The 72089-nt window shown below is 36.4% G+C and overlaps 3 protein-coding genes, 1 non-coding gene and 1 pseudogene across 10 annotated transcripts; 3 read left to right on the plus strand and 2 right to left on the minus strand.

Annotated features, from left to right (window-relative positions):
* Nucleotides 1-9183: 9183 nt before the first annotated feature.
* On the plus strand, nt 9184-12803 carry LOC145144017 (uncharacterized). Of its 6 annotated transcripts, none has more exons than XM_079074839.1 (14): nt 9184-9296; nt 9379-9442; nt 9710-9851; nt 9971-10107; nt 10219-10256; nt 10343-10422; nt 10542-10609; nt 10699-11011; nt 11094-11206; nt 11288-11353; nt 11955-12045; nt 12150-12217; nt 12368-12405; nt 12510-12803. In XM_079074839.1, exons 1-14 carry the CDS (start codon nt 9280-9282, stop codon nt 12694-12696), a joined length of 1422 nt encoding a protein of 473 aa, XP_078930965.1. In that variant the 5' UTR covers nt 9184-9279; the 3' UTR covers nt 12697-12803. The 6 variants fall into 6 exon arrangements, with proteins under 6 accessions (XP_078930965.1, XP_078930970.1, XP_078930969.1 ...); XM_079074840.1 differs by having other exon boundaries at nt 9212-9296; nt 9384-9442; XM_079074841.1 differs by having other exon boundaries at nt 9216-9296; nt 9384-9478.
* A 1719-nt stretch (nt 12804-14522) lies between these two features.
* LOC145144083 (uncharacterized) lies at nt 14523-17604 on the plus strand. Its single transcript, XM_079074845.1, has 9 exons — nt 14523-14648; nt 14877-15021; nt 15129-15338; nt 15414-15526; nt 15613-15678; nt 16812-16902; nt 17009-17076; nt 17175-17212; nt 17299-17604. Exons 2-9 carry the CDS (start codon nt 14898-14900, stop codon nt 17501-17503), a joined length of 915 nt encoding a protein of 304 aa, XP_078930971.1. The 5' UTR covers nt 14523-14648; nt 14877-14897; the 3' UTR covers nt 17504-17604.
* A 231-nt stretch (nt 17605-17835) lies between these two features.
* Nucleotides 17836-17909, minus strand: TRNAN-GUU (transfer RNA asparagine (anticodon GUU)). Its single transcript has one exon. It is a non-coding gene; the product is annotated as a tRNA-Asn (tRNA).
* A 969-nt stretch (nt 17910-18878) lies between these two features.
* LOC145144100 (uncharacterized) lies at nt 18879-20527 on the minus strand. Of its 2 annotated transcripts, none has more exons than XM_079074846.1 (5): nt 20337-20527; nt 20176-20272; nt 19613-19701; nt 19390-19487; nt 18879-19250 (listed from the first exon to the last, which is right to left on the minus strand). In XM_079074846.1, exons 2-5 carry the CDS (start codon nt 20183-20185, stop codon nt 19148-19150), a joined length of 300 nt encoding a protein of 99 aa, XP_078930972.1. In that variant the 5' UTR covers nt 20186-20272; nt 20337-20527; the 3' UTR covers nt 18879-19147. The 2 variants fall into 2 exon arrangements, with proteins under 2 accessions (XP_078930972.1, XP_078930973.1); XM_079074847.1 differs by having other exon boundaries at nt 20333-20527.
* Nucleotides 20528-50848: 30321 nt separating this feature from the next.
* Nucleotides 50849-51740, plus strand: LOC145144126 (dehydration-responsive element-binding protein 3 pseudogene; annotated as a pseudogene).
* Nucleotides 51741-72089: the final 20349 nt, after the last annotated feature.

Consider the following 72089-nt stretch of genomic DNA (forward strand, 5'->3'; position numbering starts at 1 on the left):
ACTCCTTCTCTTGAAGAAACCCTAGGCCGATTTTTGCATACCCTAACCTTTCTCCTCACAAGTTTCCTTCTTGCTAGCTCTTGGGTGTGATTCCATTAGAGGCATTACAATTATGGTGATAGGCTTCCAAGAAGATCAAGATCAAAGTGTTGGATTAGTGTCTAAGCCCGTAACTATATTTGGTAAGTACTTGACCCGGTTGTGCATGGTCCTTTTGGGTTGCCTTCACCATAACAACTTGACAGGGTGATTTATGAAGAGAGAGAAGATATTATGATTTATTAATATATTATGAGAATAATATATTAATGGAATAATCATATTATTTAATTAATATTAGTCATAGATTAATTAAGAATTAATTTGGTGACTAAAATAGATTAATTGAATAAAGGGGCTTAAACTGTCAAATGTGTGATAGTTGTATTTTGGGCTAGGAAACCCTCATGGATAAGGGGTGGACGAAATTATGGGAAGGATCCCATCAAGATTTCGTCCAAGGCTTTACTCCAGAAGGTTCCATGGGTTGCTTGGTGATTAAGTTGTCCATTAGGGTTTTGGCTGAAACCCTAGAAGCTCATAGTATAAATAGATCCCTTGGGTTGTAGAAATCGGCTACACTTGCTTCCTTGGAAACCTAGGGCCGATTTCTATACCTATCTCCTCTCTCCAAATCATCCTCTTCCTAGTTGGTGTTTGTAAGCCATTAGAGGAGTGACAATTGTGACTCTAAGCTCGAAGAAAAGAAGAATCAAGCAAGCTACAAGAGGTAATCATCTAGATCTGAGTTTCTTATGTCAAATTCGAATTGTATACACTAGATCTAGGGTTTGCAAGACTTGGATAAATTGCATGTTCAATTAGAGAAACCTAGATCCAAGCATTAGGTTTTGCATGTGCACATAGGAAAGTTCTTATGGCTCAAACCCATCACAAAGGATTACCAATTGTTTGCTATAACAATTGAAAAGTATGTAACTCTAAAACCCTAGTTGGTTAATTTCGAAAATAGTCTCTCTCCTTAGGGTTCTTGTTTTGCAATTCAAAGTTATATGTTCAATAGTTAAAACATAGATCCAAAGTAGGTTGCATGTGAACTTAGGAATTGTTTTCTAGTTTATTTGTTTTACCCAAAACCCATTAGTGGTATCAGAGCCATTGGTTTTGTTTTAAATTAAATAGCTATAATAGTTGAATTGCAAATTAGGGTTTATAGCTATTAAACCCTAAAAGGCCATGGTTTCGTTTTTAGGGTTTTTGGTTCAAAGGGTTTTTTTCGAAAAACCCTAGCCTCCATGAACCCTAATCGAAATTAGGGTTAGGGTTTTGGAAAACCCTAGCCTCCTCCCTTGAATTTCGAAATTTGCTTCATATTTTAGGGTTTTATCTTATTTTGGATAATTATTGCCTAATTGGATAATTGAGAAAAATAAGGAAATTATCCTTTACCCTAATTTTCGAAATCTAGAGGGATAAGGATTATGATTAAATTAATTGTTTAATTTGATTAGATAATCCTTACAAGATTTAATAAATTAATTAAAAGTTAATTAATAGATAATTATTAAATCTAGTTATTTGGTTTATTTTAAATTTAAATTAATAGTTTAATTTTTCGAAATTTATATAAACCTTAAATTTTTAAAAAGTTTAAAACACACCTTATATATGTATTATAATTAAAAGTTAAATATTATATATGTATAAGAATATGGTCAGTCGAATCGCTAGTATGCCTCATTCACGAAGCTAGTCTATAAGGGGGGTATAAGGAAACTGCCTATAAAATGGTAGTTGAATGGGTGTCCACTCTCACCCATCGATTCCTTGATTAGTGGAGGGTCGTTACCAGAACGGGTTTGATAGGACAACTACATCTCATTAAAAGTATAATGTTATTAAAGAAAGTACTAGAACATTATTTTACAAAAATCCCAACTCTAGTTACTTTAGGAAAAATGTGAAAAGTATGCTAATCCATGAAATTGCACATTATGCTTTATTGGTCGTTAGTGGAGCGTGTGTGGATTACCAGCACACTAATAGGCACTAATAAAGAGTAGTAATGGGTATCTCATAATTATCATTTTGGTGGAGCGTGTGTGGTTTGCCGGCACATCAATAGTTAATGATAAAGACAATGAGGTTACCAAGCACATTTGCATGGTTATTCACATCTTGTTTGTGATCCTCGGTATCCCAATCACAAATAGAAGAGTATAATCCGAGATTAAAACATACCATTGAATAGTTTCAATGTATGTCAAAAGGAATTAGGAATTTCACTTTGTTTATTTCGTCTAATGGTGGAATTAGTGAATCGTCATTCACCTACCTTTATGAAATTTACACTTGGATCTCGGCATCCCATTTCTAAGTTGTGAATCTTCATAGTTGGATCCTAACCTTGATATTATATCTTTGGGTTTTTATATTGAGGTATCGTGAAATCTAACTAAAACTATCTTTCTTTTCAGATGTCTACTCCTGGAAACAATTCTGCTTCATCATCCTCCAACCACAACTTATCTTTGCTCAACATTTGCTCCAAAGTCGTTATGGATGGCTCTAACTATAATGACCGGATGCGTAACATCAAGATGGCGCTTCGTTTTGAGGACAAATAATATGTCCTTCAAAAGGAGCTTAAAGAAATTGATGAATCTAAAGCTACTCCTGAAGAATATGCCGCCTACAAGAAGCACTATGACGATGCCACCAAAGTGGCATGCATCATGGTCGCAACCATGTCCCCAGAACTGCAGAGGTACTATGAGGACTACTGGCCCTTTGAGATGAACAAGGACCTTATGGAGAAATACCATAAGCGAGCTCGTCAAGAAAAGTTTGAGGTAGTCAAGTCACTCATGGCTTGCAAGATGAAGGAAGGGGAGTCGGTTGTTAGTCATGTGCAAAGAATGCAACGCTACATAGAGCGTTTGGTTAAGCTCAACATTCAATTTGATGAGGAATTGGCCATTGACATGGTTTTGAACTCATTACCCGATTGTTATGGTATGTTTATCCTAAATTACCATTTGAACACCATTGAGCAGACACTGGCCCAATTACACAACTTGTTGCAGACAGCTGAAGCATGGATGAAGGGTAAAAGTATAGCCTCCACTCCTGCAAGTGCCCCTGTCTTGGCTATTGGACAGGGAAAGGGGAAAAGAGGAAAGGTCCTCCTAAGCAAAATTGGAAGGGCAAGGCCCAAGCTGGGTAATCTAGTAATGGCCCAAAGGCTAAGCCCAATGCTACCATTCCCTATGTTTCTAATCCAAAGGATGCTGATTGCTTTTATTGCAATGACAAAGGGCACTGGAAGAGAAGCTGCCCAAAATATCTGCAAGATATCATAGATGGTAAAGTGAAGCCATCTTCAGCAGGTATTTACACTATTTCTTCTAATAACTCATTATCTTCTCGTTCATGGGTCCTTGATACAGGATGTGGTTTTCACATCTGTTCTGATTTGCAAGGGCTAAAAGAAAGTGAGGAGGTAGAGCTAGGGAGGATAAACTTGATCATGGGGAACAGAAAGTCTTCACCAGTAACCAAGATCGGAGTTTATCAACTTTTGCTTAATAATGATGTTAGATTAGATTTATTGAATTGTTGCTATTCGTCTGAGATGACGAGAAACATTATTTCATTTCATGCATTGTTCATACAAGGTTTTAAGTATTATTTTAATGATTTGAATGGTTCAATTTCTGTTTATAAGAATGGTGTATTTGTGTTTGAAGCTTTACCTTGTGATGATGTATATGAAACAGTGACTTGTGTTGATAGCTTAGGTAATAGTGTGTTTAATATTGACTTGTCTAATAGTGTAGACAAGGCATGCTTGTGGCATTGTCGTCTTGGACACATTAACAAGAAACGCATAGTCCAACTCCAAAAGGATGGAGTGTTGGAATCATTTGACCTAAAATCAGATGATATGTGTGAATCTTGTCTTTTGGGAAAGATGACGAAATCACCATTCACAGGGTCTTGTGAAAGAGGTGAAGGTCTGTTGGACCTCATACATACAGATGTATGTGGGCCCTTCAGATCAACTACAAGGGATGCTAATCGATTCTATGTAACTTTCACTGATGATTATAGCAGATATGGCTATATCTACTTAATCAAACATAAGTCAGAAACCTTTGAAAAGTTCAAATAGTTTAAGCATGAGGTCGAAAATCAATTGGGCAGGAAGATAAAAGTACTTAGATCCGATAGAGGCGGAGAGTATCTTAGTATCGAGTTCAACGACTATCTAAAAGAATGTGGGATAGTCTCACAATTAACTCCTCCTAGGACACCACAGTTAAATGGTGTAAGTGAGAGGCGTAATCGAACCTTTTTAGACATGGTTCGTTCTATGATGAGTCGTGCTTCGCTTCCTATTCACTTCTGGGGGTATGCCTTAGAGACATCTGCCCACATCCTCAATCTTGTCCTTACAAAGAAGGTTGCCAAAACACCTCACCAAATGTGGACGGGAAAAGTTCCCTCGTTAGCACATATTAAAGTCTAGGGTTGTGTAGCTTTCGTAAGACGAGAGACTCACGACAAGCTAGCAGCTAGAAGTGAGAAATGTGTTTTCATTGGTTACCCAAAACAGTCTTTTGGATATTTGTTCTACAGACCTAGTGAAAACGTAGTCTTTGTAGCACGAAGAGGAGTCTTTCTAGAAAGAGAGCTCATATTCAAAGAGGACAGTGGGAGCACCATTGACCTTGAAGAAATTCAAGAGTTAGCCAATGAAGGAACCTTAGATGACACTAGCACTCAACCAGAGGAAACAGTTCCTGTTGAACCAGTTTATAACTCATTACCTCTTCGAAGATCCACTAGGGTGAGTGTGCCACCTGAGTTGTATGGTTTTCATATTACTTCAAATGGTGACACATTCATCAGTGATAGGACACTGGTAAATTTAGATGAACCAGTTACTTATAAGGAAGCAATGGCAGGCCTAGAGGCTTCCAAGTGGAAAGAGGCAATGGACAGCGAGATTAAGTCCATGTATGACAACCAAGTTTGGAATTTGGTTGATAGTGCACAAGGTCGTAAGACAGTTGGGTGCAAATGGATCTTCAATAAGAAGACAGACATGGATGGAAATGTGCACACATTCAAGGCTCGACTGGTTGCAAAAGGTTTCACTCAAACCCCAGGGGTTGACTATGATGAGACCTTCTCGCCAGTAGCTAAGATTAAATCTATTAGGATATTGCTCGCCATAGCTGCCTTTCATGACTATGAAATCTGGCAGATGGATGTCAAGACTGCCTTCCTTAACGGGACGTTGGCTGAGGATGTTTACATGAATCAGCCAGAGGGTTTTGTTGATGCAAAGTTTCACAATAGAGTGTGCAAGCTTGAGAAATCCATTTATGGATTGAAACAAGCATCTCGCAGCTGGAATCTTTGCTTCCATGAGAAAGTCAAAGAGTTTGGTTTCTCTAGAAGTGAAGATGAGTTTTGTGTGTATATCAAGGCTAGTGGGAGTATAGTAACTTTTCTGGTATTATATGTCGATGACATATTACTCATTGGTAACGATGTTCCAACCTTGAAAGATGTTAAGTCTTGGCTTGGAAAGTGTTTTGCCATGAAAGACCTTGGAGAAACTGCCTATATTCTTGGGATTAGAATATTGAGAGATAGAAAGAAGAGACTAATTGGACTTAGTCAGAGCACATACTTGGATAAGGTACTAAAGAGGTTTAGTATGGAAAATTCCAAGAAGGGAGAGCTACCTATCCAGAGCAATACCAAATTGAGTAAGACTCAATGCCCGAGTACAGATGAGGAAATAGCTGACATGAGTCGTGTACCTTATGCTTCCGTTGTCGGATCGATCATGTACGCTATGACATGTACTCGCCCTGATGTGGCATTTGCTTTGAGTATGGTCAGTCGCTATCAGGGAAACCCGGGTAGAGCTCATTGGATAACGGTTAAGAATATACTCAAGTATTTGCGAAGGACAAAGGACGGGGTCCTTGTACTTGGTGGCAAAGATACTTTGAGAATAGATGGTTACAGTGATGCCAACTTTCAAACGAATAGAGATAACTTCCGTTCTCAATCAGGTTGGGTATTTTTACTGAATGGAGGAGCAGTTACTTGGAAAAGTTCCAAGCAAGATACGGTGGCTGATTCTACTTGTGAATCAGAGTACATAGCAGCGAGTGAAGCGTCGAAAGAAGCAGCTTGGTTGAGGAACTTCATCGGAGATCTCGGAGTTGTTCCAACCATCCAGGAACCTATGGAACTGTTCTGCGATAATGAAGGAGCGGTTTCCTTAACAAAGGAACCCAAAGATCATGGTAAAACCAGACATATCGATAGAAAGTACCATTTCATAAGACATAGAGGAGAAGAAGTCCATCTTGTTGTAAAGAGGGTATCATCTGAAGACAACCCAACAGACCCCCTCACAAAGGGTCTGAGTAGGGTGAAGCATATTCAGCATGCTCGGAGCATTGGAATGAGAGATGATATTAGTTTTAGTAGTTAGATTAGTTTTGTTCTGAAACTTGTAACAAAGTAAATGTAATTGACTTTTGGTGATTAAATAATAAAGTATTATTTATGAGTTTGGTTACTGCCTTTTGTCAATTGTTTATTATTGTGTTTCATATTTTGCATGTATTCCTGAATAATATGATTATTCAAACTCCACAGTCGCTCGTACTTTTGGAAGTAAGTAGTGAGTTAAGACTGTCATGAATTAGATTGTAGATTGTCTAAGGATAGACATAGCAATATAATTGCTGCAATGATTCAGGAGTACTCAGAAATTGAGATTTGAGTATTGGATAAACCCTCGCTCAGAGTATTATTTCATGGAATTCATCATGAGTAATACTGAGACGATAATATCTTATAATCTTGAAACGAAGATATATGAGTTGTAATTTGCGAAGTGGGTTATACATTGGTGATACGAAAACGCATCAGTAACTTGGTGTTATAAAACATATTGTCATGTATAGTTTGATAAGTAAAAGATACAAGCATATGAGTCAACGTTTATTCGTTCCTTTTTCCCTAACCGGAAAAGCGATATTTGTGGGCCCCTCGATGATTTGGTGTTGACTTATGTCCTGGGCCCAGCCAGGACTAAATTGATGTGTTCAATTAGAAGTCCTATATCATCACAAATCAGAAATCGGGAAACATAGATTCTGGACAAAGAGATTGATTACATTCCATGTCTTATGTCTGGGGATATCTTGCAGAACGAAGGATTATATGATCACTTATCTTAGGACATGTAACTGACTGGGTCAGAGTTTAGCAGCGGCTTTTGGAAGCTACAATTTGCTGGTCAAATTTAGAAGTCATACTAGCAATTATAGTTATAGACTTATCCAAGTGGGAGACTGTTGGATTAGGTGTCTAAGCCCATAACTATAATTGGTATGTACTTGAATTGATAGCAGCACAGTCCTTTTGGGTTGCCCTCAAACCTAACAACTGGACAAGGAAATTATGAAAGGAGAGATATTGATTTATTATAAGATTAATAAATTAATATAAATGATTTATTAATATGTTAAAAGGTTAACATATTAATTAGAAATCATAATATTTAATTAATAGTTAGCCAGAAATTAATTAGAATTAATTTTAGGGTTAATTGTGTTAATTATAAAGTGCAGGGACTAGTTTGCAATTATCTAATAGTTGAGTGGAAGGTTCCAGAACCTCCTTGGAAGGGGGTGGACGAAATCTATAGGGGAAAACCTAATGATTTCGTCCAAGGGGCTTGGATAAGGCCTTTAGATAAGCTTAGGCCCCAAGCAAAGGAACATTAGGGTTTTCCCTAAACCCTAGATCCCTCAGTTATATAAGGAGCCTCCTAGCTCCCAAAATTGGCACTCCTTCTCTTGAAGAAACCCTAGGCCGATTTTTGCATACCCTAACCTTTCTCTTCACAAGTTTCCTTTTTGCTAGCTCTTGAGTGTGATTCCATTAGAGACATTACAATTGTGGTGCTAGGATTCCAAGAAGATCAAGATCAAAGGATTACCAACTGTTTGCTATAACAATTGAAAGGTATGTAACTCTAAAACCCTAGTTGGTTAATTTCGAAAATAGCCTCTCTCCTTAGGGTTCTTGTTTTGCAATTCAAAGTTATATAGCCTCTCTCCTTAGCCTCTCTCCTTAGGGTTCTCATTGTTGGTAGAGCGTAGACAGGATGACGCTCGGTGGCCGGTTATACCGACAACTTTCAACACTGATACATTTGACTGGAGTGACATGGCTGACGGATCCGTTTACCCAACTTGGGCAGACTGTGATATACTATAATTATGTTTCGATTACATTACCTAAATATGTACGTACTAAAATGTTATTTGATGTTTAATTATTTATAACCTTTTTTTGTAGATTTACATCCCAATCAATATACCAACAGCTCACTGGTTTTTGGGCGTTTTGAATTTGAAGACTTTCCAAATGATAACATACGATAGTCATTGGAAGAGCGACTATTTTTCAGAAACCCATGATTAGTTTATCAGTATGCGAGCCTGAATCCTTATGCTGCTAGTGGGTATAAAATACTGGGGTACCGAAGAAAGTGATTCAATCCCACTTGAGAGTTTCAACATTCTCACTTGAGAGTTTCAACATGACCCTCGAACAGACGCCACAAGTACCACAACATATTGATGGTAGATGGGGTTGTGAGGTGTTTTGTGTTGGTTCCTAAAATCGTTAATCACCGGGAAGTCGTATTCTATAGACGGTCCAAGCTACATGAGCTATGTCATATCGTAAACGACACAAAAATATTTTGGAGTATAAGGAATACGATGATTTGTACATTGTAATGTTACTTGAAACAAATCCCTTTAGTTTATAAATTTATTTGGTTTTTGTTGATTTTAAGATTATCAATTGTATTTTATTTAATATATAAACAAAACTTCTAAAAAAAACAAAACCTCTAAAAAAAACAAAATATATTTAATAAAGGTCTCGAATGAAATATACATTATATAAAGGGAAATTGAGTAATCTAACCTTAAAAAAAAACAAATTTTTTAGAATGAAATCATACTTCGGAACGTTCCGGAAAATATGATTAATTTAAAATAAAAAATAAATAAATAAATGATACACATTGTAAAGGGTTAGATTACTTAATTTCCCTCGTATTTTTATTATGTTTTGTATTTTTTAAAATAAAAATAAGTGAAAAGATATAAGCGAGTCGTTTCCCAACTCTAATAAGACGGTGGCGGCGGCGGGGAAACATCGATGTTAGCTCTATTCCGGTACAATTTCTTCTTTCATTGATCATATCATTACTTTATGCATATATCGACTCCACTGTTACAAGTTCAATTATTGTTTCAGAGTAGAACGTGCTCTGAATTTCACAATCCCATATCATATATCCAAGTCAGCTCCCTACTTTCAGGTTCAGCGGTCTTTCGAATTCTTTCCACAGGGATAGGTTAAACCGATAAATTATTGTTCTTAATTCACTCGTTAGCGAGTATCTTACGTTTAACTAGTTTATGAATACTGTTTTCGTTCTTGAAATCAGGTAGACTTTAGAACTAGCTGAATTTAATATCGAATTTGCTACGAAAAGGAACAGATTTCTGTTTGTAACGTGGAGTTTAAAAATTAAGAGCTTATTTGAAGTAGGGAATGCTAACGATTCTTTTTAATGGCATCACAGAAATGCTACTCGTGTGGTGGTATGAACAATAACTATAAAATGATTGGTGGAAGCAGTAATAAAACATCTGCAGAGAAGAAAAAACATAAATCGATTGCTTCTGTATGGAGACCCGTGTCTATGCAGTCTTGTTCAGCTGATGGTGAGTATTTATTCTTCTGTTTGGATGAGCTTTTTTCAAAGCGATTATTGTGATGTGAATAATCACAATCGTAATCAGTTTATTAACGTTAGATATATGAATTTTGCATCTATGTCAAGATCGCCATGGTGGAGCTGAAGTAGGTAGTAAACTGGCTGAACCACAAATTGGTCCTGCAATATTACCTGATAAAGAGGAAGACAATGCATTCAAAGGGTCAGTGTCTTCTACAGATAAACATTCAATCTCTTTAGAGGTAAAGCTTTAGTTGTCTTTTTTTTTTTTTTTTTTCTTTTGAATTGTGAACTTACACTTAGTTTTCCTTGTAATTCGTATACTTTCCTCATTTGGTTTCTTTATCATGTAGGTAGGGTCTTCCTTGTTTCGGTTCATCAAAGGAAAAGGGTACTTCTGGCATTTCCACTTATTATATTCTAGTCATTTACATATGTTTCCACTAAATATAATACTTTCTTCATAATCCTCCACAGGGGTTATGTGCAATCAAAAATTGAAGAAGAGATGGGGGTTAAAATAATATTTCCATCATCAAGAAAGGAAGAATCAATAAGTATGTTTCTTGAATCTGGCCATTTTTATATAAAACAGATTGTGTACACTTTGCACTCATTACATATATAGAAATTTATATTCCCATCTTATTTTGAAGAACTATTTACAAATTTTCAGTCATCGAAGGCACTTCTCCTGATAGTGTAACTAGAGCTTCAGAAAGAATACAACTCATAATTGACGAGGTCAGTTGCTTTTTATCTTGCTTAAGTGAAAATCTTTCTTAGCTTCCATTTTACATAAGATGCTGATGTGGCCATGTGGGAATTTACAGACTGTCAAAAGCTCAGCTCTTGACTACTCACACTTCATATCACTTCCACTGGCTATACATCCTCAATTGGTTGATAAGCTTGTCAACTTTCAAAATTCAATATTAGGGTTACATGATAATTCTTCCAATGAAGATACATCAGAAGAAGAAAACGGGGACAAAAAATTAGGTGAATCTACTCTCACACTTAAAGCTCAAGAAGACAGTGGAAATGTGAAAGTGGATGTTACTAAAATACCCCTTGTAAGTTATCCCCCAAAATCCTCTGCTACATCCACCTCAGGCTCAAAGCCAAAGACTTCCACATTATCCGGTATGTGAGCAGAATTATCCTTATAATGTAATTTTCCGTTTTGTTCATTTTATTAATTTCTTTTTTTTTTTGGTGTAAACAGAATTAGGAATAGATAAATCGATTTTTATCAAGCCAAAGACATTTCACTTAACTGTGCTCATGTTGAAGTTGTGGAACAAGGAGAGAGTTGATGCTGCTGTCAAGATATTTGAGGTCAAATTTAATTGCTAAACTTTGTTGACTGATTATATATTTGAGATGAATTAAATGTTTTATAATTTTTTTATGACACAGGGCATTGCAGGTGAAATAACGGATGCATTAGATGGCCGAGCTGTATCTATTAAACTTAATGGGCTAGTAAGAATCCTTTTTAAGTTGATATATTAGATTCATAGCCCAGTTTAATTTATTAATAATATAAATATATAATAATTTATCAAAATTTTGTAAAACAATTTATTTTACTTGAACATAAACCAGATCGTTGAGATACCTCAAAATAAGTACCAAAATTGAAAAAATAGCTAAACTCAGGGACCTACTTTCATATTGAGTTGGAGAAAAAAAAGAAAGCTGACAATTTTATGTCGATACCCTTACCATGTAAAATAGATTAGGGATAATTTCGTCAGTAAGTGCAAGAAATAGCAATGTACTCTTATATATTTGTTTATTATAGCATCCTACTTTCATTTCTTCCTATTTCAAGATTGTACTTTGAAAAATCTACCCAATCATAGCAATGTCATCCAAATACAAAGCAATATTCAGTATTCCCAAATTGTCCCACATTTAGGAGGATCTAAGATTACATAACTACTTCTGTAACTTTAAACAACTTATATTATCTAATCTAATTCAGATTCTTTAAGTCGCTATAGTTGATTGGAATTTATTTATTATTTCTTTTATAAAGAACATGGAGCCAATGTTCTTGATTTATACTTTCTTCTTTCAGGATTGCATGAGAGGATCTCTTGCTAAAGCTCGTGTTCTTTATGCTCCTGTTGAAGTAATTGGTGGTGAAGATAGGCTTTTGCGGGCTTGCAGTATCCACATTTTATGTGCATTTTTGTTTATTTTCTTTTTAATTGAAGTAAAAGAAAAAAAGCAACAATGAAAATTATTCGTGTTTTTTCCTGAGCTTTCTTAGAAGTCATCACTGAAGCTTTCACGGAAGGTGGCCTTGTTCTTGAAAAAGATGCCAAACAAACATTAAAGGTAGGTGAAGGTCATTTCTTTTTTTTTTTCGACTTAATCGGAACAGACTTAATCTGGTAAGCTATATATATATATATATATATATATATATATATATATATACACACACACACACACACTATATGAGTGTTTCTTTTTTACTCAACGCAGTTGCATGCAACGGTTATGAATGCGAGACACAGGAAAAGGTTCTTCTGTTTATTTATCTTTTTGGTTGTTGGATTATATAGTTTTTATTATGCTATTTCTTTATAAAAGTGAATAAAGGGAATTAATTATATTTATTGATTAGGACTAAGACGACAAAAAAGTATGATTCATTTGATGCTCGTGGTGTTATGGAGAAATATGGTTCAGAGGAATGGGGGGAGTATTTGATCCGTGAAGTTCATCTTTCACAAAGGTTTGTGTTTGATGAAGATGGCTACTACCATCGTTGTGCCTCTATTCTGCTCCCTCAGAATGTGCAAGTAGATTAGTTATTTGTTTTTGATTAATGATTTGAAGATCATGGTCATTTTGTTGAATATTTTGTATGAGTTGCTAATAGGTGAATAAATATGTATGAAAGGTTTTTGTTTTCAAACGTTATAGACCAAATCGATAGAAAATTAATTAATCAATATATTGTGGTTAAGGGAATAAATCCAAGTATGCTACAGTAAAACAAACATGACCCATGGTTACCAAAGCATTTACTTGTCCATTAAAGATCATGGTCATCTTAGTATGCTGTAGTAATACAAACAACTGATAAAAGTAGTTTAGGAGTAGGTTAGCTGGTAGATTTGCCGTTTCAAACAAATGATAAAAGTGGTCTGCAAAAATAGCAATTGAATAGCTTGTGAGAAAACACATTTATGGTATTTTCATAAATACCCATGTAACGTGTTTTTGCAAGATGGTTTGCAAAAATACATGTTTCCCATGTAAACATACCAAAATTATTTGCAAATTTATCTCATTTTTCAGGTCAATTTTGGTATTTTCGTGGATATAATGCTTGTAAAGTTGGCTAAAAAGCCCCTTTTTGAATCAAAATAATAAAGGTATAAATAATAAAAATAACCATAGAAACCCATAGAATGACATTGAAAAAATTGGGTAAACACTTATTTGTGCATGTCATTTTCGTACAAGGTCCATGAGAAAATGGTTGTTTTTAATAAACAGATAGATTTTTATTTGATACTTGCAAGTTGTAAATTGTGTGGAAAACAAAAGGAATAGCGACAATGGTGATTGTGAATAGGCGTGTTCGTTTTAATGGATTGGTTTGATCCGATCCAATCAAGTGAATCCAAATTGATTTCGGTTTTAAAACATGGATCCGAATAGTCTAAACCAAAATCAAATCCGATCCGATCCAATTACAATTCGGTTGGATCGGTTTTTATAATTCGGTTTTCAAAAACCGAAACATTTTAAAACGACATAGAATTATAATATTATTCAACTTTACACAAGAAGCGAAAACAAATTATTTAGTTGTGATTTGAAATTTAAACAACTAATAAAAAGATATATTATAGTTAAATATTTTACAGATAGAAAACTTTTGAGAGAAAATGCATATTAAATTTTTTTTTATCAGGTGAAACGTTTTGAACCTATTTGAAAAAATAAATTACAAAATTAATAAATAACTATAAATATATATTATAAATAAATAAATAATAAATGTTTATTCGGTTTTTTTGGATTATTCGGTTCTTATTTTATAAACCAAAATCAATCTAAAATCCAAAATAATAATTCGGTTTTGTTGAAAACCAATCCAAAGATCCGATTATCCAAACCAAATAGTCCAATTGGAGAATTCGGTTTTATCCAAATAGTGAACAGTCCTAATTGTGAAGGAGTAGCAATTAGAATTTATAACTTAATTATAATAATCTTTGTAGATTACTTGTATTTGGTATTTATAAGGAAGGATATAAAAATTTTAAAAAATTGCAAGCTAATGAATTATTTTTTTGAAATATGTAAAAATTACAAATAAAATGATTGATTGCTTTATTATATATGTGTAAAGTTTTTAATAAACAGATAGATTTTTATTTGATACTTGCAAGTTGTAAAAAAATTGATAAATTATTTTTTGAAATGTATAAAAATTAGTGAGACTATAATTATTCTTTAAAGTTTGCAAAATTGTAAAAAAAATCGATAAGATATTTTTTTGAAATATATAAAATAATTCAAAATTATATTTGGTGATTAGAAAAAATCTAAAAATATTATTGAAATTAAAAAATGTATAAAAGTAATTAAAATAGATAATGTGTATTCCAGTAGAATTTCTTCTTTCAGCAATCTTATCAAACGTTTATGCATATATCGACTTCACGGTTACAAGTTCAATTATTGTTTCAGAGCTCTGAATTTCACAATTCCGTATCACATATCCAAGTCAGTGCCCTACTTTCAGGTTCACCGGTCTTTCAATTCTTCCCACAGGGATATTAATTGACTCATTAGCAAGTATCTTACGTGTAACTAGTTTATGAATACTGCTTTCGTTCATCAAATCAGGTAGACTTCGACTTATTTTTTCTACATGACTACGAAAAAGAACAATTTTCTGTTTGCATCGTTGAGTTTAAAAGTCAAGAGCTTATTTGAAGTTGGGAATGTTAATGATTCTTTTTAATGGCAGAGATGCTACTCGTGTGGTGTTATGAACAATAACCATAAAATGGTTGGTGGAAGCAGCAATAAAACCTCTTCTGCAGAGAGGCAAAAACAGAAATCAATTGCTTCTGTACGGAAACCCGTGTCTATGCAGTCTAGTTTCGATGGTGGTAAGGATTTATGCCTCTGTTTGGATGAGATTTTTTCAAAGCGATTATTGTGATTTGAATAATCAGTTTCTTAAAGTTAGATATATGAATTTTACATCTCTGTCAAGATCGCCATGGTGGAGCTGAAGTAGGTAGCAAACAGGGTGTCAAAAGCTCAGCTCTTGACTACTCACACTTCATATCACTTCCACTGGCTATACATCCTCAATTGGTTGATAAGCTTGTCAACTTTCAAAATTCAATATTAGGGTTACATGATAATTCTTCCAATAAAGCTTCTACCTCCTCCTCAAAGCAAAAGACTTCCTCATTATCCGGTATGTGAGCAGAAATATTCTTATAATATAGTTTCCCGTTCATTCATTTTCTTAATTTCTTTTTTGTGTAAACAGAATTGGGAATAGATAAATCGATTTTTATTAAGCCAAAGACATTTCACTTAACTGTGCTCATGTTGAAGTTGTGGAACAAGGAGAGAGTTGATGCTGCTGTCAAGATATTTGAGGTCAAATTCAATTGCTAAACTTTGTTGACTGAGTGATTTATTTTTGATGAGTTAAATTAATGTTTTATAATTTTGTTATCACACAGGGCATTGCAGGTGAAATAATGGATGCATTAGATGGCCGATCTGTATCTATTAAACTTAAGGGGCTAGTAAGAATCCTTTTGTAGTTGAACTCAATTTAATTTCTTAAAAATATAAATATAAAATAAATAATCAAAATTTTGTAAAACAATTCATTTTATGCGGAACATTAACCAAATTCAAAATATGAACCAAAGCTGCAAAAAAAACTTTTAGGGGCCAAAATTGAAAAAACCCAGCTAAACTCAGGACCTACTTTCATGTGTTATTGAGTTGGAGAGAAAAAGAAAGAAAGCAGACAATTTTATGTCGATACACTTACCATGTAAAATAATAAATTGAAAGTAGACTGTTATATTGGTGGGCAGTAATTTCAAATTACAATGTCTTAATAAGAAAAAAATGAAAGTACAATGTTTTTTTTTTTTTTTTTTTTGAAAGAGATGAAAGTACAATCCTCTCTAATAAATGAAGGTTTTTTTTGCCACTTGTCACTCTTACATTAACTTGGACACATGTTATTTTTTGGTATTTTTGAATAAATGTTTTTCCATTTGTTTTTCCATTTGTCATTTTATCATTTTTTTATCTTTTCTTAATTAACAAATCAAATTTACACATCAATTAATAATTGCCTTAATTAATAATAGTTAATAAATTACAATATTAATACTTATATATTGTATTTAATATGTTTCCTTTTAAATTCAAATTTTAAATTTTAAATTTCAAATCTAAAATTTCAAATTTAAATAAATGTTTTTCTTAATCTGTGTGTTTTTTATCTGTGGACAATAATATTGGGACGGAGGGAGTATATTTTTTGTTTTACTAACCCCGTATAACATACGGGTCTCACAACTAGTGTTTGTAATATAAAGAAATGAAAGTAAGATACTATAAATAAAAGATGAAGGTATGTTGCTCTTTCTTGCATTTAGCCTTTAAAAAGTTATAAAGCCTTTCATTTCTCTTCAAATTGTCCCACATTTAGGAGGATCTTAGATTACCTAACTACCCTATAACTTTAAGCAACTTCTATTATCTAATCCAGTTCAGATTCTTCAAGTCACTATAATCATTTTAAGAAAAGCACATCCAAACACCCCTAGTCCCATATAGTTGATTGGAATTTTTGTATTTTTTATAAAGAACATGGAGCCAATGCTCTTAAATCTTAATTCATACTTTCTTCTTTCAGGATTGCATGAAAGGTTCTTTTGCTAAAGCTCGTGTTCTTTATGCTCCTGTTGAAGTAGTTGGTGGTGAAGATAGGCTTTTGCGGGCTTGCAGTATCCAGATTTTATTTACATTCTTATTTATTTTCTTTTTATTTGAAGTAAAAGAAAATAAAGCAACAATAAAAATTATTCGTGTTTTTTTCCTGAGCTTTCTTAGAAGTCATCACTGAAGCTTTCACGAAAGGTGGCCTTGTTCTTGAAAAAGATGTCAAACAAACATTAAAGGTAGGTGAAGGTCGTTCCTTTTTGACTTAATAAACTTAATGGGAACATGACTTAATCTGGTAAATTATATATGAATGTTTCTTTTTCACTCGATGCAGTTGCATGCGACAGTTATGAATGTGAGACACAGGAAAAGGTTCTTCCATTTATTTATCTTTTTGGTTGTTGGATTATATAGTTTTTAATGTTTTGTGAATAAAGGGAATTAACTATATTGACTAGGACTAAGATGACAAACCAGTATGATTCATTTGATGCTCGAGGAGTTATGGAGAAATATGGTTCAGAGGATTGGGGGAGGTATTTGATCCGTGAAGTTCATCTTTCTCAAAGGTTTGTGTTTGATGAAGATGGTTACTACCATTGTTGTGCGTCTATTCCGCTCCCTCATAATGTGCATAAATGTATGAAATGGTTTTGTATATGAATATTTTTTGAATAATGATTTGAAGATCATAGTCATATTTATGAATATTTTGTATCAAATGCTAATAGATGAGTGGATAAATGTATTGAATGGTTTTGTTATCTTCTTCCAAATGCAGGTATATATTTTATTTTACTTGCTTCTATCTTTTGAAAAAGGATTCATTCAAACATTTTATATATCGACCAAATGATAGAAAAGTAATTAACATATTGTCATTATGGGGATAATTCTATGTATATCGGCTATATAAAACCAATTTCTTACATTGTTCATGGTTTCTTACCAAAAAAACTTATGAAAGGCTATGTATAAAAAGAAAATAGGAAACGCGCTAGAAGGAGGGCTTGAACCTCCGACCTTGTGGTTAACAGCCACACGCTCTAACCAACTGAGCTATTCCAGCAACTTGTCTAAATGTTATGTTGCATAGTTTTTGACTTATTAATCAGAATCAGGTAAATTTTAATTTCAATTCTGATTTTCTTTATGTAAATAATTAATATATTAAACCATGGTTATACCATTATATTATTATAATGATAGTTTAGTTTTTAAATAAAGTAATTTAAGTTGCGTAATTATACATTTTGAGGTGACAGCCAAGCCGTTCAATCCATTTCCTCTTTTGTTTTCTTCGTATTTTATTTAGTTTAACTTGTTAGGTTTAAAACATAACTCTTATCAATCTATTTTTAAATAAATTAATCAAAAACCACACCTTTTATAAAAAAAAGTAAAAGATCACCACGGATGTTTGCTCACAATTTTGGTATTGCGACCTACTTTATGTAAATGTACAATTTCATTAATACCTTTATCTAGATCTATGACAAATACATCACCTAAAAACAAAATTAACCAATTTCGATTTGACATAAGATGATAATAATTCGTTAAATTGGAATGGGGTGTTGTACCTGTACATACTACGTAGTGGGTTTAGTATTACAGCTAACGCCCAAGAAAAAGTGACTGGTCAAACTTTATTTGGTCAGAAACATGAGTGAAGAGTCGATTCTATAAGAGAATTTTGATGTTATTCTAGATATTTATCCATTTTCTCATAATAGACTGAGTTTGATTGAAACTTCAGTCTATAATTCAATGCATCTAAATTCAAATCTTTATAAATATTTCAAACCCTTTACAAATTTGAAATTTAGTGGAAGATGATAATAAATAGTACATTCAGAAAGCATGAGATAAAGGACCGAACAAATCTTAGTGGAACCAATTATATTTATCTGGCATTACTTTGTACTTTTTTTTTTTAAATGGCGGGACAGTCTCCATTTAAAGTGTTAAAATCTCAAATGATCAACTTTGTATTTGAATGACATTGTTACAATCGGATAGATTTTTCAAAATACAATACTGTAATAGAAAAATATATTATAATAAACAAATCAATAAAAATACGTTGCTATCTCATACATTTAACCCTCATTGAAAAAAGCATACAAGTACATCGTGCAGAGAACTTGAGTGAAAACTCGAGCAAGGATATTCAAAATTTGATACTCATTGAAGCTTCCCACCATTATTACTAATCAAATTTGGTTAATATAGGATCGCTTATGAATCATAGACAAGATATTTGCGCTTTTGAGTCGACCTAATTTCTTTGTGGCATTTAGAAATTCAACTTTTTATCCTCCCATCTTCGTTTTTCTCTTTAGTCACTTCTGAGATGTCTTCCTTCCCAAAACCAAGTTCCGACATGTCTTGCCTTGCCATCAAATTCCTGAAAAGCCCTCCCACCACAACAATTAGAAAACTCATTTAGGTCCACACAAAAAGTTATGACATGACATGACATATGACAGAATATGACTTCTTCGTCTTTTGCAAATATAATTTCTTAAGGGAAGTAACAAACTAACTTTTCCATTCGGCATTCCAAGTATTTCTTTGAAAGGTGTCTACATATCTCGGATTTATGCCCTGATGTTTTGAGACAACTTATATATTCTTTCTTCTCCTGAATTTAGCAAATTAACACCAAACCAACAGTCAAAATCATAAGACTGCAATTCCAATTTTCTAAATTACACAAGAGAAAGAAACTAATTTTCACCAAAAAAAAAAAAAATCAGGGAGAGGTACCAGGTCACATAAGTGCATATGGTCCAATGGAAAAACTCCTTTCTCTGGTGGAACTGGTCGTGCTCCTCTGTTCCCTCCAAATGCTCCTCCTGAAAAGAAATGAATAATGTCTCATCTACATGATCTTAAGAGATACTAGAAGTAGTAAGAATAATCACTTTTAACTGCTCAAAATTTGCTACAAGAACATTAATTTCACGTTTGTAATTTGAAAATTAGTAGGTGCATATGCAAATTGCCAAAAGTGAAAAATGGACTTTGATTAATTGACCGATGGAGTTATTAGCGATAGCATTAAACCACATCCAACTTGATCCGAGTTAGGTCATAAGTGCAGCAGGGCAATGGCAACTGCTTCGCTAGAAGCAGTGATTCTGATTTCACTTATTGACAGAAAGAACAAGTATTATTGAGAAGATATCGGCAAAACCCTAAATCTTAGGGAGGTTTTATCACCGCCAACTCGTAAATTACTTGATGGAAAGCAGTTTGGCCAAAGGAAACCCTAGGAGGCTGTGTATGTGTGTAAATAGAATTATACATACAGAGAAAGAGGGGTGTACCAGTGCTCATTGGGGAAGATTGAAGGGTGAATTACAGAAGCTTCGTGTCGATCAAAATGGCGATTTTAAATCACTTAATCAGAAAGGTGTCTGTAGTCTGTACCAACCAGAAAGCGGGAATCAGTACCAGAGAAAAGGAGATGACAGGAGAGGAAACTAACCGTAGATGGCGGCGATGAAAAGGCTGCCCGATACGAGTGGTGCCGGTGGCGATGTTGCCCTTGTTCGATCGGGAGCGCCGGAGAAGGAGATGTGTGCGGGGATACGAGGGAGCGCTGGAGATCGTGACGTTATGATGCCCGGAGAATGGGGAAGTTTGGTGTGTGAAAGGTAAGGGCAAATATGCAAAGTTTGGGTGTGTGAACTCTACGACCGGGGATGAGCTTTAGTACCCGACCTGTTCGGAACCGGAACCGGTTTTTCCATATTAGAAGAATCGGGAATCGGATCGTCGGTTCCGGTCCCGGTTTTTCGGTTATTTTTATCTTCCAGAGTTTATAGTTGATTCAATATTTAACCAAATCATCATTTTTTACGTTCTAAATTGAAGTATAAACACTAAATTACATGCTAAAAAAGAATTAAGTAATTTCGACTTCATATGAGTGAGTTATACGCATTTTAAAAACGGGACATATTTCAAAAAAAAAAAAAATGTTGAAACAGTAAATACACAACATTGATATGTTGTCTTTCAGGGTCTATAGCTGATTCAATATCTAACCAAAATATGTGTACGGTCTAAAATGAAATACAAACACCAAATTACATGATGAAAAGAAATTTAAGTAATTTCGACTTCATATGAATAAGTTATGCATAATTAATAAAAGGGGACAAATTCAAAAAAAAATTATTGAAATAGAAAAAACGCAACATCAATATTTTTTTCTTTCGAGGCATGTATATGATTCAATATCTAACAAAAATATACGTTTGTACAGTCTAAAATGAATTACAAACACCGAATTACATGTTGAAAAAAAATCAAGTAATTCTGACTTCATATGAGTGAGTTATACGCATTTTAAATCAAGTAATTCTGTTTAGGTTTGATCTTGGCCCAACGATTCATATTGGGGTGGCATATGACTAGGTTTGACTATATGAATTATTAGTAGACCTGACAATCAGGTTGGGTTCGGGTTGACGGATCATGGGTTGGCAAGTCAGAAAATATAAACTCAACTCAACCCATATAATATATTGGTTGGCGGGTTGGCCGGTTGGAAACTTCAACTCAACCCAACCCATATAACTCATTTAAGTATATGGGTTTAAGGGTTCACAGGTTAGTGGGTCGAACCCAACCCGTATAACTCGTTTAATAAATAAACTACACATTTAAAAAAAAATATGGTTTTTTCAGCATAAAGTAATAAAGTGATTAAAGTCATTAACATCAAAAAAGAGGTTTTCAACATAAAGTCATAAAGTCATAAACATCTAAATAAAATTGAAAAATGAAAACATTCATACAAAGTGCAATTGTTCAAAAATATCCAAAAACCAATTCGATAATTCATCCATGCTAGAATTCTCATTTATTCCACCATCACCGACTTCTTTATGATGAGATTCAAATAGAAACAATGTGCAAAATTAAATATATGATCTTTTGAAAGCTACATGGTAGTCGATGCATTGTTACTTACCGGTGGACAGAGGTGGGTCGATTTAGGGTTGGAGCAGAGTACAGGAACGAGTGAGCGAGAGTGGTCAGTTTGTGTGTTTTCTGACTTTTCTCCCGTCAGTTGGTGGTGTGCGACAGTGCGAGTTGAGTAGCCGACGAGCCGATGACAGGTGGGCTAGTAGGCGATCGGAGGATCGATGATGAGCGGGTGACAGGGTGAGGGCATGAGGAACAACCATCGGCCAGTGGTGGTCTAGTGGATGCGTTCTTCGTTTTTGACTCGTGAATATGTTGTATGTGTGTTTTCTTTTTTGATTAGCGCACTGCAAAAAACTAGCCACACGATTATACGAATACGGAAGAAAATCAGATTTCATTAATAGTTAAATATATATATTTTTTTTATATATACGGGTTGGCGGGCACGAACCCAAACAGGTAACCCAACCCAACCCATGAAATAAACGGGTTGGCGGGTCAAAAATCTCAACCCAAACTCGTTTATTTTCGCGTTGAGTCAGTGTCAGGTTATAGGTTGGTACGAGAGTTGCCATCCCTAATTATTAGTGTTATATAAAATATACTAATATGAACAATTTGCACATAAATAAAGAGTTGGTAATCCTTGAAATAAAATTCTTATCCATGTATTTAATTATAACTTTCAAACAAACTTAATAATCTTTAGATCTTCATGGATTTATTGTATATAGACAAGTCTTGAAGTTAAGTTGACTAGAATTCAGGTAGCCTAATTGTCAAGTCATCCATGTTGCCTAGGTAAGCCTGATGGGTTTGATGGAAAAAACGCAACCACACCGGTAAATAACAATGCGACAATAAAATTCGTTTGACGAAACTTTCCCGACTTGAACGAACCTTGGAGGATGCAAATAAATAGGGTATTTTCACTTGCAACAAAACAACTCCAATACAAGTTATATGATCAATATAATCAACCAAAAACAATAAGTAATCAATCAAAATGAGACACCAAAATTTTAGAGTGGAAAACCCCTCAAAACGAGATTAAAAACCACAGGACTACTAGAGCCGTTTCAAATCCACTATCACAAATATTTGAGCAATACAAAGTCTTCTCTAGATGTCAGGTTACAGGTTGGGTCGAGAGTTGTCATCCCTAATTATTAGTGTTATATAAATGTAACATCCCGAGCTTTCAGGTATTTTTCAAATTCTTCCTTTGGTTTTTAAATATGTCATTTTGGGTCCTTGGAATATAAAGGAGTAGCCTAAAGGAGCCCTAGCGGCAAAATGTTAATTCTTTGGAAATTGAGTGGTACGCTAGGCGTACATGTGGGTACGTCAAGCGTACTAGGGCACGCCCTAGTACGCTGGGCGTACACATGTGTATGTTGGACGTATTAATGTCCAGGTGAAGCCCTAATTTTTAGGGTTTGAAGAGTATTTAAGCACATTTATGGATCATTTTGCTTCACTCTTTCAGCCTCCAAGTCCTTGGGCCGTTTTTATCAAACCCTAACCCCATAAGTGAGTGTTTTGATCATAAAGTGTGTTATTTGTGTGATTAAAGGAGAAGGAAGTGCACCAAGGAGTCACGTAAGGAAAGCAAGCTTGTAGATCTTGGATCATCATCTCATTTGGAAGCTCCAGAAGGTATAAAGTTGCTACCTTTGTGTTTTGTTTGCTTAGATATCATCATGGTAGCTTTATGATGTTCTTTAGTCCCTAAAAGTCCCATTTTTGTGCATGTTCGATTTGGACTGTTTGAGCTGTCCTTCTAGACCCTAGGAAGGGTCATTAGTCATAAAAATGAGATCCCAATGGCCAGAAGTGTTTCATGCATTTGGAAAAAGGGTCTTAATGGGTTAAGACCTTGTATTAAGAACTTATGGACGTGTAAAGTCATAAAGTTGGAGACTTTATGACTATAGGTTGCATTTGGACCATGGATCTCTAATATGGGCTTAAGTGCTTAAGTCATTAAGCACTTAATGGACTTTTGGATCTGCGAGAGTACACTCCGCGTACTCGGTCAACCACCCCGATGGTGGTTAATGTGAGGTTCGCGTACGCCCTGCGTACCTTCGGTGTACGCCCAACGTACGTCGTCTGTGGGCTTTTGAGTTTGGGCTTTGAGTTTTGGGCCACCTTTTGGGCTTGTATGGCTTGGGCCCTCATTGGACTTTCTGAGTATGAGTGTTTTGGGCCAGTTGGAGAGTTGGACCTTAGGATAAGACCCAATAAGGGATTGGGCCCAATTTGGAAAGTTGGGCCAATTATGGGCCTTGAAGTAAATTGGGCCTTTCAATCAAAATTGGACGTTGGGCATTGGCCCAGTTAGGGAAAGGGTAAAGTGGACCTTTACCCTAAGTATAAATCATTAGTCAAGAATGGTAATCCAATTGTTAATTGAATGTTTATTTTGTTGTGATAGTTCGGGATTCTTCGTGAGCCAGTAGTCGGAGGTTTTCAGTTTGGTTTGACATTGTGAGGTGAGTCTTCCTCACTGTACTTTAGGGTCGAAGGCACCAAGGCCGGCCCATTGGTTTGATAACCTGATATTGTTGATATGTTGAGTATGGAATAGATATGCATGCTAGTTTTGATATGCTAGTTTGGTAGATCGGTAGGACTACCTGTGATACTGTCTGTTTATCTGTATATGATATTATCTGTTGTGTGTCGACATATGGTGTGGGTTAGGTTGAGGTTGTATTGCTCCGTGTTGTAGCCAACAAACCCTGGAGCATACCAGATATGAGTTGAGGGTCGGGGAGGGCATGCCAGACTCATACTGAGGGCTCATGAGCATTCCAGATACGAGCTGAGGGTCGGGAAGGGCATGTCAAACTTGTACTGAGGGCTTAGTGGTATTTAGTCCGAGGACTGGTCAGGCCGGGGAGCAAGCCAGACATAAGCTGTAGGCCCATGGGGCAAGCCAGACTTGTGTTGTGGGCTCAGGGGTAATCCAGTTTGTTAGTTGTGGACCGATTGCATGTTGTTATTATATTTGTGCTATTTGTTATGTATCAGTATTTTGGGGGAACTCACTAAGCTTTGGGCTTACAGTTTTGGATTATGTTTCAGGTACTTTAGAGGATCGCGGGAAGGCGAAGGCGTGATCGTGCACCTCATCATGTTTTATTTCACGATTTTGGGATTTCTCTGATGTTGAACTTATTTTGAAAACAATTTGTAAACGATGATGGTTTTTGAGTATATTTTAAAAGTTTAAATTTTTTGAGAATTTTATGAATGTTACAATAAATATAATAATATGAACATGTGCATATAAATAAAGAGTATGGTAATCCTTGAAATAAAATTCTTATCCATATATTTAATTATAACTTTCAAACAAACTTAATAATCTTTACCATCTTTAGATTTTCAAGAATTTATTGTATATAGATAAGTCTTGAAGTTAAGTTGACTAGACTTCATGTATCCCAGTTGTCAAGTCATCCATGGTGTCTAGGTAAGCCTGATGGGTTTAATGGAAAAAACGCAGCCACAATGGTAAATAACAATGTGGAAATAAACTTCGTTTGACGAAACTTTCCTGACTTGAATGAACCTTTGAGGATGCAAACAAATACGGTATTTTCACTTGCAACAAAACAACTCCAATGCAAGTTATATGATCAATATAATCAACCCAAAACAATAAGCAATCAATCAGAATGAGACACCATAATTTTAGCATGGAAAACCCTTCAAAACGAGATTAAAAACCACATGACTACTAGAGCTGCTTCAAATCCACTATCACAAATATTTGAGCAATACAAAGTATTCTCTAGATGTACTAGAGGCATACAATAATCATCATACACTTGGAACAATATTACTTCAAGTGAATGGAATCAAATAAGCAAAAGAGAAAGGATAAATATCACCAAAGGGGCTGCTACTGTCCAGCAAACAGAATCGACGAATTCTGAGCCTCCAGAGCCGATCTCAATAATTTAGCAGTTGAATACGAAGGTCTTGATGTTTGGAAGTCGCTATCCAAAAATTAAAGAAAATGGACCGTTGGATCTCTGGGAAACGAAGGAACATTGCATCAGGGGTGTCAAGAAATCCGAAAAATAGAGTAGCACTCTTTTGCTCTCTTTTCTCTCTCTTTCTCTCTCTCTCTCTCTCTCTCTCTCTATATATATATATATATATATATATATATATATATATATATATATATATATATATATATATATATATATATATATATATAGGCTAACATGAGCTAAATAAAATTAGGCCTTCCTCATGGGATAACAAACCCAAGAGAAAGCCAACATGGGTTTCTAACAATCTATACACACTAGTTAGGCAGCGAAAACATCAAAATAACCCTATGTGTACTACACCCTAATAAATCTAAGTTTATTTTATTATAACAATCTATTTTGAAAAACAATAAATTTGCTAGCTTTTTTAGGATCTTGATCTTCTTGTTGATTCCTTGATTGAGATATTGTAACAACCACCTTTGCTTGGATGAGAGGACCCAAACTAGTAATCTCTCTTTTGCTTCACACTAAAGACTGTTGGATTAATGTCTAAGTCCATAACTATATTTGGTATGTACTTGACCCGACCCGGCATGGTCCATTTGGGTTGCACTTCACCGGCACAATTTATATGGATAGTCTTTTGAGAATAGTATATTTATGATTTATATTAATATATTATAAGTTCTAATATATTAATATGGAATCATATTATTTAATTAGTATTGATCAAGAATTAATTTAGAATTAATTAAGTGATCAAAAAGAACTAATTAAATATGGACTCTTATATATATGGAATGGGCCAAGTTCATTTAGGTTGGGCTAAGCTTTCATGGATGGTCCATGGAGCTTTTAAGCCATGGATCCTATGTAAATGAAATGTCATGGGTATTAGGGTTTACATGGATGTAACCCTAATCCTCCATAATATATAAAGGGGTCATTGGCTCACAAAATTGGCACAAGTGTGTGAAAATAAGAGTGGGCCGATTTTAGTGTGCATACATATTCTCTCAAGTTCTTCCAAGGTGTTTTGGTGATTTGTGATTCCATTTGAGGCTTCCACACTATTGGGGCTAAGCTCTTAAAGCTTGAAGACATCAAGCTACATCAAAAGGTATGTCATCTAACTAGAACTTTGTAGTATAGGTGCTTCATAATATGCTAGTTAGGATGAAACCTTGGAATAATTAATATTTGCATGTATAATAGAGAAAACATAGATCCAAGGTTTATAGGGTTGCATGTACACCATAGGAGTGTTAGAATGCGCAAAACCCAACAGTGGTATCAGAGCCATGGGTTGTTTTCTGTTATATTGATGCAAATGTTTTATTTTCAAGTTGGAAAAAAAAGGAAAAAAAAACATGACGTTTGTTAAATTTTAAGATAATTACTTGTTTTGTGAAAAACGAATTATTTGTAAAATTTGAATCATTTGTTATATGAGTTGAATTAGGTCAAATTTAGTAAAAGATAAAATGATATGATTATTTTATTAGTTTTAAAAGTTTGATCTAAATGTTTTAAGGAGTTACATAATTTGTCATAAAATTTTGGAGCTCAAAAGTTTTTTTTTTTAAAGTTGTGATCTTAAGGGTTTTTGAAACTTCCATAAGTTATGGATATGAAATTTTTTTTAAAAAAGAAAAAAATTGATTCAAAGTTTTTATGGAGTTACAAAATTTGGTGTTAATGTTTTAAAGAATTCCATAACTTGTTCTTAAGTTATGGAACATGGAAAGTTTCATCATAAAACACCATTAATTCCATAAGTTATGGAATCCAAAGGTTTTCAAGAATTACAAAACTTGCCCTCAAGTTTTGGAATTTGAGAAAAGTTTTTTATGAAAAAAAGAATTGAATTCTAAAACTCTTGGGTTCATAACTTAAACAATTAATTAAATGGTTTTAATTTTGAGTTTAATAATTGAATAGTTCAAATTAACTCTTATGGACTTTATTAATAGTTAATTAAAACGTTTAATTAAAAGAGTATTATTAATCCATAAATATATGGTTTGAGTTTAATTAAATTAAAAGTCTAGTTTAATTAATAGATTAAACCACCAAGTATTTTAAATGTCTAAAATACACCCTTATACTATTATAATATTAAAAGTTTAATATATTATATGTATAAGAGCAAGTCGTCTTACCATTAGTAGGCCTCATTCACGAAGCCGGTCTATAAGGGGGGTATAAGGTTACTGCCTATAAAATGGCAGTTTAATGGGTGTCCACTCTCACTCACTGCTTCCTTGACCGGTGGAGGGTCGTTAGCCGAACAGGTAGGACAAGGACTATAATTCTCCCTTCATTAAAAGTATTAATGATAAATACTATGTAACTAAACCTTTTATTAATTCCCAATCTTAGTTACTTAGGAAAATGTGAATAAGGTGCTAATCCATGAAATTACACTTTGCACTTTGTTTAAACCGTTAGTGGAGCGTGTGTGGTTAACCGGCACACTAACCTGGATTTAACAAAGTAGGCAAAGGGTAACTTAATATTTATCATAGTATCGGTGGAGCTCGTGTGGTTAACCGACACATCGATTGAGGGGTAAATATTAAGGGTACCAAGTATATTTGCATGGTTACTTCACACCTTGTTTTGTGATCCTCGGCATCCCAGTCACAAAACCTGAAGGGCACACTCGAGATTGAAACATGCCATTGAAAAGTTCAATGAATCTCAAAAGATCTAGGAGTTTCAAATCCAAGTAAAAAACCTAATTAAATTATTTCGTTTTTCATGGTGGAAATTGGTAAATCGTCATTTACCTACCTTCAACTATTTTATAACTCAGATTACGGCATCCCTCTTCCAGTTATAAATAGGTTGTTGGATCCTAGCCTTAATATTTCATATTGAGTGTTATATTAAGGACTTTAAATCAACTATCTTGAATATCTCCCAAAAGATGTCGAGTTCAGACATCTATGATCTTCCCAAATCTCTTGGAACTTTACTTCCTCCAACTCCTCCAATTATTCTCCCTAACTCACAAGTTCAAGGTCACTCAAGCCCTAATGGCAAGCAAGGTCTATGTGTGATCACATCTTAGAGATGAAGTCACATATTGACAAGCCGGGAGAGTTGGGTTTCAAAGTCTTGAGAAAGTTGGATGTTCAATCACTTTCTAAGTCACATAGTGAGTTCCTTTGGGACTACTATGATACAGACTATGACATGAACCTTAATGATCATATCTATTTGCTTGGTGTTGCTGAATCAACAATGATTTGGAACGATACTGAAGCAAATTTGATTAGAAGATCAACTTCCCAAAAACTTTATGGACAGTGACAATGGTGACACTGGAAATCCAGAAAAAACATTCTCTTCCCAATGGAAAGGGGTTGGCCATAGTCAACCCGGTTGACCAAATGGTAAAGAGAAAGGCTAAGTCTGAGATAGTCCCATTACCAAAGGGTCCATATGTTTATTTTGCCAAAGGAAGGGGCGTTGATTGCAAAGCTGCCAAATTTACTAAGGATGTTAAAGTCAATAAGTTTGACTCTACATCAGGTAGAGCCCATTATCTAACTCTGTTAAGTTCTATTCTGAGATCCTCATTACATGATGTGACTGGGTCACATGTTGATGTTTTAAGAATCAAAGAATAGAGAGAAATCTTAAAGGAAGTATATGCTGATTCTGATCGCGAAGGTGGATTTCGATCGCATCAGAATTTTGAGCAGTTGCTTAAGAAGTTATGATATATTGCTAAGGAATATATAACAACAATTTTCCATGTGGATTGTAAGGATAAGTTTTTCCGCAAAGTTTTAAAATAAAAGAGAATTGTTTAATTTTGTTTATTTGAAGTATCCTTACAATGGCATTTGTGGAAAATTGTTGCTTATATGATTCCACTGACAGCAATATTGGAAAATGGATTTGATTCTTTCATTTGTGGTAGTGTCTAAATTTACCAAATCAGGAAAGTTCCTCATCACCCAAGTTTCAATTGGACCGAAACTTGGAATCATGCAAGTTGAATAGTATGATGAATGAGAACTTTCAAGCATTGGAAAATCAAGACTAATTACTTGTTCACATGGATGTGTGAGTCAAGTGAAGGACTAAAGGGATCGAGTACACATTCTTGTGCACTGGTCATGTCCACCACAAAGCTCGTTAAGACTATTTGATTTACTAAAGTTTAGTAAATATGGTTATACTTACAAGTTTAAGTATAATTCTGAAACATTGGAAAAGTCTCAATGTATGGCAGAACGAATGGGAAGAATCAAATTAGGCAGAAAGATAAAAGTTTCTCAAATCTGAAAAGATGGGAGAGTACTTTAGTATCATGTTTGTTATCATCTTAATGATTTAGAAATCATATCACAATTAGTCCTCTAAAGGTCTTCTTAGTGCATTCTTATGACTAAGAAGAGGAGTCATGAATTGTTGAAATGGTTAGATCAGGAAGATGAGTCATACTTCGTTCCAAAACAATTCTTAGAGTCATACTCCAAGATTGTAACTTGAGTGACATATCTTAAAGAAAGGTTTAAAACACTTGTCAAATGTAAGAGTAAAAGTGTCCTACTCTTGTACATTTGAAATTGGTAAGTTGTGATGTTTTGGATAAAACAAAGACCAACTAAGGCCAATTGTGTGAAGTGTTTGTCTTGATAAAGAATCCGCACTATCTCTTGAATATTTGGCAAGATAGTATTATATGTCAAGAGGATAGTGGGAGTCTTAAAGATCCTAAAAAGAATTTCAAGAACTAATCAAGAATAAAACCTGAGGTTCTTCACTAGCACACGACTTGAGGTTTATAACCTATCGTGTTGACATATTCTGTGCCCATTCCAGTTAAAGTTGGCTTTGCATAGGAGTTCTGAAAGTTCTCAATTGGTTGCATAACAACTTGGAAGCAATGGCAGGCCCTGTACTGCCAGGTGGCAAGAAGTTAAGATTGCATAAGTTCAGTCCATATGAGTTTGGATTTGTCATTATCCTTGTCTTGTGACTATGGTTTTGACGATTCACATGGATAAGAACACATACACCATAAAATCTAAGGGTCATAAGGTTTCTCTCCGATTCATGAAAATGATGGTGAGGAAACACTTCCACCAAGTAGATTTGAAGCAGATGGCAAAAGGTCTAAACAATTGAGACTATGATTACGGCATCCCTTTTCATAGTTCTAAAATTGTTTAGACACACATGCATGCTATCTAAGGAAAGGTGTATGATTTTGATAAAGTTTTATCAAAGCATCTCGTATCAGAAATCTGAACTTTGGTAAGAAAGTCAATAAAGTATTGATTTCTAGAAGTCCAACTGATTTCTGAGTACATGTCAAAGCTAGTGGGAGCATAAGCGTTATGCTAATAATCATCATGTAAGTGGGAGCATGATAATTATTGTTAGTGTTGCAAGTTAGCAATGTTAATTATAGAAAACAAAAGTTTCAATTCGTGAGGCTGCAGGGATTGAAAAAGTTGTTTTGCTATAATTAAGGGAGAGGATATACTTCATTTCAGTTCTAAAGGCTTAGATTGAGACCTTAATCATCTTTAGTCAAGAATATGTATATGAATTTCATGTTGGATTGGTTCAACTTAAGGAAATTCTACATATTGCGTTCTCAAAATTCGATTATAATTACGGCATCCCTCTTCATAGTCAAATTTTGAAAACATGGCAAATAAAAATATTGTAGCAAAAGACTGGTCTAGAATCATGTCTTTATGTGAGACATCATGAATCGTGTACCATTTGCTTTGGGTACAGGATCGATTGCATGTGCTATAATATTTGTCATTTCTAAATTTTTCCAAATGCCCAGAGGCATTAAGAAGGGAAAAGGTCTAGAATTGGATATGACTAAAATGATTAAGCAATTGTCGAGGACAATCTGAGGTTTACCAAAGATTGGTTGCTCAGGGACAGTTGGAAGTATAGTGCTAATTTTGGAAGGACCATATTGACATATTCTGAAAAGAGGCATCTCTTATTCAGAAGTGATAGTCAAAATGAAAAAATGGAGTTGTCTCCATAGGTGGAAGTTATCTGTGTAAGATTAGAAAACTTAATGCAAGAAGCATGTCCAAAGCAATGTACTTTGAATATGAGACTTAGTTTCCATGGAGTTGATCTCCATTGGAATACCTTATAATGACTGTTGACAAGTCTTTGTGACTTTGTACATATTCATTACAGGAGGGTCAGTGCATATAAGTTTAAAATCTAAACAGATTTCGATAAATGATAGGAATTTGAAATTCTCACATTTTTCGATAAGGATTTGGGAGTGTGAAATTAGAATCATTGAAATTATGTTCAATTGGTTTATTTCACAAAGTAAGGATCATAGACAAACATAGAGTGCATACTTGGTGTATGGCAAAGCTATTGTTTAAGAAAAACATAGTGTACATGCTTGGAGCATGGGACAACTAGTGTTTTTAATTCAAGTATATAAAGTTGATAAAACCAAAACAATGAATAATGAGTAATCAGTATGGTGATAAATAAAAGTGTTTATTTATATTCATAGGGTTTGATACCATATTTGATTCATTTATTCTTGTGTTTCACTTTGCATGTTTTGACTTCCAGAATAACTAAGTCGCTCTTCCTGAATGATTAAGTTATTCAAACCATCCACAGTCGGTCATATGTTGGAAGTAGATATGAATCAAGACTGTCATGGGTTGGTTTGTAGAGGTCCAAGTTGGTGGACAAAGTGGTGCTACAACACTCATGAGTGCTCATAAGTTCTGAGTATTGGATTCAACCCACGCTCATTTGAATCACTTCATGGATTTTATCACGAGTGATCATGAGACGATAATATCTTATATTCTTAAAACCTAGAGATATGAGTTGTTACTATGAGTTGGTTATACATTGATTGCATGAAAACGCATTGGTAACTCGATGTTATAAAACGTGCCTTTGTGTATGATTCAACAAGTAGTAGAACAAGCCATATGAGTCGAAGTTTATCCATTCCATTTACCTTCGGGATAAAAGCGATATCTGTGGGCCCCTTGATGATTTAGCGATGACACATGTGAGTGCTTGGCCAAGCCAGGACTGATTTGATTTGTTCAATCAGTCAGTCATCATAAATCGAAAATCGGGAAACAACAAATGGACAAAGAGAATGATTATAATCCATGTCTCAGTCCATATGATATTTAGAATGGAGGAATATATGATCCCTTATCTAATGGACAAGTCATTGACAAGGTCAGAGTTCGACAACGACTTTAAGAGCTTACGATTGCCAGTTAGGTTTTGAAGTCATACTCAATAATAGTTTTAGACTTATCCAAGTGGGAGACTGTTGGATTAATGTCTAAGTCCATAACTATATTTGGTATGTACTTGACCCGACCCAGCATGGTCCATTTGGGTTGCACTTCACCGGCACAATTTATATGGATAGTTTTTTGAGAATAGTATATTTATGATTTATATTAATATATTATAAGTTCTAATATATTAATATGGAATCATATTATTTAATTAGTATTGATCAAGAATTAATTTAGAATTAATTAAGTGATCAAAAAGAACTAATTAAATATGGACTCTTATATATATGAAATGGGCCAAGTTCATTTAGGTTGGGCTAAGCTTTCATGGATGGTCCATGGAGCTTTTAACCCATGGATCCTATGTAAATGAAAGGTCATGGGTATTAGGGTTTACATGGATGTAACCCTAATCCTCCATAATATATAAAGGGGTCATTGGCTCACAAAATTGGAACAAGTGTGTGAAAATAAGAGTGGGCCGATTTTAGTGTGCATACATATTCTCTCAAGTTCTTCCAAGGTGTTTTGGTGATTTGTGATTCCATTTGAGGCTTCCACACTATTGGGGCTAAGCTCTTAAAGCTTGAAGACATCAAGCTACATCAAAAGGTATGTCATCTAACTAGAACTTTGTAGTATAGGTGCTTCATAATATGCTAGTTAGGATGAAACCTTGGAATAGTTAATATTTGCATGTATAATAGAGAAAACATAGATCCAAGGTTTATAGGGTTGCATGTACACCATAGGAGTGTTAGAATGCGCAAAACCCAACATTTACCCCTGGCCCAACAAGACTCACAACCAAGGCCCAAGTCCAAAACCAACAAGGCCCAAAACTATAAGAGCCATAAAAGCCCATTAATGGCCCAATTTTCCAAATTGTGCCCAACCCCATATGGGCCTTACCTAAAAGCCCAATAATTCCTGGTCCAATAATAATTATCTGATGGCCCAAAGGTCTAAGCCCATTGGGCCTACTAAAGTCCAAAACCATTGGGCCCACCAAGGCCCAATATAAAATCTTGGCCCAAGTAGACAAGCCCAATCAAGACTCCAAGTCTCTCACATTCCTCTGACCAGAAAGCCCAACACACAAAACCCAACTCAATACCAAAGCCCAAACACGAAACGAGCCCAAAAGCCCTCAGATCCACGAACGCGGGGCGTACGCTCAGCTTACGCTGGGTGTACTCGAGGAATCTGGATCACAACCAAAGAGGAGGTACGTTGGGCGTACCTCTAGTTACGCGGGGCGTAACCGCAGATCCTCCAAACTCAATTTATGACTTAACCAATTAAGCACTTTGCATCCAAACTTCAGGAAACCTCAAAATAAAGCTCTTAATGCATAAAGTCGGCACCTTTATGCATTTGCATGATTCAAAGGGACCCAATGACCATCTTAACCCAAAAATACCCATCTTAATCCATCTATAACATGCATGGACCACATCTAAGCATCAAGCTAGCATTTTTATAAACTTCTAACCTCAGATCTGCTAAGAGTGGCAACTCAAAGCTTCTGGAGTGGTGTCCAACCACTAGATCTTGCTCATGAGGTCAAAATGGAACCAAAACCCACATAATCTTAAATCTCAACTTCTAATGATCAAGCTAAGAACTTTTTACCTTCAATGAGCTGAAAATGTAGCAAAGAGTCCAGATCCACAAGCCTTTCCTTGAACCACCACCTTGCACCAAGCTACCACTTCTTGAAATACACTAAAATGCACTAAAAATGCACATATAAGGCTCACGACACTCTTGGATGAAGCTATCATTCGAAATTAGGGTTGAAGGAAATGGAGGATGAAAGGGATGCTCACACCCAGAAATTAATGTGCTTAAATAGTGAGCCAACCCTAAAAATTAGGGTTTTGGAGCTCAGCACACTACGCTGGGCGTACAACTCTAAGTCCCGTGTCCATCATTCACGCGTACGCTGGGCGCACCCCCAGTTTACGCTGGGCATACCCAGCCAGACACGCACATGCATCCCTTGCATGCATGGGACTGATTTTCCAAGTGTTTCCATTAGGGACCAAAACTACCAAAATCTTCAAAATACCATAACTCCCTCATTCTAGGTCCGTTTCCAACGAACCTTATATCCACGAAAAGGTGGCGAGAAGCCCTACGCTCCTATTAACACATCCAAGCCTTAAAACCTCCTGAATGAAACCCAAAATCCATAAAAGACCGAGATATAAAATTACGATTATACCCTTGGCTTTCGATGACACAATCGAATACTTATATCACTCAAACCATGACACCCACATCCGAAATGGGCCAAATAATTCCTTTCCCGAAGCCCTAAGCCTCATGACAACTGATGATTGGGCCGCAGCCCCAAGCAACGAAGCAAATCCGAAACCGAGTGTTACATCATCTCACCAATCTCATCATCAATCAAACCTGGCCTCTCCGGGTCGCCAGCTCCATATCCTAAACCCCTAGTGACTGCCATACTGAAAAACAAATCGGAATACATCAGAAAAGCTACAATTCTAACTATTACATCATTATAGGATCAATAGATCCTCGTGGTTCGTGACTTCCTTGATATACGTATGGGTCCTGTGTTTCCAATAGTACATGCCTATACTACCTTCCACACCTAACTGTTATTGCCTCAGAGGATCATCACAGACCTCTCGACAACAAGGCCCAATAACTAGGATACGCATACATCCTATACTCTCTCTCTCTCTCGAGAGTGGCTAATCATTCCTCAAGCTAGCTCAATATAACCATACTCACTCATGAAACTTCCACTAACTTTGTAGTCGATCGTGTATGCTAATCATACATAACACTGGGTTCAATAAACAGTCGAATACCTGATTCTACCCTAAGACCACAACTAGACAATGAATAAGAAATAAGGTTAAATCAAACATTCTTAGGCTATAAAATCTTAGTAATGTACAACTATGATACACACACTAAGCAACTACAATAATAATGTCGGTTCCACATAACATATCAATAAATTCTCCTAGGCTATCAGGCATCATACCTCAGGAAATTCTATCATGCAATTTCTGAAGATCCGTAGCCTACATAGTAGCATGTAATTCTATCATATCATTAATACACAGAACACATGTGGGTATCTTGGGGAAAACTTTCTTGGCTCCGGCTGATTGTACACATCACATCCTCTATGTTGCTCATTTTAGGGTTAATTTTGAAAAATATTTTACGGATCCTTAGTTTGAGTCTGGAATCACACAAGTGTTCATCCAATTCTCTCAAACCAATGCTCTGATAACAACTTGTAACGTCCCAAAAATCATGATAATAATTTTTGTTTTTCAAAAACTATTTTCATAAACCACAAGTTATATAAAAACATTGTTTCCAAACATAACCATAAAATCAGAGTATCCCATAACATCTATCAATCATAAATCCCAAGGATGTCGTGTATAATCAGGCCTTCGCCTTGACCCGATCATCTGATGTACCTAAAACCACGAAACCAACAATTGTAAGCCATAACTTAATGAGTTCCCCCAAAATACCCCACACAAATATATATATATATATATATATATATATATATATATATATATATATATATATATATATATATATATATATATAAGCAATGTATGCACAAAAGGCCTACAAAACAAGGTTGGACCGCCACCCAAGCCATCAACAATAAGTTGGACCGCTCCATTGGGCCTACAATATTAATTAGACCGCCAGGGTATCTTGTCCTTCAGCACAAAACAGGACTGCCTCAACCCAACCATACCATGTCGACATATACAACAATAATCAATAACCGACAAGTACAGGTAATCATACGAATCTACCAGTCAAATAGACCACTATAACATAACAACATTCTATATACCAGATACATAACTCAACATAGTGGGCCGACATTGGTGCCTTCAACCTACGAGTACAGTGAGGAAAAATCACCTCAAAGTCCAAAAGATAGTTGAACTGATCACTACTCCAAATACCGGCTCTACATGTTACCTATACAACAAATAAGGGTTATGTAACATCCCAAATTTCAAGACCAAAAATTTGTTATTAATTAAGTAATTTATAAAACAGTTTACTGAAAACATCATCAATATTATATCAAACCCATAAACCCATAAGTCAAATGTCATAAAACATGTCATGGAATAATAATGTCAGAGTACAATCCCAAGAACATCATTGTACGGAAAATACTGGTGTGATGTGCTGCTATCGAGCCGACTCCTTTCCCTTCGAAGAAGAAGGACCTAAAACAAAAACTATAAACCGTAAGCACAAAGCTTAGTGAGTTCCCCCATCATTAAGTTCTTAATACATAATGTTACACCACCAAACTATAACGCCCATGTTTCTAGGCTAGGCATTAATATTGACATAATGGTATAGGTTAACCTTTGTAACTCATTTAGAAGAAATGAAAAGGAATTATGTGAATATTATGTGAATTATGTGTTTTATGCTTAATTATTAGGGTTTAATTAATTAAGAATAAAAATGAGCGTCAAAAATTAAATTTTAGATAAAGCCGATATCTATTAAGAAACTTGTAGTGGGCGTGACAAGGATTATGAATATATAAAGAATGCTATGACCTGTCGAAGTTTCACGATAAACCGGCACGGTGCCGAATGTCGTAAAAAGTGAGTTTTTTATAAACTAATTTTTAGCCTTAGTGATCTAAACTAAACTCGTAGTGTTCGTTAAACCGAGAGTAGGTATAAAAAGAACACCCAAATCTGACTTCGTATGAGGAAGTTATGATTTTTCGAAGTTTCAGCTTAGCAGTAGACAACTAAAAACTCGAATTTTAGATCGAGTGATTTTTAGCCGACACAACCTAAACGAGAATCGAAGGTCTCGTCATTAGTAGCACAACGGTAAAAAGTCTGACGAAAACAGACGTCGGATGAAGAAGTTATGAATTTTTAACGGATTTCCTATCCCGGTCTGTTAAAAATAATAATATAAAAATTAAAATCAAAGTTAGCCGACGAAGTCTAAACAAAAGTTGTAGAGCGTAATTTTACCTACGCGTGCATATAAAGAACGTCAAAAACGGAGCTCGTATGCGAAAGTTATGGATTTTAGAAGTTTTGGCGTGAAAATCGAGAAAAATCCCCAAAACCGAGGATTTTCGCATGCGTGGACTTCGGCCACGTCACCTTCGTTTATAATGTGCCACGTGTCCAAAATTCTGCTGAGTCACCGAAGTCGTGGAAGCATCCGAGGAGTGATGCGTGTGCAGCCGAGAGTCCGACGCGTGCCAGGTGACTCCTCCATCCGAAGCCGCCTTACCTCGCACCGACGCGTGTCGCACCAGCTGTCCGAGCCTCGCAGGTGCCACGAACCCTCCCTACTTCGGACTAGACCGCGGTCCAATCAGGAGCTGCCAGCGAGGCCTCGCATGCGCAACCCACGTGAGCTACTCTTCGGATCTGCGACGCGTGGCTCCTTCTCAACCATCGGATCAGGAGGCTCGGCCCTATAAATAGGAGGGTGCGAGACCTCCCGGGTAACTTTGGGATTTTGCCCTTTTTAACCCCTAAACTCATATTTTTAGCATTTTGATTTCCCCCGAAGCCCCGAGATCATTTCCAATGCCCGGAACACGTCCCAGAGTGCCCGAGAAGCCCGGGAAAATTATTTTTTCGGTTTCGAAGCCCGACCCTCGCAGAGCCCGGTTTCTCAATAAAACTCCCGGTTTTATTAGAAACGATCGTTCTAGGCAACGAAGTGCTGCCCGGTTATTGTTAAATCAAGTGAGTGTATAGTCACTTTCACCTTACACATATATGTGAAGTATTTTCTGTAAAATACGTGCTATGTGTAATTATATTAATTGTTTAATTAAGGTGACTGTTGAATAAATGTTTTATACAAGTTTTAAACTGTGTATGTATTTTTATCTACAAATATGTTGGGTAAAACATGGGTAGATAAATTAGATGATGTGTGATGAAATAAAAGTGATGAGAGATATCGATGTTTAAGATGATCTAGTCATCTAAACAGAGTATAGACAACGGTCACAGACTATTTTAGATAGTTCAGTGGAACGTTAGCAAACTTGTAATCGATAGTTATGTTTGAACTATATGTTCATAAGGTGTTCTCGAACTATATGTTCATTAGGTGTTTTTTTGAACTATGTGTTCATCCGTTAGTTCTTCTTTTTGACACTATTACGTGTCGGGGTACGGGAGCGTACGGGAGTACTTTATTAGTATTTTCCCTATGCTTTTATTTTGAAGAGCTTTGGAGTCTTCGTTTCTTTTGTGAAGTGATCGGACGAGCTTCATGAGTCAGTGTTTCCATTCTCGATGCTGGATAGGGGTGAGTATGGGGGTTCAGACCACAGCCTAGGCATTAGTCAGTATTTTCATTTCCGATGCCGGATAGGGGTGAGTCTGGGGGTTCAGACCACAACCTAGGCATTAGTCAGTGTTTTCATTTCCGATGTCGGATAGGGTGAGTCTGGGGGTTCAGACCACAGCGTAGGCATTAGTCAGCGTTTCCATTGCCGGATAGGGTGCGTCTGGGGGTTATATACCTCACGATATTCAGACCACAGCCTAGGCATTAGTCAGCGTTTCCATTGCCGGATAGGGTGCGTCTGGGGGTTATATACCTTACGATATTCAGACCACAGCCTAGGCAAAGTTCGATGCTGGATAGGGTGCGTCTGGGGGTTACATACCCCACGATATTCAGACCACAGCCTAGGCATTGATAACTACCCCTTAATTAATTGTCTTGTGGTGCTTTCTTTTACGAACAAAGGTTCGTGGTTAAACTTATTTCATTCATTCGATATCTTTATCGATCCTTGTTTGCTGCTGGGGGATTTCCGAAGCAGTTTCGTTAGTTGGTTGTTTATATCGATCCTTTAGGTTAGATCTAGTAAAATCACTGTATAGGATCAGTATGTGGGGATCGACGTTGTTAGTGCTTGTAGTATAAACCTTGAGCAGCGATGGACTTCGTGCCTATTCCTTAGGATGAATCCTTAGGAATAAGTGATAGTTGATTCTTAGGGTAAATCCTTAAGAAATAAATAAGACAATGGGGATTGGGTAATTGGGTTGATTGTTTGATGTTTAAGCATAATAAATTATTTATTGTGGGTTGAAAACCCTATATGCTCACCAGGCTCCCAAGCCTGACCCACTCAGTTTATTTGTATCACAGGTATCGATGCGAAGTTGCTTTACACTGAGAGATTAAAAGAGAAGTAGATCACTAGTGTAAATGAATGTAAGTTTTGTTTATGCTTATGTTTTTGTATTGACAATGACATCCCAATGGTTTAAGTGAATAAAATACATTTCTTCGGAAATGATTTGATAACATATTTATTATGTTTTTCTGGGAACAAATTCCGCAACACTTTTAATCAAATGATTACTCTGAAATTATTTCAAAAGCATAAATTAAACCGGTCTTTTCTGGCCGTGAATTTGGGGATGTCACAGTTGGTATCAGAGCATTAGTTTAAGCGAACTAAGAAATTGTAGGATTTCTAGACTTAAACTTAGAATACTAAGTGATGATTGTGAGATGAGTGTCTGCTATATTTTAGACACAAGCACAAGTTTATTTTAGGAAAGATGCCTAAAATGTTTTATGTGCTAAATATTTTATGTTATAGCTATAAGGATGCCTTATATGCTATTATTTGTTCGGATCTATGGTCTGTTGCCGACCGGATCTGGAAACCTTATGTGTGTAGGATTCTAAGTGTATGATTACGAGATTAGAACTAGCATGTAAACGTTTCGAAGTGATAAGGAGATTTATACGTCTATCGTAAATAAAGCTTTCCTATCTTAAATTCTCGCCTGGTACACCGAGCGTTTGCTTGGGTGTACAAAACATTATGGTGAAGACTCGTAGAGAATTGAGTAGATGGAGGAAATGAAAAGCTTATGATAGTGAATGATACCTATCAGAAGATATCATAAGAGTGGTATCTTGCCTTTAGAATATGTCTAATAAAATAACGGAACGTTTAGAGGGGTACGGTACGTCTGAAGTACACCTCCGATTGGCAGGATGATGAATGGTTGGTGTAATTCTTGAAGTTGTCCCATCGTCTGGAATTTCCATCACCAACCAAGTTGAAGTAGAATCGGTGATTGAAGATACACATGAAAGAAGTCCTAGTAGAGTCTAGGAAAATTTTATGATTAATTGGACACATTCGTATGTGTTAAATTGTTTTGTGATTTTAGGACTTGGGGACTGCGAGACCGTACTTGGGACGAGTATGAGTAGGTGTGAATAGTAGTAGAGATCTATACTACTGGAAGCACAAGACTCACATTTGGATCAGGGAAAGTCACAAGGTTACCAAGGAACTAGTAATTGATTCCGTCTTATTCTAGTCTGTCGTTACCATCGTTTCGGTAATGACTAAGAAGATGATTGTTATTCCGACCCTAGGGGTCATATCGAATCGAGTCCGACTAAGATGAGTTTATTATGTGGTTCACTGACAAGTTCGATGTAGCATTTGACTTAAGCCAGAAGATTGAAGTGAGAAATGATCAAAGCGATCAATAGAAGTATCGCACTCATTGTTAAAGAAGTTGGTAGTTAGAAATGATACATGTTGAACTGTGATTGTATCACATTAGAACATGAATGAAGGTATAGTTTGCTCCGAAATTTGTCCCTAGGAGATCTGAGTCTAAGTAGTGCAGTATACAATGAGAGATCATTAGAACATGACCCATCGGTCTGTTACAATAAACGAAGGAAAATACTTATTCTAAGAAGAAGAAGGAGTCCTCAATAAGGATTTATTTTGTAACTCGAAGGTTACGATTGAAAGTCCTATGGAGATCTGAAGCTTTTTAGGATTAGCTGGATATTATCGCTGATTTATCCAAGGCTTTTCTTCGATCGCGACTCCATTGACAGCTTTGACCCACAAAGGAGCTGTCTATACTTGGAATAAGAAGCATAGGAAGCTTTGAGAAGTTAAAGAAGAAGTTGTGTAAAGCACCGATTCTTTCGTTACCTGAAGGAGTTGATGACTTCACATTTTATAGTAATGCCTCTGGAGTTGGGTTAGGTTGTGTTCTAACCCAAAGGGATAAAGTGATAGCGTATGCATCAAGGCAATTGAAAGAGCATGAAAAGAACTACCCCACTCATGGTCTGGAGTTGGCAGCGGTAGTATTCGCCTTAAAGGTATGGAGAAGGAATTGAACATGAGGCAACGGCGCTGGCTAGAGTTACTCAAGGACTACGACTGTGAGATACTTTACCACCCTGGTAAAGCAAATGTTGTTGCTAATGCTCTCAGTCGGAAGGTGAATCTTGAAAAGAAAAGGCCAAGAGCGTTGAGAATTGAAGTTGTCTCTACAATTGTGGGAAGTATAAAAGAAAGCTCAGGAGGAAGCTTTAGAGAAAAATGACCGAAAGGAGGAACGTTTGGGATAAAACGTTGGTGTTTGATACAAACGGTCAAAGACTGAAGGTATTCAAAGGTAGGATTTGGGTACCTAGGATGGGAGGAGTAAGAGGTCTTATGATGGAAGAAGCTCACAAAACCATGTACTCGATTCATCCCGGCAGTGCGAAAATGTATGGGGATCTAAAACCCTATTACTGGTGGCCGATGGTGAAGCTCGATGTTGCTAAGTATGTGGCTGAGTGTGTAACTTGTGCTAGGGTTAAAGCACAACATCAGAAACCGTGTGGGAGTTTAGATCCTTTACCTGTACCCATGGGTAAATGGGAAGGTATCACTATGGATTTTGTGACTAAACTGCCCAGAACAAGGAACGATCACGACATGATTTGGGTGGTCGTTGATCGCTTCACTAAGAGTGCGTATTTCATAGCAGCCAACGAGAAATGGTCTATGGATAAACTTGCGAATTCTTATGTGAAGGAAAGTGTGAGGCTTCACGGTGTTCCGTTAACGATTGTATCCGATCGTGACAGCCGTTTTACCTCAAGGTGTTGGAGGAGTCTATAAGAGGAATTGGGTACCAAGTTGTGTTTGGATACAGCTTACCATCCGCAAACCGATGGTCAGAGCGAATAAACGATTCAAACATTGAAGGATATGCTGAGAACATGTACCCTGGAATTCCAAGGTAACTGGGATGAACATTTACCTTTAGTAGAATTTTTCTAGGGTAATAGTTTCCACTCAAGCATCAAGATGGCACCTTATCACGCTTTGTATGGGGAAAAGTGTTGAATGCCGTCATGGTGACTGGAAGCTGGGGAAAAGCAGCTTATGGGACTTGAAATAGTCCATCAGACTGCTGGAAAGTTGAAAGTGATTAGGGAAAGGATGTTAGCTACTCAAAAGAGGTATGCTAACAAGAAAAGACAACCGATATTATTCGAAGTTGGAGATTCGGTTTTACTTAAAGTCTCGCCGTGGAAGGGACTTAGAAGATTTGGTAGAAGGGGAAAGTGAAGTCCAAGGTTTATTGGACCATTTAAAGTTCTTCTGAGAATCGGGAATCAAGCTTACAAGCTAGAATTACCGGAAGAACTAGAGGGTATTCATAACACCTTTCGTGTGTGTTATTTAAGAAAATTTACGGGAGATGTGCCCGACATAATTCCCATTTCTAAATTAAAGTTGGATGAAAACAAGAGGTTGATTGAAGAACCTGAGGCAATCGTTGACCGTAAGACTAAGAAGTTGTGATGTAAAAATGGTCGATTTAGTGCTTGTGCGTTGAAAACATACGAATGGGCCAAATCTCACCTAGGAAACGGAGAGTGACATGAGGAGTCGCTACCCGTATTTGTTTGCTGATGTGTGATTCCGGGGACGGAATCATTCTAAGGGGGAGAGAGTTGTAACGCCCGTGTTTCTAGGCTAGACATTAATATTGACATAATGGTCTAGGTTAACCTTTGTAACTCATTTAGAAGAAATGAAAAGGAATTATGTGAATATTATGTGAATTATGTGTTTTATGCTTAATTATTAGGGTTGAATTAATTAAGAATAAAAATGAGCGTCAAAAATTAAATTTTAGATAAAGCCGATATCTATTAAGAAACTTGTAGTGGGCGTGACAAGGATTACGGATATATAAAGAATGCCGAAATCTGAGTTATAACGAAGAAGTTATGACCTGTTGAAGTTTCACGATAAACCGGCACGGTGCCGAATGTCGTAAAAAGTGAGTTTTTGATAAACTACTTTTTAGCCTTAGTGATCTAAACGAAACTTGTAGTGTTCGTTAAACCGAGAGTAGGTATAAAACGAACGCCCAAATCTGACTTCGTATGAGGAAGTTATGATTTTTCGAAGTTTCAGCTTAGCAGTAGACAGCTAAAAACTCGAAATTTAGATCGAGTGATTTTTAGCCGACACGACCTAAACAAGAATCGAAGGTCTTGTCATTAGTAGCACAACGGTAAAAAGTCTGACGAAAACGGACGTCGGATGAAGAAGTTATGAATTTTTAACGGATTTCCTGTCCCGGTCTGTTAAAAATAATAATATAAAAATTAAAATTAAAATTAGCCGACAAAGTCTAAACGAAAGTTGTAGAGCGTAATTTTACCTACGCGTGCATATAAAGAACGTAAAAAACGGAGCTCGTATGTGAAAGTTATGGATTTTAGAAGTTTTGGCGCGAAAATCGAGAAAAATCCCCAAAACCGAGGATTTTCGCATACGTGGACTTCGGCCACGTCACCTTCGCTTAGAATGTGCCACGTGTCTGAAATTCTGCTGAGTCACCGAAGTTGTGGAAGCATCCGAGGAGTGATGCGTGTGCAGCCGAGAGTCCGACGCATGCCAGGTGACTCCTCCATCCGAAGCCGCCTTACCTCGCACCGACGCGTGTCGCACCAGCTGTCCGAGCCTCGCAGGTGCCACGAACCCTCCCTACTTCGGACTAGACCGCTGTCCAATTAGGAGCTGCCAGCGAGGCCTCGCATGCGCAACCCACGTGAGTTACTCTTCGGATCTGCGACGCGTGGCTCCTTCTCAACCATCGGATCAGGAGGCTCGGCCCTATAAATAGGAGGGTGCGAGACCTCCCGGGTAACTTTGGGATTTTGCCCTTTTTCACCCCTAAACTCATATTTTTAGCATTTTGATTTCCCCCGAAGCCCCGAGATCATTTCCAATGCTCGGAACACGTCCCGGAGTGCCCGAGAAGCCCGGGAAATTTATTTTTTCGGTTTCAAAGTCCGACCCTTGTAGAGCCCGGTTTCTCAATAAAACTCCCGGTTTTATTAGAAACGATCGTTCTAGGAAACGAAGTGTTGCCCGGTTATCGTTAAATCAAGTGAGTGTATAGTCACTTTCACCTTACACATATATGTGAAGTATTTTCTTTAAAATACGTGCTATGTGTAATTATTTTAATTGTTTAATTAAGGTGACTATTGAATAAATGTTTTATACAAGTTTTAAACCGTGTATGTATTTTTATCTACAAATATATTGGGTAAAACATGGGTAGATAAATTAGATGATGTGTGATGAAATAAAAGTGATGAGAGATATCGATGTTTAAGATGATCTAGTCATCTATACAGAGTATAGACAACGGCCACAGACTATTTTAGATAGTTCAGTGGAACGTTAGCAAACTTGTAATCGATAGTTATGTTTGAACTATATGTTCATAAGGTGTTCTCGAACTATATGTTCATTAGGTGTTTTTTTGAACTATGTGTTCATCCGTTAGTTCTTCTTTTTGAGACTATTACGTGTCGGGGTACGGGAGCGTACGAGAGTACTTTATTAGTATTTTCCCTATGCTTTTATTTTGAAGAGCTTTGGAGTATTCGTTTCTTTTGTGAAGTGATCGGACGAGCTTCATGAGTCAGTGTTTCCATTCTCGATGCTGGATAGGGGTGAGTATGGGGGTTCAGACCACAGCCTAGGCATTAGTCAGTATTTTCATTTCCGATGCCGGATAGGGGTGAGTTTGGGGGTTCAGACCACAGCCTAGGCATTAGTCAGTGTTTTCATTTCCGATGCCGGATAGGGTGAGTCTGGGGGTTCAGACCACATCGTAGGCATTAGTCAGCGTTTCCATTGCCGGATAGGGTGCGTCTGGGGGTTATATACCTCACGATATTCAGACCACAGCCTAGGCATTAGTCAGCGTTTCCATTGCCGGATAGGGTGCGTCTGGGGGTTATATACCTCACGATATTCAGACCACAGCCTAGGCAAAGTTCGATGCTGGATAGGGTGCGTCTGGGGGTTACATACCCCACGATATTCAGACCACAGCCTAGGCATTGATAACTACCCCTGAATTAATTGTCTTGTGGTGCTTTCTTTTACGAACAAAGGTTCGTGGTTAAACTTATTTCATTCATTCGATATCTTTATCGATCCTTGTTTGCTGCTGGGGGATTTCCGAAGCAGTTTCGTTAGTTGGTTGTTCATATCGATCCTTTAGGCTAGATCTAGTAAGATCACTGTATAGGATCAGTATGTGGGGATCGACGTTGTTAGTGCTTGTAGTATAAACCTTGAGCAGCGATGGACTTCGTGCCTATTCCTTAGGATGAATCCTTAGGAATAAGTGATAGTTGATTCTTAGGGTAAATCCTTAAGAAATAAATAAGACAATGGGGATTGGGTAATTGGGTTGATTGTTTGATGTTTAAGCATAATAAATTATTTATTGTGGGTTGAAAACCCTATATGCTCACCAGGCTCCCAAGCCTGACCCACTCAGTTTATTTGTATCACAGGTATCGATACGAAGTTGCTTTACACTGAGAGATTAAAAGAGAAGTAGATCACTAGTGTAAATGAATGTAAGTTTTGTTTATGCTTATGTTTTTGTATTGACAATGACATCCCAATGGTTTAAGTGAATAAAATACATTTCTTCGGAAATGATTTGATAACATATTTATTATGTTTTTCTGGGAACAAATTCCGCAACACTTTTAATCAAATGATTACTCTGAAATTATTTCAAAAGCATAAATTAAACCGGTCTTTTCTGGCCGTGAATTTGGGGATGTCACAACTTCCAGATCTAAGCTAGATGGACGTCTTAATGGATAAAGTCTCTGACTTTATCTATTTGCATGCATACATGGAGCAAAAAATCATAACCTAGGTCCAAAAAGCCACTCAATACTCAAGAACACTTGCATGGATAGATGAGAGTGACCAAGCTTTCATTTTTAAGACTTATTAACCCTAAAAATATCTGAAAGGACACACAAATGGCCAGCAGTAGCTCATGCTCATAAGAACCAAGGTTATGGGGACATGTGGACAAAAACATGGAATTCTTAAGCATAAACTAGATCTATCATAAACAACTTCAATATGGAAACTTTATACCTTCTGGGGAATGATTATGAGATGTAAATTTCAGATCCATAAATCTTGGAGCTTCCTAAGTGTTCCTCAATGAAGTTCTTCCTTCACAAAAGCACACTAAACACTCAAAGGTTGCAAAAACTTACACAAGGAGATCTCCACCCCCTTTAATTCACACACACAATCAAAATATCTTCCAATAACCTCAACTCTTCCAACCAAAATGCTTCAAAACCAAATTGCTTCCAACCCATTTGCACTTTTCGGTTACGATCCGGCATCACCACCTTACCGGTCACAAGTGGATCCATCAAGTTTATCTAAAAACAAAGCGTTTGTAGGTGGTGTTCCTAGCTATTATTCATAATTCCAAATGCCATAACAATTCCAATTCCAATCCCCACCACCCCGAATAACATCTCAAACCCAAACACAAACCCAATTCCAATTTTCATCCAGTCGCCTTTCACACCCTCAACCAAAAATCTTTTCGATTCCGAACCCGAAGAACAACCTCAACAAAAAAAGGGAAGGCTGATCCAAGAAGATGGAGTAAAAAAGAAGAGACATAATTAGCAAAGGCATGGGTCGACATATCTGAAGATAGCAACACGGGAAAGGGCCAATCAAATGATCAATTTTGGTTACATGTTACAGAGCAGTTTTGTAAGGGTATGGGTTGAGATCCAGATTACCGGACGTCCGAAAAATGTAACTCGAAATGGAATCTTGTAAACAAACTCATGACGCATTGGAACAAAATTTACACAAACTTTGAAAAGCAATGGGCTAGTAGAGAAAGTGAGTCGAGTTTGTTGAAAAAAAAACGCATGCGGCATTCCAAGATGACATGTTAAAGCCTTTTAAGTCCATTCATGTATGGGAAGTTTTCAAAAGAAGTATTAGGTGGAAGGAACTTGCAATACATGAAGACATTGCTAATCCACCTAAAAGAAGCAGGACATCTTCATACTTGAGTTCACAACAAATGTCATCAGATGGTCACATAGGCGTTGATGTTAATGATGATAACGACGACATCGAAGAAATACGCCCGCCTCCTCGTCCCATGGGAAGGGACAAAGCGAAAGCTTGAGCAAAAGTAAAAGGAAAAACGACATTTTCAAATTCACCGGTCGGAGTCGAGCGGTCAACTAGATCAGAGGAAATGATGGCAAAAATGACACAATTGAATATAACTTTGGAGAAACATATGAGTGAAACTGTCCAATTCAAAGAATATTCATTGTTAATGCAATACGTGAAGCACATCGACCCCGAAGATCAGGAGGCGGCTAAAGCAGTGAAAGCATTGATTCAAGAAAAACGCAAATGAAATTTCAATGTTATGTTTTTTCTAGGTTTTTAATGTAATTTTTGTCTTCATGTTATATTTTTTTTCCTTTTTAGGTTTGTAATGCAATTTTTAATTTCATGTTATTTTTATTTTTAGGATTTTAAAATGTAATTTTTAATTTTATGTAATTTTTAATCTTAGTATGGTTTATATTAAAAAATTTCTTATCTTTTTATTGAAATTAAAAAAAAGGTTTATAGGTCAAGTCACAACACTCTAGTTCATAGATAAAATTTGTAAAAAATATAAAAACTGATAGCGTTTATGCGGCACAGTTTTACCAGTGACAGAAATATCACCACATCCTTTAGGCTTAAACCAACATATATTTTGGTTTTTGGGTGGATAGAAAGGAAGCATGTTTGTATGAATCTAAGAGGAGTTCCCCAAAGTAGGCTTGAGGAGTAAAGTGGCCTTTCATTGCAAGTCAAGCTACTTTAAAAGCGGCTTCGAGTAAAGTGGCCAAGCACGAAAAATGTTGTATTGTTAATCAACACGTGTTTATACTATTTGCTAGCACGAGAAGTAGTGGAGCTTCTCAAACAATTGCAACAAGTCATGCGTTATAATATTATGACCCCAAGATTTATGGACATAGTTTTTAAAAAAGTTAGTTTTAGAATCCAAAAAGACATAGTATTGCAACTTGTTGCCCATTTGTCATCCATCTGGTTGTAATTTTTTTTATATGGAACTTGATTAGCAAAAGAAACACACAATGTAAATTACCTTAATAAATTAAAAAATGTTAAATTTCTTTACTATAAACAAAAGTATAAACTTGAACAATAATGCGAACGGTAGAAATTATACGCAAACCTGATAAACCGATAGTAACAAATTGCACCATATAATGCAATTTTTAGATTTTGTGGTATGGTTTGTGGCTTCCAAAAATTTCAAACGGAATATGTGGTGTTTCGACTCTAAATAGTAATGTAAAACACATATAGGTGTTTCGACTCTAAATAGTAATGTAAAACACATATATTTTAGAAACAAGAAAAACTGCTAATCGCACACTAATACGCGAGAACTTTATCGAAACGTTTTTGGTCTTGGCCGAAGCAAATTCGTTTAAGCAGGGAAAATTCTAATAAAATTTTAAAATACTGTGATTCTAGACAATTATGTTTTAATTCCATATTAAAATTTTAAGCTAGTGATCAATCAAACACCAAACGGCTTGAAAAATTCAACGGCGTAACGGGCAAATGAAAGAAAGGAAAAGTATATCGGTTGTCCCAACGGCCATTTATTTTGAAATAATAAAAGACAGTGACGGGAATATCATTTTATATGAATTATTGGTACTCCAATTACGTGGGACCCATTCCCTTACTGACACGTGATAATAACTTTCTTACCCTCTAGGCCTCTACATACATGGAAAACCTCAATTTTGGATATTCCGTAAATGATATAGTATAATGGAGCAATCACTTTTTTTGTATTTTTCAACAATTAATTAAAAGAAAATCGAATATATTATCTTATGAGCCAACCCCTTTTCTTATACAGCTTATTTTTCAGTCATTTAATACAGCAATATCATTTAATATTTTAATGTGACAAGTTTATTATTTTTATAATACATCTAACTTTTTTATAATATTCATAAAAATCATAATAGTTACTTACGGTAAATGCTTAAATTTTTTTCACAGATTATCAAAAAGATCAATAATAATGTTTTTTTTTTCAACTAGCTCATTTTATAGATAAATTAGAAGTAAAAATTATATTGTCAATCAATTTTAATTATATTAAAAATATTTTAGAAGCCAAGTTGATTATTAAATAATACGAACGGTTATCAAATAAGTTATTATTTTCTATTTAAAGTAAATTAATCTATTGATTGACCGTAAACTTATTACATATATCTATATTTATACATATTGGTTGTAAACGTGTTTTAGATAACGAAACTGACAACACTTTTTTTTTTGAGCTAACTAGTTTTTTTCCCCCTTGAAACTACTATATTTTATGAAACTTATTATATAAGATAACAATGACCATAAGCCAATAAACTCGAAAGGTAAAGTTTAGCGACTTCAATAAAAAAAAAAAATTAGTTAGTTAGCTAAATAATAAATAAAAATTGAGTGATGTTAATGTTGTTCCTCCCCTACATATAACACACGAACACCTTCATTTACTCTCATGAGTCTCATCAATGGCTGCTCTCCCTCAAACCCCAGAACCCGATACACCTTCCTCCTCTTCTGAATCAGCTTCGTTGCACAAGGTGGTGGAGACGCCGGCGGCATCCAAGATGAAGAAGAGAAGTCGGAAAGATGTGAGCTACAAGCACCCTGTTTACCGGGGAGTTCGAATGCGGAGTTGGGGGAAATGGGTGTCAGAAATCCGACAACCGCGAAAGAAATCTCGCATTTGGCTCGGAACTTTTTCCACGGCGGAAATGGCGGCCAGAGCTCACGACGTCGCTGCTATGTCGATCAAAGGAAACTCTGCTGTTCTTAATTTCCCCGAACTCAAAGACTCGTTACCACGTCCGGTTTCCCTCTCTCCTCGCGATGTTCAAGAAGCCGCCGCAAAAGGAGCCACCATGCTAGAATTTACTTCTTCCGGAACTCCGGCACCGCCACTACGGCCACCGCCGGGTGATGGTTCAAATCCGGCGGATGAGCTGGGTGAGATCATTGAATTACCGAGTTTAGAAGGATGTTTGGACTCACCGGAGTCGTCAACGGGGTTGGTGATGGTTGACTTAGTTGATCGGTGGATGTATCCGTCGTGGGCGGTGGCTGACATTGATGGTTTTCTGGACTTCATCTCTGATCAGGTGGCGGAGAACGGCAGCAGTAATCTTATATGGGATTGAAGTACGTTATACAAATATACTAAGATACTTTTTTTTACTAAGCCACGTAAAAACATAATTTCCCCTATTTTTATTTTTGGAAATATATTTATAAAATAATATTTAATGGTATGTTTATAACTTTATAATCAAATAAACGATTAGATTATTCAAAACAAGAATTCTTTTTCTGGTACTCATATAATTTATTTGGTTATAAACTTGTAATAATACTTTTTAAGGGAATATTATTTTTAAAAATATGTTAACCAAAGTAAAATTCGATTTAAATTATGCGTTTTACGTACAGTTTACTTTTTTTATACCCTCAATTTTATAATACTTTAACTTACTTTGTAGCTATTTATGGGTTTTCACCATTTTGTATAATATTGTTATACATAAATAAACTGTATTTGCCATTTTTGTGCTTGTAAATAAAAGAAAATAATTCCTATTCTATTTAATATTTATAAACGTAGTGACACAAACCGATATTTCCCAATCATGGTTGAGCCTGAAAACGTAAGCATCGTTTTTAATTCTCGTGTTATTTGAACTTTGGACACATAATTGGTATCAAGAATGGACACTTGCAAAAGGCCAATTTTGATGTAACTATTCATAAAATGAAAAAATAAATAAATAAATAAAATAATAAAATAATACTACCTAAAAGCCGAAGAAGTTGTTGGAAAAAATGGTCTGAAAATGATGTTTCAATGTTAATACTTACGTTTCAAATTTTAAAATGTACGTTCAATTGCCTGATTGTCCCACTAAACTCGCCATTTGTTTTAATAGCTATTATGTACACAGTTGATGTAAAGTACACTATTGAATGGAAAAAGGAGTGAGATTAAACAAAATTTGTTTCTAGAAGTTTATATACTAACCGATATGTTTTCATTTCTTAGAACTTAGAAACTCTACTAAATTAACCAAACGTAAGATTAAACAAAACTTGTCCCTGTGATGATGGTAGTCTATTAGTTGAAGAGTTGAATTATGTATAGATGGTTCATGTTTCAAACTTTATATAGTATATCAAAAATATTGTTAGTATTTCGTGATTGACATTTCACGTAGGCCTTGAGACAAGTTGACGTGAGCCGCTTAAAAAATACAATTTACAATTTTTTTTTCAAATATTTTGAGACTAGCGTTGACAAGTTTTTGTTACATAAACAAACACAAGAATGTAAATATAGATAAAACTCATCACTCTATCATCACTCTATGTAGATTATATTTATCATTTTAAATGACTTTTATAATTAAAGTGGTTTTTTGAACGGTGAAAGTTTATTCTTAGCAATGCTAGCAAGATGCTAGTGTCAAGCTCAAAAGGAACATATTAAACGTATAAATTCTAGAAAATTAGGAATAAGAAAGTGTTGGGTTTTATATGTAGAACTGTACACTAGATTAAGGTAAGTGAAGCATTCAAAAATTATCATAAGTGTACATGCACCCTAGAATTTAAATTTTATTATTATAGCATCATACTTTTAAAACTAAGCTAAGAAGCTAAAGAGAGGGAATCGAATACTAACCTTTGACAAATCAAATTGTCACTTGTTGCTTCTTGGAAACACTAATACCAAAAGTAGAGTACCTCTAATGGTTGACACCTAAAAGTTAAGAACCTTAGAAACTAAAGGAGAGAGATTAGAGAGAGAGAGAGAGAGAGTATACACGAAATTCTCAGCCTTTTAGGAGGGATGTGAGGGACGAAATTATGAGCTCCTGAAGACCCTTTTATATAGTTGTGGTGGTAACAGGATAATCCTGATTTGAATCAATTAAATAATTAGATTTAATCATGATTTAAATCATTGCCTTAATAGTTACTTGGATTAATTTTGGAACCGTCGAAGGAGTCTACAAAAATGTCCACCACCAATGGGGACCCATAATGTTCCATTTGTTCAACTGTTGAACAATTAACATTCAGTATCTGTGCTTCTAGATTAATTCCAAATTAATTTCAACTACTCTCTAATTAATTTATTAACATGTAATAAATAAACTATTTTCTCGATCTCTTAAAACTATTTCTAACTATTCTTGCTCTTGAGGACAACCAAAAAAAGACTTTGTTGTTATTCTCAAAGTTACTTCGTGTCACACCCCCAAACCAGAACGCCGGAAACGTTCGGGGGCGGAGGACTTTAGGTAACTATCACAACACATGCAATATAGTAATCAAAGTACAAACAACCATTGCATTAATAAATATAAGTTTTACATAAGCGTTTAAACATTACATATTCAAACACTTAAGTAGGTACAGGAGAAGACAAGAGTCGCGGTACGGTACTAGGTAGTCTTCTCAAAAGCTTCGGGAGTGTACCTGTCTGCTGGATTCCTGAGAATACAAGTTATTTGGAAAGAGTAGATCATCATTTAAGCTGGTGAGTTCATAAGTATTTTAGTTCTGTTAAGTATACCCTAAGTTCCTTGAATAAGTTCACTGGTTTCTCCAGGAAATCCTATATCTCCTGAGGTGATTAACTGATAACCTCAATAGTTTCACTCTATAATTACCTAGTTTATACTGATTATACATAACATAATATTGAATTGACAGTTAAATGGGTGTATCTGCCCTAAGCCCACAACCAAACAAGGAACAGGAAGTAAGGCGGAAGTCACACATTTCACTGTCAATCGGACATTACTTATGTACAACTCTGATGTAATAACTAAGGAATTATAGAATTAACCACTAAAGGTCTTCTATGTTATACTAGTTTACCGAGATTGAGTGACTAAGTTCCATTGGATAAGTGGTTTAATCCCATAAACCGTTCTCTTTGTATTACTATTTTGTATTTGTATTCCTTTATGAAAACTTGAAAATGAGAGTGTGCCTGGCTCCACCAGGTGTTAATGAAAACTGTATTAAACCATTGTATTTTGTATTATATAAACTGGTACTTTGAAGGTGTACTTTCGTTTATTTGTTTATACACTAACGTATTGTTAATACCTTTTTAATGAGTAGTTTTTATTATAACCATACTATGATGGATGGCCTGAAACAAACGCTTTGTGGGCGTGTAAACTGGTGATAACAATTGTCACTCATCCAACTGTAGCTAGCAGCCTGAGTGCGGGGTTGTCAATCCCGATATAGATCCACACACCCTTGTTTCGATCCCCGGCTGGAGATTCTGGTTATAATGTCAGGACTTTCCTATGTTGTCTAAAATGAATTAAACAACCTGAATATAGAGTCTCATAAAAAGCATATTAAACGTTACATGTATATTAGTTTTGAAAACCCAATCATTCTGAAATAATGATTGACAGTATATTCTTAGTTTTCCAAACATGTATTTGATAAGTGTAAACCCTTGATTTGTTTTGAATCAAAACCCTGGTTTCTTGTAAAACAGTGTATTCTAGTATACTTGAATTATGAATTATTACCTCGCGTTTGCTAACTCGGGTACTCTGTATAGTACATTTGCTAATGCAAACCCGACAGAATGTATTATTACTTCGTGTTTGCTAACTCGGGCACTCTGTATAGTACCTTTGCTAATGCAAACCCGGCATTACCACATGTTTGCTAACCCTGGTACTCTGTATAGTACCTTTGTTAATGCAAACTAGGTATGATGTATCTTTACTTCTTTAATATGTTGTTCGTATATTAAAGGTATTATACATATCTTGGTATAGTTGAATGTATTTTGGTAATTTCCTTGGAAAGTATACAGTCGTGAATAATACTTGTATATTTAGTTTTGAATCATAAATTATACCTATTATAATTTATATGTTCTATCTGATTAGCATGAATTCTCATGGAATATCACATTTGCTCAGCCTGATACAAAGGTAATGATACTAAAAGGAGTAACCTTTTAGACTCATATATGTATAATATATATATAATTAAGAAGGAAACGACCTTCAGACAAATAACACAACCTTAATTCCACATCCAAATAAGGAAAATGATATAAGATAATTCATTAGTCCTAAGCCCTTCAAGTCTTATTTATATATTTATACATATATAAACATGACTTGTGACATTTATATTTTGAAATAGTTTATAAAACATTTTTCAAAGAATTTAACATGACTTTACGTTATTTTGGAAGTATTTGGTAATTCTTAAAAGCATACGGAAACTTTCTGTGTGATTATTATCACACACAGTTATTAACACAATTTAATATTGTGTTAAACTTGTATTCCCCCCCCCCCTAAAAAGCATTTAAAAACCATTGAAAAGGTAAATTATAGGGGTATGAACTCACTTTGATAAGCGGTGATTCGGGCAGCGTTTCGTTTCCCGTAAAGAGTTTATTTAACGAGAAACCGGCCCAAACCGGGCAGAGTTTCGACAGGAGAGAGGATGACTTCTCGAGAATTCCGGGGCTCCGGGGCTTGCTTTGAGTTCGAGACTTGATACCGGGGCTTTAGGGGTTGTATATGAGCTTATGGGAGTGGAAAATGTGAAAGAGGATGAAAATTGGGGTGAAAAAGTGTAAAAATTCGGAAGCCCTCGCATGCATATATATAGTCCGAAGGTTCGGACCCGGAGCTATGCGAAGCTGACACGCGTCGGACAGGTGGCTTACTTCGGACCGAAGGCTCGCAAGGTGCTAGGCTCGGATTGGACCAAACCTCGGTCCAATGGGAAGGGGCCACATGCGAAGGAGGGTGTCCGAGGGGTGTCTCCGGGGCATCTCATGCGAAGCTGTTCGCTTCTAAGTGGACCTCGGCTACGGTCCAATCAGGAGGTGCCACGCATGGGTTCGGTCCACTCAGCAGCTGCCACGTGCGAGGGTGACGTGGCATGCGAAATTGCCCGGTTTTTCCCATTTTTTCTTTATTTTTGTGCCAAACTTGCGAAAATCATAATTTTCGCATACGAGCCCCGTTTTTGACGTTCTTTATATGCACGCGTAGGTAAAATCATACTCTACGACTTTCGTTTAGACTTCGTCGGCTGGTTTTGATTTTATTTTTAATATTATTATTTTAAACAGACCGGGACGAGAATCCGTTAAAAATTCATAACTTCTTCATCCGACGTCCGTTTTCGTCTGTCTTTTTACCGTTGTGCTACTTTTGACGAGACCTTCGATTCTCGTTTAAGTTGCGTCGGCTAAATATTGATCGATTTATATTTCGAATTTTTAGCTGTCTATTGCTAAACCGAAACTTCGAAAAATCATAACTTCTTCATACGAAGTCGGATTTTCACGTTCTTTTTATGAACGTTCTCGGTTTAACATATTCTACAAGTTTCATTTAGATTGCTAAGGCTAAAAATCCTTTTATCGAAAATTCGCTTTTTACATTGAACAGTGTTTTGCCGGTTTTACCGCGGATTTTCGATTGGTCATAACTTCTTCGTTATAACTCGGATTTCAGTGTTCTTTATGTTTTTGGAAACCTTGTTACAAACTCTACCACTTGGTTCATCCCAATTACGATTATTGATCAATTAATTTTTGACCAAAATTTGACTGGTGTCACATTATCCTCCCGTTAGAGGGAATTTCGTCCCGAAATTAAGTCTAAAGTGATACTCATGGACTAGGTATAATCTTTCCTTCCCAAGTGAATCCAGGTCCCTGGTTTGTAATCCAGCGAACCTTCACTAACGGGATAAGACTTAGCGTGGTTCTTCAGATTTCCCTATCCATGGTTTATTGTTTCTTCTACAGAGCGTAGACTTTTATTTAACTTGATTTCATCGAGTGAAATAACAAGTGTTTTATCGGATAGACACCTCTTTAGATTTGATATGTGAAAGATAGGATGAATGTTATTAAGTTTTTGTGGTAGTCTAAGTTTAAAAGTACAAGACCGATTCTAGTAATAACCTCAAATGGTCCTATGTACCTTGAGTTTTGTATTTCACGCTTTCCCAAGCGCATCTTGTCCTTTCAGGGTGAGACCTTCATATGACAAGGTCATCAATCCTGGAATTCCAAGGGTTTTCTTTTATCGAATCCGTAGCTTCTCTGGTTAACTCTGGAAGCTTTATGGCGCTTCCCGATTCGTATTTTGTTTTTTTTGGTAGTTTCTCGGATGAATTCCAGATCAGCGAGGGTGCTGTGTGGAAATTGGATTTCTAGCTAGTTTCGTATTACCTACTTTAGTCCAGTGCAGATAGAATCTGTACTTGTGACCACAGAAGGTTTCAAATGGAGCAACTTGAATGCTAGTGTGATAAAGGACTCGACTAATTGGTAAATGGATATCCCATTCTTTACCATAGTCGATCCCATAGAATCATGACTACTCTGGTTCCTAGAGATTTTTGAGTGACGGTCTGAACTGGGAGATGACTCTATTATCTCTGTGGAGATAACAGGTATTGGCACACCGTGCACTCACACGTTCTAGTTATCTTCTCTACTTGCCACATTTTCAGTTTTCAAGGCTTCCTGTTGAGCCTCCTTACTTTATGTGGAGAGATTTGAAAGGGTTATCATAGTCCGTGATTGGCACTATGACCTGGGTACTCTTTCCGACTTAGGGTATCAGCTACTATATTAGCCTTGTCGAGATGATAACGAATTTCAAATTCGTCGTCATTTAGTAGCTTGACCCACTGTCGTGGTCTCATGGTGAATTTTACCTGGTAGAATATCTGATACTGGATTTTGCTCCGAAGTTCATGATCAGATTCATACTTGGCTCATCCACCATAACTTCGTGTATACAAGTCGTATATACTTTAGATTTTACAAAACGTTCGGATGGGTGACTCTGCCTCAGGTCCACAACCAAACAAGGAACAGGAGATAGGGCGGAATCACACATCCTTAACCTTGTTAAGTCTAACTTATATACCACTTTCGTGTATACACTTAGCAGCGATAGATTAACTTAATGAGTTCTTAGTCTCTATTCTTGAACTTGACCTGCGGTACAATGATTTTCCTATGAGATCTATTGAGGTACTTCGGTAGTTACTGACTTCTAAGACTACTTCGGTGCTTTTCGTTTGAAGTTTCCTGTCTACTGAGTAGGTTAGAATGGCGTGGTACTCTTCGCATGGGTACTTCTAAAGTTTTGAAACGAGAGACAACCTAAGGGTTTTGTGTTATGGATTGAAAGAATTTCATCTTACGGCTGATTAAGGAAAAAGTTCTCTTATACAGCATAAGAATTTTTCACATGGCAAGGGCTAGGCCAAACCATGTCGAATGAGGATGTCAGAATTTTCTCGACGAAATAGATATTAAGTCGTTCTGGGACGAATGATTACTAGGGTGATATCCTATGTACCTAAGTTTTCAGCACTTCTGGTTTTATTCTGTTATTATTACTACGAACCCCTTTTTGATTCATAATTGGCGGGTATTACCAATACGAGGGTTCTGTTAATTTGAAATTATGAACTTTCATGAAACGATCCTTACTAGGTTTCTCTATAATCGTTTGGTGTATACAAGTCATATATAATTAAGATTGGTAAGACCTTTGACTGAGCAACCCTGCCCTAAATCTACAACCAAACAAGGAACAAGAAATGAGGCGGGATTACTCACTCTAGGTCTACAAATCTTAATTATAAATGACCCTTATGTATACACTAAGTCATCATAGCTTACCTGTTAGGGTTTCAAATTTTTATATAAGTGTTATGATTTAATTTGAACAGAAGAGTAATCATAATTATAGATAATTATCGGGGTTTGGAAGCGTACCAAAATATAGCAGGGTTCTTTGATGCTTTCCCATGTATTGGGATCAAAATCCTCCCCCTCCCCCGTCTTTCTTCTCTGTTGGACAGTCCCTCTTGTAATGTCCTATTTCACCACAAAGGTGACATATGGGAATGGTTCCAACATCGATAGTTGAAGTGATGAACTCAACCGGAGTTCTACAGAAGCGGACGGTATGCCCCTTCAAGTTGCATCTATTGCAATGCCGCTTTCGGCAACCTCCATGGTGATGGTAGTTGCACTTGCTGCAGTGTGGGAGGTTTCCTATATATGGCTTGGTTGGTGCTAGAATAACAGGGCTGATGGGGGTATTGACTGCCCCAATCCGATGCCCTCTGTTAGGTTCTTGAGTTGAACAACTCCCTTTATTGTTCTCGAACTTTCGTTTAAGGTTATTACGCTTAAGATTCGAGGTGTTCTTACAAGTAGGTGCTCGTTGCTGTACTTGGCCATCACCACGATCGGGGTTACCGATAGCATTACTACTAAGATTTGTGATTGTTAGCATTAAGGTGTGCCATGACAGCTGCTACAGCTGCTGTGACTGCAGCTTGAAACGTAGCCGCATCTATATGAAGGATTGGTGTTTCGCTGGAGGGTTGGTTACACTTCTTTGGAGGCATGATTCTGTTACATGATAAGAAAATGAGTTCGTGAGCGACTATCGTGTCTCTAAATGTATTCTAACCATTTGTATCTATGTATTAATCTTTCGTTTTGTTATATTGTTCTTAATGATTCGACCTGCATCCCTATGATGCAGTCCTGGTGAGGAACAGGAATAAGTTTCTAGAATGGTTATGAACCGAGTATTATCCAAACTAAGTTACCTTTGTTTGGTGGATATCGTTTTCCCAATTTTCGAAAATATTCGAAAATAATTCATAACAGTGTCTACATAAAATAGACTTATGAATTTGAGAAGTAATCACTATCAATTAAGATTCCGTGATCTGATTTATTGTTATTAGCCGTGACAGGAAAAGAGGATAAGCTCAAAACCTAATGTGAGTAATGAAATCACTAACTCACTAGGTTGAACCGATTTACTAGTTATTACTTAGATGAAAAAGGTGCTCGAACACTTCACATGAATCATGCGTGGTTTCCCTTTGTTCTATTCTGGGTGGTAATGATTTGTTCTCTCCTGGTATCTATAGGGTGTCCTTCTCCTCTATAGGTATATTGAATTCCCGGGCTGTCTTACTTCTGATTCTGACACTGATCCCCATTACTTCGAAATGAAGATTTTGAATCTCGGAAGTTCATGCGAATATATCATTGGTGTCCTTAATAGGGTAAAGGCACTAAATGATTTCTATATTTTATCTGTTTCTTTCCTTGGAATTCTCTTAATGAAATTCTGTTGGATCCTCCTTGACTCTTCTATTGATTGCTGGAGTAACTATGTTTATCTAACAGGTTTATACGAGAATGAGAATGTCTAAAGAATCTATAAGAAATTTTTTATGAAGGTGATTCTTTCTGGTCCTTCTATAATCACATGGTGTGTATCGATTATATATAATCCAGATCAAATAGACCTTTGAATAAGTAATCCTACTCTAAAACCACATCTAAACAAGGAAAAGGAAGTAGAGTGAAAATCACCTATTCTAAGTCTATAAAATCTCGGCTATATATAACCTTAATGTATCCACTTAGTAATTATAGACTTATCAGAAAAGATCTTTTTAACATTTCCCCAGAGGTATGTAACATACCTCCGTGTTATTTTAGTTATGAGTTTGATTCTTGGACTTCTAGATACAAGAACTTAACAAGTTTTCAGTTTCCTTGTTATAGCATCCTAAAATACTCCCATAGTATTTTAGTCTTTGGTTCTAGAATTCTTTTGGTGTTTAGGTAAGTTTTAGACCAGTTGCAACACTACAATCACTCCCCTAAACACATGTTGGTCATATCTCGGATAAATATAGTTGATCAGGCTATATTGATCCCAGATATGATTACATCACTGTCTAGGTTTAACTGCAATGTCCAACATCTAAATACTTTAGTTTTGTTCTTCTTGTGATACTCATTCTGGTATATATACTCTGCATGTACTTATACTTTTGTAAAATATTAATATATTTTTAAAGTATAACACTTGGTCAGAGTGTTTTTATCCCAATGGGTTTATAGTTGTATATCTTTTATGACTGATATACTGAGTTCACTATAAACACTGCTCTGATACCAATCTGTCACACCCCCAAACCAGAACGCCGGAAACGGTCGGGGGCGGAGGACTTTAGGTAAGTATCACAACACATGCAATATAGTAATCAAAGTACAAACAACCATTTCATTAATAAATATAAGTTTTACATAAGCGTTTAAACATTACATATTCAAACACTGAAGTAGGTACAGGAGAAGACAAGAGTCGCGGTACGGTACTAGGTAGTCTTCTCAAAAGCTTCGGGAGTGTACCTGTCTACTGGATTCCTGAGAATACAAGTTATTTGGAAAGAGTAGATCAGCATTTAAGCTGGTGAGTTCATAAGTATTTTAGTTCTGTTAAGTATACCCTAAGTTCCTTGAATAAGTTCACTAGTTTCTCCAGGAAATCCTATATCTCCTGAGGTGATTAACTGATAACCTCAATAGTTTCCCTCTGTAATTGTTGGATAAGGTGTCTAAGTCTATAACTATTTCTGGTATGTACTTGACCCGACCCGGCATGGTCCATTTGGGTTGCATGGCACCATGCAATTGGATAAACTAAAATGAGAGAAATAACACTTATGGTTTATTAATATATTATAAGTTCTAATATATTAATAATATTATTTAATTAGTTTGATCAGGAATTAATTTAGAATTAATTAAGTGATCAAAAGATAACTAATTAAATATATGGGTAGATTATGTAAATCTTCCATATCTTATATAGTGGGCTAAGAGGCTCCATGAATTATCAAGTTGGGTTCCACCCATAGGATGCTCCATGGATGCTCCATGGGAGTTACAAACCCATGGGTCATGGAAATGAAGAGTCATGACACATTAGGGTTTACATGGTGTAACCCTAGATGTGTCAACACTATATAAGAAACCCATTCTCCACCAAAATTGGCTACACATAAGAAACAAGAGGGCTAGAGCCGATTTTGCAAGTGTAAGATTCTCTCAAAGTTTACTCCTTTGCATTTGGTGTTGTGTGAAGCATTTGAGGCATCACACTTGGGGTGCTAGGCTCACAAGGTTTCAAGGATCATAATCAACAACAAGGTAAGTTATTCTATCTTTCATTCAAGTTAAAAATGTTCCCCATGTATGCTAGATAGGAATATAACCTTGGAATTCAACTTTGCATGATTATTAGACAAACATAGATCCAAGGTTATTAGGGTTGCATGTACACTTAGGAAGTGTTAGAATGCTCAAAACCCATAAGTGGTATCAGAGAATGGTTCGTTTGTTGTTTTTTTTTTGTGTGCAAACAGCTTGAAAAAAAAATCGTTTTTCTGTTTTCTGCTCGTATGAAAGTTTGCACATTTGTTGCTGGAAATGGACTAGAAACATTACCCTAAACTGTTTTGATGTTTTAAAGCTTGTTTTAGATGGTGTAATGTTTATGCTAATCCATTTACAATGACAATTATTAAAATTACAAGTTTTTTTTAAGTGTAATTTTTGATTCTTGAAAGTGTTCATATTTATGTTCTTGAACTTATGAAGATTAGATGATCATAGGAATTGTTTGTAACCTTCATGGTAGTTTAATTCATGATCATAATGTGTTTTAATGGAGTCCATAACTTGTCCTCAAGTTATGGAAAACCAAAAGTCTCACTTTTATTAAAGCCATTAAAAGAACACAAGAGTTATAAAAATGAAGAGTCTTCATTTTTATTACTCAATTAATTCATAAGTTATAAGAAATGAAAAGTTTTGGAAGTTTACAAAACTTGCCCTCAAGTTTTGGAACATGTAAAGTCTTGATTAAAACTTTAGTTCCAACCCTTAGAATTTTAAAAGTTAAAATTCAACCCTTATACTTTATAATATTATAAGTTACTAATATATATATGTATAACGTCAAGTCGTCTTACCGCTAGTACGCCTCATTCACGAAGCCGGTCTATAAGGGGGGTATAAGGTTGTTGCCTATAAAATGGCAACTTAATGGGTGTCCACTCTCACCCACCGCTTCCTTGATCGGTGGAGGGTCGTTAGCCGAACGGGTAAGACAAGGACTTATAAATTCTCATTAAAAGAATGATGAATATTATAAAGTAACTAAATGCTTTTATTAAATTCCCAATCTTAGTTACTTTAGGAAAATGTGAATAAGGTGCTAATCCATGAAATTACACTTTACACTTTGTTTAAGTCGTTGGTGGAGCGTGTGTGGTTAACCGGCACACTAATTTGGACTTAACAAGGTAGGTAAAGGGTGACTTAAGGTTTACCATAGCATCGGTGGAGCGTGTGTGGTTTACCGGCACATCGATTGAGTGATAAACCTTGAGGGTACCAAGTGATTTGCATGGTTACTTCACACCTCGTTTTGTGATCCTCGGTATCCCAGTCACAAAACTTGGAGGGCACACTCGAGATTGAAACATGCCTTTGAAAAGTTCATTGAATCTCAAAAGAATCTAGGAATTTCTAAGAACCAATTAAAAACCTAATATTTATATTTCGTTTTTCATGGTGGAAATTGGTGAATCGTCATTCACCTACCTTTCAAATATGTTATAGCTTGGATTACGGCATACCTCTTCTAAGTTATAATATATTGTGATTGGATCCTAGCCTTAATATTACATTTGGGTGTTTTATTAAGGACTCTCTTAATATCTAAACTAATCTTGTTCTCTTCTTTCAGATGTCTTCAAACAATGCTGCTTCTGGCTCTAATCCTAATGGCTCCTTTACCCTTATGAACTTGTGTGGGAAAGTCACTTTTGATGGATCCAACTTCAATGAATGGATCAGAAACATCAGGATGATTACCCGCTACGAGGACAAAGAATATGTCCTTGACAAGGAGCTTAAGGAGATTGATGAGACCACTGCAACTCCCCAGGAGATCGCTGACTTCCGGGCACATGAAAGGGATGCTACAAAAGTGGCATGCATCATGTTGGCCACCATGACAGCGGAACTCCAAAAGTCCTATGAGGACTTCTACCCTTTTGAAATGAACCAAGATCTGATGGAAAGATACCATCAAAGTGCACGACAAGAGAGGTATGAAATCATATGCTCTATCATAACAACCATGATGAAGGACGGGGAATCCGTCACGAGCCACATGCAGAAAATGCAAAGGTATGTGGATCGGTTGCTGAAGCTTAATGTGAACTTCCCTGAGGAGCTTGCAATAGATATCATTTTGCACTCCTTACCATCGTGCTATGATCAATTCCGCATGACATATCACATGAATAAGGAAGAGGTCACACTCAGCAAACTTCAGGGACTCCTCAAGACCGCAGAAACAGGTCTTAAGGGTAAGTCGGTTGTTAACACTCCTACTCCAAACTTCGCCCTGGTTTTGGCAATCGGGAAAGGTAGAGGGAAGAAGAGGAAGAGCTCTTCGAAGGGTACCAAGGCTAGGACCCTTGATGGCTCTTCTTCAAGTGGAACCAAGAAAGGTTTTGTCACTCCTTCTTCTGACCCTAAAGAGGCTGAATGCTTCTATTGCCATGAAAAGTTACATTGGAAGCGGAACTGCCCAAAGTACCAGCAAGATGTGAAGGATGGGAAAGTTAAACCCAACCATGCAGGTATTTACACTATCTTATCTAATAACTCACCCCATTCTAACTCTTGGGTCCTTGATATCGGTTGTGGTATTCATATCTGTTCTGATTTGCAGGGACTAAGAAGAAGTGAGAATGTGGAGCATGGAAGAATAAACTTAATCATGGGGAATAGGAAAGCTTTACCTGTCACCAAGATTGGAGTTTATACTTTATCGCTAAGTAGTGGGTTTAGTTTAGATTTGAATAAATGTTGTTATTCGCCAGAAATGGCAAGAAATATTATTTCCTTTCATGCATTGTATAAACAAGGTTTCACCTTTTCATTTGATAATGAAGTTGGTTCGATTAATGCTTTCTTTAATAATGTTCTTTATTTTAAAGCATTACCTTGTGATGGTGTGTATGAAACTGTATCTGTGGTTGATAACTTAGGAAATAATGTATTGTGTATTGATTCTGTTAATGATAATAACTTGGATAAAGCATCATTATGGCATTGTCGTCTTGGACATATAAGCAAGAAACACATAGGCCAACTCCAAAAGGATGGAGTATTGGAGTCATTTGACCTAAAGTCAGATGATAGTTGCAAATCATGCTTACTTGGAAAAATGACAAAGTCACCCTTCACAGGTTCTTGTGAGAGGGGTGAAGGTTTGTTGGATCTTATACACACGGATGTGTGTGGGCCCTTCAAACATGCCACAAGGGATGCTAATCGTTATTATTTGACTTTTACTGATGATTACAGTAGATATGGATATGTCTACTTAATCAAGCATAAGTCAGTGACTTTTGAGAGGTTTAAAGAGTTTAAACAGGAAGTCGAGAATCAATTGGGCAGGAACATTAAGATGCTTCGATCCGATCGAGGTGGTGAGTATCTTAGTTCAGAGTTCCTCGACTATCTTAGGGAATGTGGGATTGTCTCACAATTGACACCTCCCAGGACACCGCAGTTGAATGGTGTAGCTGAGAGGCGTAATCGAACCTTGTTGGATATGGTTCGTTCCATGATGAGTTGAGCTTCGCTACCAATCTCATTTTGGGGGTATGCCTTAGAGACTGCCGCCCATATCCTTAATCTAGTTCCCACAAAGAAAGTTGCCAAAACTCCTCATGAGATGTGGACTGGTAAAGTACCCAAACTAGACCACATTAAGATTTGGGGTTGCGAGGCTTTCGTGAGACGCGAGACTCATGATAAGCTCGAACCTCGAAGTGAGAGGTGTATTTTCATCGGCTACCTACAGAAATCCTTTGGTTACCTCTTCTACAGACCTAGTGAGAATGTGGTCTTTGTAGCTAGGAGGGCTTTCTTTCAAGAGAGAGAGAGAGAGTTCATAAGCCAAGGAGACAGTGGGAGGCAAGTTGACCTTGAAGAAATGCAAGAGTCAAGTGGTGAAGGAACTTCAAACCCTAGCACTCAACTTGAGGAGGAAACTTCTGTTGAGCCAATTGACAAGTCTGTACCTCTGAGGCGTTCCACAAGGGTTAGGAATGCACCTGAGCATTACTATGGATTCCATATTACTGTGGAAGGTGATACACTTATCAGTGATGAGACACTGATAGGTCTGGATGAACCTAACAGTTACGCGGAAGCCATGGCAGGCCCTGAGTCAGCCAAGTGGAAAGAGGCAATGGACAATGAGATACAGTCCATGTATGACAATCAAGTTTGGAACTTGGTTGAGAATGTACCAGGTCGTAAGACTTTAGGGTGCAAATGGATCTTCAAGAAGAAGACCGACATGGATGGTAATGTACACACTTATAAGGCACGACTGGTTGCAAAGGGTTTCTCACAAACTCCGGGAGTTGATTATGATGAGACCTTTTCTCCAGTGGCCAAGATTAAGTCTATTAGGGTTCTGTTAGCCATAGCCGCATTTCATGACTATGAAATATGGCAAATGGATGTCAAAACCGCTTTCCTTAATGGAAAGTTGGTTGAGGATGTTTACATGAGTCAGCCAGAGGGTTTTGTCAACACAGAGTACCCTAATAGAGTGTGTAAGCTTGAGAAATCCATTTATGGGTTAAAGCAAGCACCTCGCAGATGGAATCTTTGCTTTGATGAGAAAGTCAAGAAATTTGGCTTTTCTAGGAGTGAAGATGAATCTTGTGTATATGTCAAGGCTAGTGGGAGTATAGTTAGCTTTTTGGTATTGTATGTGGATGACATACTACTCATAGGAAATGACATCCCAACTCTGCAGGAAGTTAAGTCCTGGCTTGGGAAGTGTTTCTCTATGAAGGACCTAGGAGAAGCTGCCTATATTCTAGGGATAAGGATCTTGAGAGACCGGAGTAAAAGACTAATTGGACTTAGTCAGAGTACTTACTTGGATAAGGTGTTGAAGAGATTCGGCATGCAGGACTCCAAGAAAGGAGAGTTACCCATCCAGAGTAATGCCAGATTAAGTAAGACACAAAGCCCTAGTACTGAGGCTGAGATAGCAGAAATGAGTCGAATACCTTATGCTTCGGCTGTAGGATCGATCATGTATGCTATGACGTGTACTCGACCTGATGTAGCCTTTGCTTTGAGCATGGTTAGCAGGTATCAGGGGAACCCTGGCAAGGCACACTGGACTGCGGTAAAGAATATCCTCAAGTACCTACGGAGGACTAAGGACTGGGTCCTTACCCTCGGTGGGAGTGAAGACTTGAGAGTTGTAGGGTATAGTGATGCTAGCTTTCAGACTGATAGGGATAATTTCCGCTCTCAGTCAGGCTGGGTCTTTACCTTAAATGGAGGAGCAATTTCTTGGAAGAGTTCCAAGCAAGAGACAGTGGCTGATTTAACTTGCGAATCAGAGTATATAGCAGCTAGCGAGGCAGCAAAGGAGGCGATATGGCTGAAGAACTTCATTGGAGACCTTGGAGTTGTACCAGCTATTAAAGAGCCAATGGAAATTTTCTGTGATAGTGAAAGTGCAGTTGCCTTAGCCAAGGAACCAAGGGATCACGGGAGATCCAGACACATCGACAGAAAATACCATTTCATCAGACATCGAATAGAAGAAGGACTCCTCGTGGCAAAGAGGGTATCATCGGATGAGAATCCAGCAGATCCCCTCACGAAAGGACTGACTCGGGTTAAGCATCTCCAGCATGCTCGGCGCATAGGGCTGAAGGATGATATTAGATTTAGTAGTTAGATAACCTTGAAATTTGTAAAGTGTAACTGACATTAGATGATGAATAAAAGGTGTTTTATTTATGAGTAAAGTGTTGCTATCTCTTGTCGATCGTTGACTATATTTCTTTTGCATGTTTTGACTTCCAGAATAATTATGTTTGGTATATTATATTATTCGAACCTCCACAGTCGGTCATATGTCGGAAGTAGGTATGAATCAAGACTGTCATGATTGGTTGCAGAGGTCTAAGTTGTTGGACATGGCTACAACACTCATGAGTGCTCATAAGTTCTGAGCATTGGACTCAACCCACGCTCACTGGAATCACTTCATGGAATTTATCTCGAGTGATCGTGAGACGGTAATATCATATAAGTCTTCAAACCTAGATATATGATTTGTTACTTATGAGTTGGTTATGCATTGATTGTACGAAAACGCATTGGTAACTCGATGTTATAAAACGTGCTCTTGTGTATAATTCAATGAGTAGTAGAACAAACATATGAGTCGAAGTTTATCTGTTCCTTCTTGGATTAGAAGCTGATATCTGGGCCCCTCGATGATTTTGTTTTGACCTATGTACCGGGCCCGGTCAGAACTAAGTTGATGTGTTCAATTGAGTTCTATGTCAAACAAATCGGAAATCGGGAAACAAACTGCTGGACACAAAGTAAGACACTGTTCCATGTATTTGTCCGGCTGATATCTAGAACAGAGGATTATATGATCACTTATCTTAAATGGCGTATCATCATCTTCTCATTTCCGAGAGACCTTGAAAGAGCTACGATTGCCGATCGGTTCCTGAAGTATTGCAGTTATAGTTATTAGACTTATCCAAGTGGGAGACTGTTGGATAAGGTGTCTAAGTCCATAACTATTTCTGGTATGTACTTGAGCCGACCCGGCATGGTCCATTTGGGTTGCATGGCACCATGCAATTGGATAAACTAAAATGAGAGAAATAACACTTATGGTTTATTAATATATTATAAGTTCTAATATATTAATAATATTATTTAATTAGTTTGATCAAGAATTAATTTAGAATTAATTAAGTGATCAAAAGATAACTAATTAAATATATAGGTAGATTATGTAAATCTTCCATATCTTATATAGTGGGCTAAGAGGCTCCATGGATTATCAAGTTGGGTTCCACCCATAGGATGCTCCATGGATGCTCCATGGGAGTTACAAACCCATGGGTCATGGAAATGAAGAGTCATGACACATTAGGGTTTACATGGTGTAACCCTAGATGTGTCAACACTATATAAGAAACCCATTCTCCACCAAAATTGGCTACACATAAGAAACAAGAGGTCTAGAGCCGATTTTGCAAGTGTAAGATTCTCTCAAAGTTTACTCCTTTGCATTTGGTGTTGTGTGAAGCATTTGAGGCATCACACTTGGGGTGCTAGGCTCACAAGGTTTCAAGGATCATAATCAACAACAAGGTAAGTTATTCTATCTTTCATTCAAGTTAAAAATGTTCCCCATGTATGCTAGATAGGAATATAACCTTGGAATTCAACTTTGCATGATTATTAGACAAACATAGATCCAAGGTTATTAGGGTTGCATGTACACTTAGGAAGTGTTAGAATGCTCAAAACCTATCAGTAATTACCTAGTTTATACTGATTATACATAACATAATATTGAATTGACAGTTAAATGGGTGTATCTGCCCTAAGCCCACAACCAAACAAGGAACAGGAAGTAAGGCGGAAGTCACACATTTCACTGTCAATCGGACATTACTTATGTACAACTCTGATGTAATAACTAAGGAATTATAGAATTAACCACTAAAGGTCTTCTATGTTATACTAGTTTACCGAGATTGAGTGACTAAGTTCCATTGGATAAGTGATTTAATCCCATAAACCGTTCTCTTTGTATTACTATTTTGTATTTGTATTCCTTTATGAAAACTTGAAAATGAGAGTGTGCCTGGCTCCACCAGGTGTTAATGAAAACTGTATTAAACCATTGTATTTTGTATTCTATAAACCGGTACTTTGAAGGTGTACTTTCGTTTATTTGTTTATACACTAACGTATTGTTAATACCTTTTTAATGAGTAGTTTTTATTATAACCATACTATGATGGATGGCCTGAAACAAACGCTTTGTGGGCGTTTAAACTGGTGATAACAATTGTCACTCATCTAACTGTAGCTAGCAGCCTGAGTGCGGGGTTGTCAATCCCGATATAGATCTACACACACTTGTTTCGATCCCCGGCTGGAGATTCTGGTTATAATGTCAGGACTCTCCTATGTTGTCTAAAATGAATTAAACAACCTGAATATAGAGTCTCATAAAAAGCATATTAAACATTACATGTATATTAGTTTTGAAAACCCAATCATTCTGAAATAATGATTGACAGTATATTCTTAGTTTTCCAAACATGTATTTGATAAGTGTAAACCCTTGATTTGTTTTGAATCAAAACCCTGGTTTCTTGTAAAACAGTGTATTCTAGTATACTTGAATTATGAATTATTACCTCGCGTTTGCTAACTCGGGTACTCTGTATAGCACCTTTGCTAATGCAAACCCGGCAGAATGTATTATTACCTCGTGTTTGCTAACTCGAGCACTCTGTATAGTACCTTTGCTAATGCAAACCCGACATTACCACATGTTTGCTAACCCTGGTACTCTGTATAGTACCTTTGTTAATGCAAACTAGGTATGATGTATCTTTACTTCTTTAATATGTTGTTCGTATATTAAAGGTATTATACATATCTTGGTATAGTTGAATGTATTTTGGTAATTTCCTTGGAAAGTATACAGTCGTGAATAATACTTGTATATTTAGTTTTGAATCATAAATTATACCTATTATAATTTATATGTTCTATCTGATTAGCATGAATTCTCATGGAATATCACATTTGCTCAGCCTGATACAAAGGTAATGATACTAAAAGGAGTAACCTTTTAGACTCATATATGTATAATATATATATAATTAAGAAGGAAACGACCTTCAGACAAATAACACAACCTTAATTCTACATCCAAATAAGGAAAAGGATATAAGATAATTCATTAGTCCTAAGCCCTTCAAGTCTTATTTATATATTTATACATATATAAACATGACTTTGGCATTTATATTTTGAAATAATTTATAAAACATTTTTCAAAGAATTTAACATGGCTTTACGTTATTTTGGAAGTATTTGGTAATTCTTAAAAGCATACGGAAACTTTCTGTGTGATTATTATCACACACAGTTATTAACACAATTTAATATTGTGTTAAACTTGTATCCCCCCTAAAAAGCATTTAAAAACCATTGAAAAGGTAAATTATAGGGGTACGAACTCACTTTGATAAGCGGTGATTCGGGCAGCGTTTCGTTTCCCGTAAAGAGTTTATTTAACGAGAAACCGGCCCAAACCGGGCAGAGTTTCGACAGGAGAGAGGATGACTTCTCGAGAATTCCGAGGCTCTGGGGCTTGCTTCGAGTTCGAGACTTGATACCGGGGCTTTAGGGGTTGTATATGAGCTTATGGGAGTGGAAAATGTGAAAGAGGATGAAAATTGGGGTGAAAAAGTGTAAAAATTCGGAAGCCCTTGCATGCATATATATAGTCTGAAGGTTCGGACCCAGAGCTTTGCGAAGCTGACACGCATCGGACAGGTGGCTTATTAAGGACCGAAGGCTCGCAAGGTGCTAGGCTCAGATTGGACCAAACCTCGGTCCAATTGGAAGGGGCCACATGCGAAGGAGGGTGTCCGAGGGGTGTCTCCGGGGCATCTCATGCGAAGCTGTTCGCTTCTAAGTGGACCTCGGCTGCGGTCCAATCAGGAGGTGCCACGCATGGGTTCGGTCCACTCAGCAGCTGCCACGTGCGAGGGTG

This window comes from Lactuca virosa, chromosome 1 (genome assembly GCF_052849685.1).
Source record: "Lactuca virosa cultivar CGN04683 chromosome 1, Lactuca_virosa_CGN04683_v6, whole genome shotgun sequence".
Lineage (NCBI taxonomy): Eukaryota > Viridiplantae > Streptophyta > Magnoliopsida > Asterales > Asteraceae > Lactuca > Lactuca virosa.

Coding starts and splice junctions, on each gene's coding strand:
- LOC145144083 (XM_079074845.1), top strand. CDS start 14,898: ATGAACAATAACCATAAAATGGTTGGTGGAAGCAGCAATAAAACCTCT. Junction 15,679..16,811: donor CTATTAAACTTAAGGGGCTA/GTAAGAATCCTT, acceptor TTCTTCTTTCAG/GATTGCATGAAAGGTTCTTT. Junction 17,077..17,174: donor ATGTCAAACAAACATTAAAG/GTAGGTGAAGGT, acceptor CACTCGATGCAG/TTGCATGCGACAGTTATGAA.
- LOC145144017 (XM_079074839.1), top strand. Junction 10,257..10,342: donor CGGTTCATCAAAGGAAAAGG/GTACTTCTGGCA, acceptor AATCCTCCACAG/GGGTTATGTGCAATCAAAAA. Junction 12,218..12,367: donor ATGCCAAACAAACATTAAAG/GTAGGTGAAGGT, acceptor TACTCAACGCAG/TTGCATGCAACGGTTATGAA.
- LOC145144100 (XM_079074846.1), bottom strand. Junction 19,488..19,612: donor ATATGCACTTATGTGACCTG/GTACCTCTCCCT, acceptor TGCTAAATTCAG/GAGAAGAAAGAATATATAAG. Junction 19,251..19,389: donor TTGGAATGCCGAATGGAAAA/GTTAGTTTGTTA, acceptor AGGGCTTTTCAG/GAATTTGATGGCAAGGCAAG.